The sequence below is a fragment of the Diadema setosum genome, chromosome 6, assembly GCF_964275005.1.
Source record: "Diadema setosum chromosome 6, eeDiaSeto1, whole genome shotgun sequence".
Classification (NCBI taxonomy): Eukaryota; Metazoa; Echinodermata; class Echinoidea; order Diadematoida; family Diadematidae; genus Diadema; species Diadema setosum.
This window is the reverse complement of record NC_092690.1, coordinates 24,426,380-24,498,468: the sequence shown is the minus strand read 5'-3', so window position 1 is coordinate 24,498,468 and position 72,089 is coordinate 24,426,380. Positions and strand designations below refer to the sequence as shown.

The 72,089-nt window shown below is 38.0% G+C and overlaps 1 protein-coding gene across 1 annotated transcript; it reads left to right on the top strand.

Annotated features, from left to right (window-relative positions):
• The first annotated feature begins 42,113 nt into the window (after positions 1-42,113).
• Positions 42,114-64,253, top strand: LOC140230035 (uncharacterized). The gene is made up of 4 exons (XM_072310239.1): positions 42,114-42,447; positions 59,692-59,804; positions 60,501-60,650; positions 62,493-64,253. The coding sequence occupies exons 1-3, from the start codon at positions 42,192-42,194 to the stop codon at positions 60,570-60,572; spliced, it is 441 nt and encodes a 146-aa protein (XP_072166340.1). The 5' UTR covers positions 42,114-42,191; the 3' UTR covers positions 60,573-60,650; positions 62,493-64,253.
• Positions 64,254-72,089: the final 7,836 nt, after the last annotated feature.

The window sequence follows — 72,089 nt, the reverse complement described above, 5'->3', positions numbered from 1 at the left end:
TGATGAATTCTCCCAGGAGAAAAATAGGCTAATTTTTCGAACCATTTAACCTGAGATGTTCTCAACTCCCAAAGAAAAGCCATATTATTACTTTTAGGTCTGTATAAAATTGCAGTTATGATATTTGTCCAAACCAACTCTATACTTTTATGAAAAACATTTTCATGTATGTCTTTCCTTGTCGTTAATCACTTTTTTTATGGTGAATAAAGACGAACGCCTTCAACAGGGGCGGATCCAGGAATTCTGTAAAGGGGGGGGTGGGGGCGTGACTAATATTTCTAGTGCCACTTCCGGGTTTCATTTCATTGTTTTTCTTTTTATTTCTTTTGTTTTTTACGAAAATTAAAGGGGAGGGGGGCGTGCGCCGGTTGCGCCCCCCTCTGGATCCGCCACTGTTCTATCTATTTGCTACTACATTGTATCAACATGAAACATTTCATAATCCGTATTATTGTTTATATCAGGTGAATTTGCATGGAATCTGGTTTCAAATATTCCAATGACGGAAAAGGAAAAATCAACTCGATAAGAAAAGAGATATTCAAATGAGTCGAATTCATTGGACACAAGTCGTACATTAATATGGATAATTATGTAATCATTGTTATTGAAATCACTTAAATCAGTAACCATGTCGAACGGTTTATTGATTTGGATGCTAGCTGTAATTAGAGTATTCAGTTTATCAAAATGTTTCCTTTCTTTTTCTTTTTATAGGAGGTTAAAAATTCTTGAATAGTATAATACTGTCAGCATTTAATTTCATGTTGACCACTCAAAGAGTTTTCTGTTTTACCTTTAGCAGCATGTTTAGGTATTTCAAGAAATTAGAGGCCTTTCACTTAGCATTTTCTTCGAGTTTAAGTGTTCAAGAATGAGGAGAAAAAAAAAACACACCTTGTAATATTAATTCTCTCTCATAAAGTAGGCCTACGTGGTAGCTAGTGGGGACGACCAGTTTGATTTCCCGAGCTATAAGCAGAAGGAATAACAATGTTTCATGCCTTAAAAAGAAAGAGAGTCGGCCTTATGCCATGGCAAAGAAAAACGATATATAACAGAAGCAATGTTACTTGTTACCCTTATTCACTGTAACTTCTTTGTCAGTCCTGTTTTGCCTTATTCACGTTGATGACTAACTCCTTGATTACTTGGAACAATGTGAGGGCCTACACGTATCAAATGTAGGTAGAATTCCGGTATCGTCAAGACACAAGGGTTAGCTCCTGGTAGTAAAATTTGGCATACTCAATATATTCAAAATTAACATGGGCGGATCTCTCTCTACCACGCTCATATTGCTACAGACAGTGGACAGTGACGAAGAATACGCGGAAATAAGGGAGCTGCAGGCCATGGACGCCAAGGGGGATAAATACATGCCTATGGCTTCATCACATGTTCGCGCAATTTCCCCCTACATGTCGCCGTCTTTCCCGAAGAGCGTCGACAGTAGGAGGGATTTGTTTACTGACCAAGGCTACGTGGACTCACCGACCGTCTTCTACGAGACCAGACATCCGTCACTCATGAGAGATTTCACGACAAGACAAGATATCAACACCACTTACATTTGATCGTCGAAGAAATTTATAATGCAAGTGCTTGAGAAATGATATTATGTAGAGGTCATCACTGTTGATTAGTGGGAATCACCGAATAGTTTGATTGAATCACGACATTTGGTAGACACAATAAAAGACAAAAATTGCAGGCCTTTAAAACAAATGGTGGGGTGCCTTCCGGGCTACGCGGCTATGGAGCCTTTGATTTTTAAAAATTTACAACGAGCACACCAAATGTTGAAATACATTGGAAAACACCTTTTCTTTGGTTAAATTCTATGTTTATAAGAATTTGTGTATTACCTATATAAAATGTATTTATGTAAATACTTAATGTATGACTGCAGTTGAAGAAAAGGTTTAATTTCGAAATTGGACTTTGGAATTTGCACAAGTGCCAAAAATACATACACAATAATGACGCAATGTTATTTTCTCACTGAATGTAATCAAACAAATCAGAAATACAATATAAAAGCACAGCAACCATGCACGAAGAGGGTTAGTACATCCCTCCAGTGCCTCTTGCAAGAGATAGGTTTTGCATTTTTATTTGACAATTGATATTCAACGATCTGCTGTACATTTATTAAAGTATTTATAAAAGTTTCTGCAAGAAGGTAAGGTATTTATCATGTTGGTTATGATATTGAACTTACCAGAAAAGATAATTCTCTAATCTAAGGCCAATTGTCTCTTTCATACTGATCAGCTGATTTGAAAATGTGTGAACGCAGCCAAAGCGGGGGAGGGGGAGGGGGGGGGGGGAGGGTTTATTGTATGGCGTCCGATGGCGAACTGCGCTCTGAGTACTAAGTAGTCCAGATACTGACTGGCAGATTTTAATCGTCCGCATTCCCCACACTAGTACACGCATAGTAAGCACCCCACACAGTTCAAAGCGCAATATTCCGATCGGTAATTTTGCGTAATTCAGACGCCATCAACGTCCGTGGTATAGGCACACTGCATGCATGGATGCTACGAATACAGTCCAAGAAGTGGACTACGCTCTGAGGGGCTTAGTTCCATCGTCTCTTCAACTACACTTCGTTTCCAATGAGTGACCGATATTAAAGCAGAAAAAAAAAAGTCAGTACTATGACTATGGTTCCTCACTCTATCCGATTCGGTTACTCCACACTGATCGATATGTATTTACGTGGTAGCACATTAAGATTATAGATCCATGGTAGATGATCCTGGTGGCTACTACCAACCGTAGTTATCCCTTTTATTTTATCACAATTATCATATTCCAAACCTTCACCGAATCTTTTAAATATAGCGTAAAACGCACACTCTTCTATTATATGTACGCCAAATTGCACATGTCATTATCATACACATACACGCACACAGATATGATAATTATGATAGATGTAAATACCGCATGAAAAGTAGACATTCCAAGGAAGCAGTCTGTACTAATAAAGCAATAATAATGGTCTCTTATCCCTATAAAGCCCAAGCTATTTTGACCCCTTCCAGGCCCAAGGGGGGGGGGGGGGCACATTGTGCCCCCCCCCCTATATAACTTCTTTATTATATTCCCCAAGGTCATCCACTGAGGGCGCTATTAACCAAAATACAAAGAAATACATAGGAAATACGCTAAAATCGTGTTTTTTCTTTTTATTTCTTTATCCCAGTATATATGTTTTTATTTCATATCAATCATTTTCATATTTACCACAAAGAAAAAGCAAGTCAACCTTCACTATTTGTTACTGTTGAAATTTCTCAAGGTCAACATGTGGGGGCGCTATTCAATACAATATAAAGAAATATATGAAACCTATGATGTATTGCTTGGAATGGGTACATATATTGGTATCATATTTCATATTTCCAAAATATTGAAATTTTGAGTTTGCAGATTGATAATATGATGAAGAAATGATATTACAGGCAAAGCTTGTGTGAAGATAACAGAAAATAAAAGGGTAGTGTTTGGAAAATGCTGTATTTTCGATTATTTCTATCATGTCTATTGTTTGATGCCTATGTCATATAAAAAATAAAGGAAATAATAAGAAGACCATTTCAGGGTAATTCACAACCATAATAACTTCACATTTTGGTCCTTCAGCAAATTATAGCCAAGAAAACCCCCATTTCATCCATTATTATATTGTTAACTGAAATTTGAACAGAAAATCATGCAAAATCTGACGAACATGGTTGTCAGTTTACGGTTGCCATGGCAACCAGCAATATCGGACATAGCTAAATTATATATCAAAATGTTCGCAATAAGATTTTAGGAAAAGTCACCAAATTTGGTTGAAATCGAGTAAAAGGTGTAGGAGTGGCAAACGAAAATATGGTAGGGGGGCACAATGTGCCCCCCCCCTTGGGCTTTATAGGGTTATGATGCGCTGAAGTCCATCAAGGATGATGCTCGTGGCGTTGTTACATAAGCACCATGAGCAGTACATGTACAACCATACAATAACCAAATACACCATGTATGATAACTTATCTGAACGAATGAAATACAAACACAAACAAAATGCTTACACATAGCGAAATTGATCTCAGAACATATGAACAACCCAACATTTACGAAATATGCAGTAATGTGTTCAAAACAACTCAAATCATAACAATCATGCTTCATTCACAATTGAGAATTAAAAAGGTAGCCCCTATGTTTTAAGAAGTTGCTTAGAGGAATTGGTTGAGGAAGCCTGACGAAGAAAATGGGGACGATTGTTCCTGAGAGAAGGACCGGCGCGGCGTGGGAAAAGCTGTGATCTCCCCATCCAAGAGTGAGAGGATCGATAACGCTGGCTTTCAGTTTTAAGAAACCTTAGAAAACAATAATGTTTTGTTTTCAACTTGTTATCATATTTTCATTTGGTCTTTTTATTTCGAATTTTGTGAATTCCATGCGGTCAAATACATACTATTTTGAGTAAGATAATAAAAAGTAATTATGCAACATGTCAAAAGTAAAAGCACATCCCAAACCGAAATCAAGAAAAATTTTAGTCAAGGTATAAATGGTAATTACTTCCTCGGGAATCATATGAAATTATTTGCGTTATTATCAAACAATCGTGTGCAGAATGTATGTGCTACATCTTTGCAAATAAAAAGGGCAATAAAAAGCTATCTGTGTGTTTGTTAAAAAGAAAACACAGATTACATTGGTCTTTTTGTATGCGAGAAATGTTATGAGTGATGCAATGCAGGTTATATTAACTTTAAAATCCCATAACATCCAATGTATATTATACGTACAATAGTAATGCAACAACAGAGGAATGCATTCAATGCTAATTGCCATTTTCTGGGGCCTCCCCCTTTGTCAGGGATGAAGCAAAAGGAAATTGGCTTTTAATGCATTTCTCTATTGAGACATTACTATATAAGTGTTTGTAGTAATGCCAATACGCGGAGCAAACACAATGTTTGATACATGTATACCCAAACACTTTTTTTTTTTTGAGGGGGGGGGGGGGTAGGCGAGAAATTTCATGAGTGTTGCAATGCCAGCTTGCATATGATATCAGCTGTAAAATCCAGTAATAAATAAAGGTTGATGTCGCGGGCCATTGGATTTTCAAAAGTGCGTGTGTGTATGTGTGTGTGTTTTTTGTGTGTTTGTAAGCGTTGATTTCGTGTACTCTTTATAGGGAGTCGGGGTTTTTTTTAGGTGGCAGAAAAAAAAATCCTGCAGAATTTATTTTGGGGCGGAAAATGCATGAAAGGAGGGAAGGAAAGGGAAATATTTGGGAGCAGACTGACAGAGGATGGCAGACTATTAAACGTACAAAAATAATTCTTATCATGTTCAGGGAGGTTTTGGACTACACAGTATTATATACGATTATACGAAACGGAGAACGGGAATATTTAGTCAAGACATGCAGTAACTAAATTATGGAAAAGAACGAAACTTAAATGTATTTCATGCAGACGTTATGGAATGACATATTTATAGAATGACAGGTTTTAGGAAAAAGAGGATAATTCCTTGGAAAGTGATATAGACACCAGTATGGAAGAGTCCCAAATAAGGAAAGAATGAGGGACAGACAAAGAGAAATATATACAGTGTATATATATATATATATATATATATATATATATATATACATGTATATGTAATTATACATACATATATTGGAAATATTTGCTTTTAGACTGAACAAAATTAACGATGTGGAAAGGGAGGACGTGAAATGAATGCAAAGATGTGTGAATTTAAGAAATAATCATGTATGGATTAGTAACCTGTATATTTCAAAAAACGAAACAGAGTGGCATTGAAGTGAAACGTCCTGTACGAAACTTGTTGTTAGTAAACAGGTTGATCTACTGACACAGTTCAACACTGCACAGTAAGTGCATGGATATTACGTGATGAACAAACAAACAGTTTAATGTCAAGTGCCGTTCAAGAATTTACCTGACAACGCCAGGAGAACCAAATTCCACCCCTCGGACAACAAAACCACAGGAGATAACGAGGGGTACCATCTTACCAGAGTCAAACACACCGAAAACCTCCGACGAATAGGTTTCCGTAACAACCTACCCGTTCAATTTCAAAGGAGGTTTGGTTAAAGGACAAGTCCACCTTCATATACATAAGGATTAAGAGAATGCAGCAATATTAGTAGAACACATCAGTGAAAGTTTGAGGAAAATTGGACGATCCGTTCAAAATTTACGAATATTTTAAGTATCTGCGCAGTCACTGCTGGAAGAGAAGACTACTACAGTGTATGATGTCACGTGCGTACAACAAGGAAAACAAGAGAATTTCATAAAACTTTACTTTTTGAATAAAGTGCACAGTTCTTCGACTTATACTGACGTATGTTAAGGGTAATATTATTCCCCTGCCTTCTGAAAGAGAGAAGTCGAGTGTTCTTTTGTTATGCGAGAAAAATGGAAATATGTTGAATTGTCTTTATTCTTTCTTTACATTGTTGTACTCATGACATCACAAGCTATAGTAGTATTTTCATCCAGCCCTGACTGAGCAGAAACTTCAAAAATTCATAACTTTTTAACGGATTGTCCGATTTTGCTCAAACTCTCACTGATGTGTTCTACTAATATTGCTGCATTCACTCAACCCACATGTCTATGAAGGTGAACTTGTCCTTTAATACACTGCATGGTCGGCTTAGGGTGTATCATTCTGTCTGGACTATTGCGCATGCGTTTTGAATTTGATTTGGAATGTTACCTCCAGAGCCCAAACTGTCATGACTGTCTAGGAAAGAGTTTGGCATTAGTTACCTCGACAACGTCGGGACAATTTTGTGTGGACCGTGCAGGCTTTAAAAAAAAAAAAAAAAGATTGTCGCCGTATCTCTCGTGTGAAAAATACCGAGCTTTAGTGTATGACGGGAAGGAAAGACATGGTTTAGTGCGAAAAAGGACCCGTACAAGCCCTCAGACTAAGTTTCTTGGGGTTTAGAATATGTCTTTTCGAGACATCATAAAAATTACAGCCTTCACGGTACTTCGAAATGTACTATAGGATAGACGCATTTATAGACCTCAGTTTTCGTGTGTTAGCCATTTTTGCATTACATTCTATTAAGCCCGCAGCATACACAGCAGAGTTTTCCGACACATGACTTACCCGGATCAACAAAAATGCTCTTAAGGGGATCGTATAGTTTTGGTTGAGTCCTAATTTCAGGTTTCTAACATTTTTTGGTGAGATAATGAGAAACCTCTTATGAAACATGAAAGAGCATGTAACTCTATGAGGAATTCAATGTTTATTTGATGAAAATTGGTTTTGAAATGGCTGAGAGATCCAAAATATAGCGATTCTACTAAAGTGTGGGACCCACACTTTATTACGATCGCTTTGTTTTACTTTGTTTTTGGATGTTTCAGTCATTCCAAACCCGATTTTCATCAAATAAACTTTGAATTCCTCTTAAAATGGTATGCTCTGTACTATATCATAAGTGTTTTCTTGGTATCTCGCAAAAAGTTAGAAGCCCAATTCTCATCTCCACCAATACTGTACTATCCCTTTAATTTGCGTCGCAAATCAAATTTACTATAGTCTCTAATACGGAACTCTGTCTCGAAAATTCATCTGTAAATGTCAGAATCGTTCTATAAGTTGGTATGGAGTGTATTGAATGCCATTTTTTTTTTTTTTTTTGGCTCCGAAATTTTATCCCGGTGGATAACAATAGCAAGTATGTAAGGGGGATGCGTGGGCGAAAAAAATCCTTTGTTCGTGGTTCACGATCCATCTCATCACGTTTTCCAGTTCAGCCAATATCTAATGGGAATAGAGAACGAAGTTCGTCTTCCCAGCTAACTCACATTTGTATAACAATTGTCCAACATGAAATAATTTAGAGAGATCTTTTAGACCTCGAGGAACCTTGTCACGGTAATCTGGGTAGAATATCAGCAGTGTGATCCTCCCGTGACGTGTACAGGGTGTTGATGACTTCAGATTATTCCTTGCGAAAAACTGCTTGTAGATGTGCTCACATTTTACAACTGAAATTGTGTGTATTTCTTAAAAATCTTTTAAGCTGTAAACTGTGAAATGTCACTTAATCCAGCTGTTGACGCCTTCTTTTTATTGCTCCTTGGTACCTCCGGTAAGTATACATGAACTTCATGCTTGCACGTTTGCACATTCATGGATATGTTACATTCGGTTTTGAGGCGGAGTGTCGTTGTACTAGTGTGTTTGATTTTGCCTAAAGCAGGAAGGTGATAAACACGGATGTGCTGATTATATTATCAGTAACCATCGTTATTTCCCAGTAATTAAGGTGGATTGACTTGTCTGAATTTTGTATTAAAAGAACGATGACTGAAGATTAAAAGATCATCATGGTTTTGACACGCCAGTTTTTCTTTTTTCTAAATTTTCTCCATTTCTTATCAAACAATAGCAGTTCTCTCGTGTGAACAAATCGAACTTATAGAAGGTAGTTAGGAGGTCATACCTTGTGCGCCTGATATACCGCGATGGTCAGGTCTTAAAAGGGCATTTTACCGGTTTTTTATTTTTTTATATGTTGTTCTTTTAATTCCAAAAGACCCAGCGGTGCAAACAGAATCAAAATTTCATAACGATTAAGTCCGTAATTTAATGTTAAAAATGGAACTTTTTAGGTGAGTATTATGCTAATGAGCTGACGAGCCCGGATGTTATGATGTCACAGGTGCTCTCACTATTACTGATTACAAGTGCTTGCATACGCGTGCGTTAATTCGTATCGAGTAGCAGACGACGCTTAGGCCTTATTTAGCTAGCAGGCGGCGCTTGTGTACTGTTCTATCCATGTAGATATCTCAAATTTCACTAAACCAAATCGCACCAAAATTACAGGATATACTTCATAGCATATTTCAAAGTGTTCTCTTATATTTGAACGAAATCAGCAATCGAGAAGTAGCATGGGCGTAAATCCCGGGGGGGATGGGGGGGATATATCCCCCCCTGAAATGGAGGAGGGGGGGATGGCCTGTACAATCATCCCCCCCTGAATTTTGGAAAAAAAAATGGACGAAGCAGAAATGTGATTGTATCAATTTTGGCATATTGCATGACGTTTGTACGCCGGCCTTCAGACAGGTAACAGAGCTGAACAATTCTATCTTGTAGGAAAATGTATGCATAATTTTCTCAAGCGCTCGCTCGCTTCGCTCGCTCGCGAAGAAAGTAACATCGACATACACTGAAAGGTATGGCTCAGACGTTGACAACGTCAAATAGTATAGGCCTATAATGTAAACATGCTATGACGCGAGTAACTGGAGACCATCTGCAAGATATGTAGGAAAACAAACAAACAAACAAACAATAACAAAAACTGTATCGCCATAATTGAACCCCCTCCATTTCCTGAATCATTCCTGAGAAACGACAGTGACTGGTGACTCAGTCAGGATACATCATGATCTATGAGCATACCCAGGGAAGATCAGGGGCATCGAATCTATCGGGGGGTGGGGGGGGGGGGGGCAAAGGGGTATTTGCCCCGCCCCTACGGAAGTGTTTAGGCAGACAAATCATTTATCCCCCAAGCAATTCCCGAGATGAGGACAAATCTCGATCGAACTTTCTTAATGGAAAATTGTCCAAATATCGCCAGAACTATGCATCAGATCGTTGTATTGCAATCATAAACATGCAAAAGCTCCGCTATACAGGATCCCTTTCGATAGACTTTGTACACTTTTGAGATTGCCGTATATTTCCCTAATTTATCAAAGAGTGTGCAGCAGATCTTTCACTTAACAAAAGCACCCTCATATGCAGAGGCGTCGATGGGGGGGGGGGGATGGTTCCCCCGTAAAAGTGGGACAAACAAAAGCGAAAAATATAGCTACAAACGGCAGTGTTTGGAGTGTAAAATGTCAAAATTTTAAAGCTCGCTCGCTCCGCTCGCTCGCATTTAATCGCTATGCCATTCTCCTGATGCTGCTGCCTGTGAATGGTAGCAGTTGCGCCCGGAGCGCCCCGGCCCCTTAATTTCCAAAGCGAAAAATATAGCTACAAACTACAAACGGCAGTTTTTTGGACTGTAAAATGTCAAAATTTTGAAGCTCGCTCGCTTCGCTCGCTCGCATTTAATCATTATGTCATTCTCCTGATGTTGCTGCTAGTAATTGCCAGTAGTTTTCGCCCGATGCGCCCCCCTTAATTTCCAAAGCGAAAAATATAGCTACAAACGGCAGTTTGGGGACTGCAAAATGTCAAAATTTTCAAGCTCGCTCCCTTCGCTCGCTCGCATTTAATCATTATGCCATTCTCCTGATGTTGCTGCTAGTAATTGCCAGTAGTTTTCGCCCGGTGCGCCTCCTTAATTTCCAAAGCGAAAAAATACCAGCCACAAACGACAGTTTGGGGGACTGTAAAATGTCAAAATTTTCAAGCTCGCTCGCTTCGCTCGCTCGCATTTAATCATTATGCCATTCTCCTGATGTTGCTGCTAGTAATTGCCAGTAGTTTTCGCCCGGTGCGCCTCCTTAATTTCCAAAGCGAAAAAATACCAACCACAAACGACAGTTTGGGGACTGTAAAATGTCAAAATTTTCAAGCTCGCTCGCTTCGCTCGCTCGCATTTAATCATTATGCCATTCTCCTGATGTTGCTGCTCGTAATTGCCAGTAGTTTTCGCCCGGTGCGCCCCCCTTAATTTCCAAAGCGAAAAAATACAGCCACAAAGGACAGTTTTTGGGACTGTAAGATATCAAAATTTTCAAGCTCACTCGCTTCGCTCGCTCGCATTTAATCGTTATGCCATTCTCCTGATGTTACTGCCAGTAATTGCCGGCAGTTGCGCCCAGTGTGTCCCCCCCCCCCTTGATTTCCAAAGCGAAAAAATACAGCCACAAACGACAGTTTGGGGACTGTAAAATGTCAAAATTTCAAACTCGCTCCCTTTCATTTAATCGTTATGCCATTCTCCTGATGTTGCATGCTGCCAGTAATTGCCAGCAGTTGTGCCCGGTGCGCCCCCTTTAATTTCCAAAGCGAAAAATATAGCCACAAACGAGTTTTGGGACTGTAAAAAGGTCAAAATTTTCAAGCTCACTCGCTTCGCCCGCTCGTATTCAATCGTTATGCCATTCCCCTGATGTTGCTGCCAGTAACTGCCAGTAGTTGCACCCGGTGCACCCTCCTTAATTTCCAAAGCGAAAAAATACAGCCAAAAGCGGCAGTTTTGGGACTGTAAAATGTCAAAATTTTCAAGCTCGCTCGCTTCACTCGCTCGCATTTAACTGTTATGCCATTCTCCTGATGTTGCTGCCAGTAATTGCCAGCAGTTGCACCCGGTGCGCCCCCCTTAATTTCCAAAGCAAAAAAATACAGCCACAAACGGCAGTTTTTGGACTGTAAAATGTCAAAATTTTCAAGCTCGCTCTCTTCGCTCGCTCGCATTTAATCGCTATACCATTCTCCTGATGTTGCTGCCAGTGATTGACAACAGTTGCGCCCGGTGCGGCCCCCCTTGATTTCCAAAGCGAAGAAGTATAGCTACAAACGGCAGTTTTTAGCATGTAAAAGCATTATGTCAAAATTTTCAAGCTCGCTCGCATTTAATCGCTATGCCATTCTCCTGATGCTGCTGCCAGTGATTGACAGCAGTTGCGCACAGTGTGCCCCCCCCCCTTAATTTCCAAAGCGAAGAATATAGCTACAAACGGCAGTTTTTGGACTGTAAAATGTCAAAATTTTCAATGTAAAAAGATTTCACCGTGGGAGGGAGAAACCCCCCTACCATACCCCCCCCCCCCCTCACGATCTCATAACCGTTCCCACAAGATCAAATCCTGTCTACGCCGGTGATAGGCCCCACTATTTAGTAGGCCTTCGCAGTGATGTCGCACAGGCGGAGCAAGAGCTGAAATATCACGATTTAGTCATTCAATAATATATTGTGAATATTTCATTTTCTATTGGTTTTTTAAAGGGAACATAAACCCAAAGAGCAATGTGGATTGAGTAAAAGCATTAACATTAGTAGAACACAACAGTGAAAGTTTGAGGAAAATTGGACGGTCGATGCAAAAGTTATGAATTTTTAAAGTTTTGGTGTTGGAACCGCTGGATGAGGAGACTACTAGAGGTTATGACGTATGAGTGGACAACAATATAAAGAAAATATAAAAGGAATTCCACAAATATTTACTTTTCTAGCGAAATGAAAGAGTACTTGACAAACCGCTTTCAGAAAGTAGGGGGAATAATTAATACCCCTAACATATGTCAGTATCAAGTCGATGGAATGTGTAATTTTCACGAAAAATGAATTTTTATTAAATTCCCTTTATATTTTCTTTATATTGTAGTCCACTCATACGTCATAACCTCTAGTAGTCTCCTTACCCAGCAGTTCCAACACCAAAACTTTAAAAATTAATAACTTTTGCATCGATTGCCCGATTTTTCTCAAACTTTCACTGATGTGTTTTACTAATGTTACTGCTTTCACTCAACCCACATTGCTCTTTGGGTTTACGTTCCCTTTTAAGAAAAACAAACAAAAATTTCACCAAAAGTGTGCACCAGATCGCTGAATTTCAGGTCTGAAAATGCAAAATCTTCCTCGTGTGGGAGAGGGACCCCCCCCCCCATACACACCCTCCCCCTGTTAACCCGGTCGCTCCGCTCTCTCTCACAGATATTTCAAAAACAAAAAAATGTCTTCATACTTTTAAGGTCTGATTTTCCGCCGCAAGTTATCTGACAAGCAAAAAAAAGCAACAACAAGAACAAAAAGTCTTCATATTTTTGCTGCCACTTTCCTCCCACTTTATATTTCATGCAAAAGAGTGGGACATCCGATCCCTGTAAAGTGTGCGTGTGGGGGGGGGGAGAAGCTTCTCTCCCCCCCCCCCCCCCCCCCCCCCAAGGCTGCGCCGGTCCGGTTATGGGCTTGTAAGCGTGGTGATGGTGACCATCCCCCCCACTCCTCAGTACGGATTTACGCCGTTGATATTGACGCCGACTTTCAAGTCGTCACTCAAAAAAAAAAAAAATCACTCTTCGCGAGAGATCTTGGAGAACGCAAGATGCACAATCTAGAACTGAAGTTAGCCGACTAGTACTGTGCGAACGGGGAATTTACGCGAAAACTAAACTCAAAAGTGTAATGATTTTTGCGACTTGTGTGATATAGGAACTACATTTTTCATTCAACTTACCACAAATAATTTGTAAATTTATTTATTGCCCCGATTACTTGAAAGATTTGTCTCATGATATTAAATGGCTAACTTCAGTCTGTGCGTGCGCAGCAGATAGACACTCTTAGCTAGGTAGGGCCTGGCCGCAATCACTCATGTTAGTCGTAGAGCAGATTATTTTTAGCGACGCCGACAGGAAAGTCGACATCTACACTTACGCTTCCCGACATGTGATTTGTTTCCAATTAATGTGAGCTGTTGGATATGAATCATAAAGTACTTCCTGTGAGTTTGGTGCCATTTGGCAAGGTGAATTTTGAGATATCTACATGGATACGGAAGTACGCTAGCACTATACCTACACCAGCGCTGGGATCGCGAAGCGGCTACACTGTGTTAGAATCTACGTGGTCAGGCCACTCTTCCGAGATATGGGTCCTAGTAGGCCTACTGAAACAAACTGTTAGATCTAACATTAGTCCTTGGTGTAAAGAACACCACTATGAGATTTACTCGACTACAAAACATCGGAAATCCATAAAGCAGATACCTTACCTGAAAAATTCAGCACAGGAACAACAGTGCCTGCAGGACAAGGGTCCAGATCTAGATCTGGGGTCTGGACTTTCGTCTGGACTCTTCAAGTTCTGGCAGCAGGGTATGTAACGTTACGCTGTGCCTTAGCGCTGTGCACATAGGGCCTACAGCTGCAATGTCGACGGTGAGTGAGTGTAGGGCCTACTCATCAAAACTTGGACTGCCACGTAGAACCTACTCCTTGACTGCTCAGTAGTCCTAGTCCTAGTTCTAGTATTTCAGAGTCTATGTGTACTGGGTACCGTTTTCATCTCGCTAAGCGTAAATCGTGCGTGCCGTTGAAGAGAGTCTATCTACATTTCGATTTTCGAGATTCACTCAGCCCTCATCTACGTTAGATAGTTTGAACTGGCGAACCATCGCTCGATCATGATCACCAATGCGTAACGTTACTTACACACGGTCTTCTATGGGCAGAACGTTCGGATAACGATGCCAATTTCATTTTGCATATCTGGAATTTCCCCACAAGTTTTATCTAAATAAAAAGCTGTTGAATAGCTTGCTTTTAAAGATTAATAGATATTGTTTAACATATTTATTATAGCTCCATATTGCAATTATACTAAATAACAGCTTTTGGAGTGCTTCGTGTGAGATTTCATCAGTAAATTGGCATTATGTAGTTCGTCTTGCTAATGTCGGAGTTGTGCACAAAGAGCACCTGTGACGTAGGCCAAATTGCGTGGATCGTTCCATGGCTTGCTCGTTTTCATTTTTTTTCAAGAAAAAAAAATCATTACAGGCTTATCCTGGGTTTTACAATCCTCTCTTTCCAGTAGTAGGCATCAAAAAATGTAGATTAGAATTATCAGACAATTAGAAAATGTCAGTACAGTTTTCTTTTAAGACGATCCAGTGGTACAAAATCAACGAGAGTATGTCTACTACCTTCATATCACCAGTGCGGCAAACTGGCAGTGACTATAAAGATTTGGAGTATAGGGTAGGTTAGATTCGTATCATGGTCGTACCTTGAGTTGCTCACAGCTTTATTAGATCTTAAAATGAAAAATATCAATTAACTCAGCGGTCATGACCTAAAAATGACGTCAAAATCACTTTCATTTTCTTTGTTCATTTTTGTGAAAAAAGCGTCTTTAAGACGTCTTTCTTGTTTTCTTTAACAATGTACGTTAGAAAGTCATGAATTGATCATGTTGATGTGTAAACGACGTGCTCATGACGTTATTACACGGCATGACGACTCTATACGTATGACCACTTATGACTTCTTTTGGACAACTTACATTTGGGCAAAAATACCACATAAGATTAACGTCATTTTAACACGTTTATATGACGTCTATTTTCTTTGTTTATTTTCGGCCAAAAGACTTTCTTGCTGTCAGATGTTGTCTTTCAATAAGTAATTTACACGTTTTTATAGACGTCTTTGTATCACAACAAATACGTCAGAAAGACGTCACAAATATGACGTATTTTAGATGTCTTCCATTTGAGAAGAAATTCGACTTTCTAACGTCAGATTGAGACGTCTAAATGGCTTCTATTTCTTTGCTTATTAACGTCAAGCAGACGACTACGCCTTTCTGAAGTCTAAATATGACGTCTTTTTTATGTCTACCATTTGAGCAAAAGAACATCTTATCGTCTACAGTGTACCACTTTTTTTTCTGACAGCACTGACGTAAAATTGTCATCATTCTGACAACAGTATGTTGCAAATTGACTTAGCTTTTATGCCTATAATACGTTAATTATATGACGTCGTAAGTACGTCGCAAAACTGACGTAGTTTTAACGTTATTAATAATATGTTGCAAAGCAACGTAAATTTTACTTCAGTAATACGTTGTAAATATGACGTGAATACTACGTCACAAACCTGACTTGAATTTTATGTCTTTCGCAAAACTGACGAAAATTTCACGTCATTAATACGTCGCTCTTATGACGTCATGAAAGCGTTGCAAAGCAAAGTAAACATCACGTCATTAAAACATCATTTAAATGACTTGATGAATACGTTGCAAAGGAACGTAGATTTTACGTAATTAATACGTTGTTAATATGACGTAAGAATACGTCACAAAATAGACGTAAATTTTACGTCATTTATATTTCACTATTTGGTGATACATTTTTATGTCGGAAAACTGACGTAAAGTTTACGTCATTAGGAGGTCCCTATAACATGACGTCACAAAAAGTTGTTGTTTTTTTTTTTAAAGACGTTGAAATTATATATGACGTGCGACCACTTTGACCAGTTACGACCAAATTAAGACGTCTTTTTGACGTCCGTCTTTTAGCTGGGATGTTCATAAAGTTTGTTCAATCCCTTTCTGCCAATTCAACTGCTCATATATGACTACTTCAGGATATTATTAGTGCTATGTTTTTCCCAACCAAATGTGTATTTTCTGCATGCATCGTAATGCATCCAGGCTGTATAGAAATCAACAGCTTTTGAAATGAGCTGAGATACAACTTCAAACGTTGAAATAGATGAATTTACAGGTCTGTGTGTGAAACCTCATGATTAAAGGGGAAGTGCACCCTAAAAGATAACTTGTTCCTAATAAAATAAAAAAAAAAACCCTGACAAACAAGAAAATATGATTGGTAAAAGTTTGAGGAAAACTTACTTAAGGAAGGTATTATTCTAATTGTCAACAAATTATAATCGATCAAGAAATTCAGGAAATCTATGACATTTCCAGCGACCTCCTATACAACAGAATAGAAAAGAAAGTAGCCTACATTATATGCAAAATATCACATTCTAAATTAAAATACACGCATTCCATTTTAAATGCACCCTCTATACAATGTAGTAATCACTCCAAATATCTTACAAACAACCTCAGTGACAACAGTTCTGTTACCTCATCAAAACTTCACGGAAAATACATTTCAATCAAATTTCTCAATGACATCTCTACTAATGACTACGAAGGAGAAAATCATCCAAATAACCTTAAATGCATAGTTCGAATTAAGTGACGAGCACATCAAGACACCACTGTTCTTGTTGAGGGGGGAGGGGGGGGGGGGAGAATGGATTTTTGAACACTGTGTAGACAATTAATTTCTACATATAGTTATGTTGTGACATGGCGGACCAACCATTCATGTAAACGTCACATGGATGTTGGCACAATGTTTAATATCATTCCCCTTGGCATTTTAATAACGTACATCAAGCGTTTAAACAATCACTTTGATGTCATACAGATGTGAGCCTAATGTTACACCAACCCTTCGCAGACACTAGTCCTGCCTGCCAAACCCATCCGAACACTTGAATAGCAAATTACTATCATATCTTAACTTTTGTCAAACGAAAGAAAAACAATCATATGGATGTAAATGTCTCTTCTTTTCCCCTCACGGCCTATGTACACATCATTACATTAGCTTAACATTACACATCATTACATCAGCTTAACATTAAACTTCGTCCTCCACATCAGAACATCCATAAATTGACATAAACATGACAAAATCACCCTAATGGCTTATCGGGCTTACAGGGTAAGCGCTCTCACTCGACAAAACGCGATTTTCGGGCGTCTGCAGCAAATCTGAGAAATCGGGAGAAATAAAGGCAAAATAAATTTGGATAGAAATTACGCTACGCTATAGCAGACGCGCGCGTAGTTTATCAATCCACCTAATTGGCGGGCAAAATTTGAACTGTCCCGCCAAACAATTGTTTTAGCGCTTTTAAGGCACGTCAAATGCACATTTTCCAGAGAATAAATAAATAACGTTGAAAAAATAATAACAATAAATACAAAGTGGAAAAGTGGTGGATGGATACGATGTGACCAAAAGGCAGGTCTCCAAGACTAGCTTACACGCACATTCGAGACTAAAGCCCCCCCCCCCCCCCCTGTTGTCTCAAGTATACGTTCATCGAACATACTCCGAGACAAACGAGGGGGAGGGCGCTTGTCTCGAACGGGTGATTTGAGCGCTCTGCTCCGCTCCACTTGGCGCCGCACCCTTTCGAGATAAGAGCCTGAAAGGGCCCCTGAAATCCAAATGCATGTTGATTTGTGTTGATTTGGGATACCCTCGACATCACTATTGCGGTGAAACAAATATCTAGAAACATTTCATATATGTGGCCCTGCACCACAAAACAAACAAAAAGTCGCCAGACATGGATTTTTTTTTTTTGAGAGCATATTCTGAAAGAGCGGACTTCAAGCTTTAAAATGACGTATAACTCAAATCAAATGGACCCTCCGAACATATCTAAATATCGGAAAGAAAGCACACACTCCAGAAAAGTGTGAACTGAGAAAAGAGGCTCTGCAGCACAGGGTCTATTCAAGCGTTTCATTTTCACCAAGCCGTGCTACCTGTGCAATGAATGGGACAAAAAAAAATGAAAACCACCGGTTTAACCACAATGAAGGGATTATCAGATTAAGCTGACATTGAGCACGTTGTATAAACACATTCTGTCCATGATAAATGCCAACTTTCAAAGCAGTAGCATCATTCCTTCTAAAGTTGTTAGAGTTGAAAGTGAAGAGTGTGTACAGTGGTTTTTAAAGAAATGAAAGGGGAACTCTAACGACACACCTAATCACACTATTGTTACGACCAAAATCACTCTGAGAATGATCGCACAAAAGAAACAATCAACTAATGTTCAGGCGGTTTATTAACAGTGATATTTTGGATACAGACTCGTAATCGGTTTTCACATCAGTACGATAATGATCAATAGAAACAATTAAAATCGGTAGTGGAATCACTTACACGTAGTACAGCCAAATTTGAAAGCAAGTAATCCTTTGACAGTGTCCAGATACGATGTTCGATGCACAGATGAATGATCCGCGACGCACCGATGAATGATTCCTCCGACATAAATCCAGAGGCGCTGGTTGCAATAATCCACGTTATAAATCCGGGGTAAAGTCCACAATATATGTCCACGGCGAAATGTGCAAAATCCAAACGTTATGACGACCACGTCCAGTTGATGCGTTGAATGATGAATGGAATGACACCCGTGAACATGGAGGACGTGTGATTTCTTGAGCTCCGCCACCATCATTTCTCTGGCTTTTCAAGCAAGCATACTCGACTTTCTTCCCATGCTCCGTCCTCACCTTATTGCTCTCGTCTATGTCCTAACTCCAGAATCATATTTTTACTGACATGTGCTCATGGAAAAATCGTATAATCTGAGGCGAAAACCTACTGCTCAAGAAGCAATGGCTACGCAGAGTCAACGCCCCAAGACACCAGCGCAACCTGCGGCCGATACGTGTATGCCAGTCAGCAGTGAGAAGGATGCGTTCACACTCGCAGACATCATGAAGTCACTTCAGGACTCGGAAAAAAGAGTTTGTGCAAAGTTGGATCAAATGCACTCTGATTTGACTGTCCTCAACAAGAAAGGTCAAGATCTTGAGAGTGCAGTTCAGGATAATTCTGATCGTGTTCTGAACATTGAAAAGCAGCACATCCCTGAAGTAGAAGAACGACTTAGACGCAAGATTCTGGAGCTAGAAAACAAAATGGTCGCCGCTGAAATCTACCAACGCAAATCAAATCTTCTCTTCTACGGAGTAAAGTCTACGCCAAACGAGAATGTCGACAAAGTGGTGAGAGATGTCTTCGTATACCTGGGCCTGAGCACAGAGGAGGCTAAGGCTGTCTGCCTCGTCAATGTACATCGCTTACAACAGCGTGCCGATGATGACAGACCCCCGCCAATTATCGCGAAGTTTGTCTACATGGCTGAACGCAACCGCATTCTAGCAGCATTCGACTCCAATACCCCTCGCAAGCAGAACGCCAACACTACAAACGACATGGTTCGGATGACGGTGAGAACCGACCTTCCACCCGCCCTGAAAGTCAAACGCAGTCAGCTAGCGAAAGTGGCCCACAAGATGAGGAGGGAGAAGAATCTGTCGACAAAAATATCTGTCACAGGTACGAAGTAGTGCTCTTTTTCAAAGAGAAAGGTTCAAAGAAGTGGGAATTGTACAAAGATTAATCCATCGAAATTAGTACTATGTATGTCTTGCAAGTTGCATAGCTACTCAAAAGCGTAAGTCTGAACTCATCAGAAATTGTCATTAATCTGTAGCCTGACATTTGAAAATTGCAGATCTTTGCGTTTTTAGGCGTTTGTACTACCGATTATAAAAACTGTCACATTTTGATACCCTTAATATTACACCGCACATTTTTGAGTAAGTTATATACGTGTTTAATGTAGTTACATCATATATGGATTATGTGGAGTGTAAACGATGCATGAGCATTAGATTTACAGAACCTATCTAACAATTCATGTAAACCGTATGTTTGTAGACTCCGGATTTTTGAATTGTACCGTATGGACGTACAAATAGGCCGATAATGTTCAGTTGTTATAATATGATGTACAAAGGATGTAGGTACTCCACACTTTGTAATATGTATCACAAATACTATCTTTTAATGTATGTATGGCTACATTTCGTACGGCATTTTTTCTTTCTTCGTCGAAGGTTACTCATATAGCATTTCTCTATATACTAAATTTGACTGTACGCCGTAAGGTTCAAGCTTAGTCAAGTCGACATTTTTTTTTAGAGGTAAATGCCTGCTTGTATTTTGCTTGTTTACGATAACACAAAAATCCAAAGTACAGGTGGTGGCAGTGTTAGTTCAGGCGTAACCTCCGGTTCACTCAGTAATGTCGTGGAATAGATTTTTTTTTTCAATGTACAATGCATACATATGTATGCACTTACTGTTGTGTTTCGTAGCCGTTTTTGAAACGATGTTCAAGTTCACATTCTTATCAATGTCTCAGTTTCTGTCAAAACATGTCCGTGAATTCAGCTATGTCATTTACCCTTTTGACAAAGTTTGTAATGCATATAGTGCTATGCATATACAAGGTCAATCATCCCTAGCGGTATGCGTGAGTCACCCGAGCGAGTTATTCCATATACGCCAGTTGTTATGTAATTACACACACACGTTTTTCTTTCATCTGGCGAGGTACTTTATTCAGCTCTGTTTCCCTGATTCACCTATCTTGAATGTCTTTCAAATCCGAAGGTTTACTCCTCCATTATGGTAACTAATGGAGAGAGCAGTGACTTAATGACCAGTCGTATGGATATGCATTATTATGGTGATGATAATGAGATCTCTGATTCACATGTTATAAAAAGGTTAAACAAACAAACTCCAGAATTTGACTTGTCTTATGATGAGAATGATACATTACTGCGAGGTAGAGGTTCCGACTATATTTCCCCTCAGGACATAATAGTACACGTGATTTTTTCAAGATGGAGAACAACTTTTCTATTCTTCATTTCAATATACGAAGTTTGTATAAGAAACTTGACCAACTGAAGACATTTTTGAATTTACACAATGTGGATTTTTCTGTTATAGGTTTGTGCGAAACGTGGCTGTCTGACGTGTCATTTCCCCTAGTTCATTTAAATGGATATTCTCTTGCGTTTAATAATAGAGTAAATAAACATGGAGGGGGTGTGGCTCTTTATGTTCAGAAAGGATTCAATTTTGATTTGATTCAGAATTTATGTCATATGACTGAAGATTTTGAAAGCATTTTATTGAAATCGACATACCAGCTGGAAAGAATATTTTGATTGGTGAGATTTATAGACCACCAAACTGTAATCATACTGCTTTTTTTGATGTATTGAATTCCGTATTGAATTCTGAGTCTTTGCATAATAAACATTGTTTTTTAATGGGGGATTTCAATCTTGATTTACTGCAGTATCACGAAAAGCCCTGCTGCCAGGATTTTGTGGACACTATGTTTTCATATGCTTTTACGCCGTGTATAACTAAACCTACCAGAATATTTGATTCAGCGTATACAATTATTGATAATATATTCACTAATATTCATTATCCAACTGATCAAGGTATAATAGTTTCGGATATGTCTGATCATTTCCCAGTGTTTGCTTCCAGTCCATTTATACTAAATCGTTTTAAGCCTGCAACTTGGGAAATGAATTCTAAAGCTCGTGTTATGTCTGAACAAAATATTATAAGATTTAAGGAAAGCCTGTTAAATATTGATTGGTCAGTGGTTCTCAATGCGAATGAACCTAATGATGCATATGATAAGTTTGTTGATCTGATCGCTCCTCTTTTCTCTTTTCATTTTCCAATAAGATCACAATCTAGATCAAATTATAAAAAGATACCACGATCCCCCTGGATATCGAAATCTTTGTTGAGGTCTATAAATAGGAAAAATAAGCTTTTTCATATATTCAAGTCTCACAAAACTGATGCTGCTAAAAGCAAATATACTAGTTATCGTAATGTTCTTACTTCTGTGTTGCGTGAGGCAAAAAAGATATATTTTTCTTCACTGTTTCTTCTCCATGAGAAGGACATTAAATCCACGTGGAAAGTCATTAATAATGTTCTTCAGAAGAAACGAAATAAGTCGGATATCCATAAGATTTGTTTAAATAACATCGAGTTAAGAGATGATAATGAAATCTCTGAAGCGTTTAACTCATATTTTGTGAAGGTTGGATCTAATTTAGCTGATGTTATTCCGGAAACGGACATACCGTTTTCTACGTATTTAAGTCATCGCAATAATCAATCTTTGTTTTTTATGCCTGTATTAGAATCCGAAATTGTTGACATTGTAAATAATCTTAAAGCCAAAAAAAGTACTGGTTATGATGGAATTTCTAATTATCTTCTGAAATATGTTGTACATGAGATTGTTGTACCCCTCGCCCATATATTTAATTTGTCATTACTGAACGGTGTAGTGCCTACTAGGATGAAAATCACTAAAGTTATCCCGATATATAAAAAGTGCCGAGAGGACGAACTGGGAAATTATCGACCAATATCGTTATTAACTTCTTTTTCTAAATTACTTGAAAAGATTGTGTACACACGTGTATTCCGATTCTTAAACGACTGTAATGTAATAGATGATAATCAATTTGGATTTCGTAAAAAGCATTCCACAATTCATGCTATTTTACTCATGCTAGAGAAAATTATCAAAGCGATCGATGCCAAGTGTCACACAGTAGGTATCTTTCTTGACTACTCCAAGGCCTTTGACACAATCAACCATGAAATATTATTGTACAAATTACATCACTATGGGATTTGTGGAAGGGCCTTGGAGTGGTTTAGAAGTTACCTTACTGGAAGAACTCAATTTGTTAGTTTGAATGGCCATGTGTCCAGCTCACAGCCTATAACTTGTGGGGTACCGCAAGGATCCCTTTTAGGTCCTTTATTGTTTATTCTTTATATGGATGACTTTCGCAGTTCGTCCTCTCTGCTCTATTTTCTACTTTTTGCCGATGACACCAGCATTTTTTATTCAAATCGAAACCCTCATGTTTTACTGAATACCATTAATACTGAATTAAAATCAGTATCTAAGTGGATTCAGGCTAATAAATTGTCATTGAACTTGACCAAGACAAAATTTATGGTTTTTAGCAATATAATCAATATTTTACCGGGTAAGTTGGTTGTTAACGTCTTGGAATTGAACCAGGTGGAATATATAAAATTCCTTGGTCTTTATATTGATTGTAAGTTGACATGGAAAGTTCATGTTGATTCATTGCGTAAATTACTATCCAAAAATGTAGGTGTTATGTATAAGTTAAAACAGTATTTTCCTAAACATGTTTTCCATTCATTATATTCTACTCTATTTTTGCCTTATATAGGTTATGGAATCCTGGCATGGGGAAACTGCTGTACAACTAGACTCAATGCTCTATTACTGATACAGAAAAAAGCTATACGGATAATTAACTTCGCCACATTTTTGGAACACACTAATGTCTTATTCTTTTCCAGTAGAACACTTAAGATCCAGGATTTATATCATTTCAATATCGGGTCATTTATGTATCAGTTAAACTCAGGTGGTCTCCCTGACGTGTTTTCTTCGATGTTCGTCAAAAATACTGAAGTTCATTCTTACCCTACTAGACAAAAAGATTCTTTTCATCTTTCTCCTGTACGGACCGTATCTGCTTTAAAAACAATAACCACTACAGGACCTAAATTTTGGAATGAGTTGGATAGAGAAATAATCCAATCCCAGTCTCTCTATTCATTTAAGCATAAACTTAAACTAGTTTTTCTGAATTCATATCTATATCTATTCTTCAATCCTCCTCGACATTCTCTGATCATATTTCACATTACTGACATTATCGATTATGTAACATGTGCCTCGCTCGTGATTTCTGTATTATCTCCTGAACTTCCTTTGTACACATTTAATCTCTGCTATTGTACACTGCATCTGACTTGTACCTCGCTCGGGTGATCACGCAACTATCAAGAAGTCTTGTGCCGCGGACATTGTTTTGTTTTCTTTGTTTTTTCTTTTTCGTTTTACTTTTTGGCGTTTATATTTCTCCAATTCACAAATTGTCATTCCTTGAATTACACGGTCATATACCAAGTAAGAAATAATCTCACATCCGCATCTGGGAATCTACACCCTACAAGCAATGCTTCTATGTAGATTCCTCATATTTCACATGTTTTATTGTCTTATAAGCTGTACTTGACAATTCATCCAGGCTTTTGTATTGTGATGTTTATGTTTTATGTATTTCTTGAAATGTGGAATATGGAACAATAAAAAACAAAAAAAAAATTATAATGTCCAGCAAGGAATCCAGCCCGTCACAGCTTTGCTGTAATAATGTCCGTTGACACTAAAACATGGAGTCTATCTCCAATGTAGGCAAATTAATTCTCTGCAGGCAAAATGTCTCCCAGGCCTTATCTCCACAAACACAGTTTGTATAGCAGGTCAGCAGGTAACACAGGACTGACTATAACAAGTCGCTTCAGAGCCAGAAGTGACGTAACTCTCGGAGCAGAGGTGTTGGGTACTCTGCCTTCCTCAGAATTTCTCCGGCTTATATACTATCCATTCACCCCTTTCTAGTACATTCTGTAATTTTCTCCAACCTGGGGCCACATACCTGAACATACTAGCAAGTCCAAATTCCAGGAATCCTGGATGACTTACTGCCTAACTATGTGCATAACATCATTGCCAAAATTAACTACCAATCACATTGGGCTACAGGGACAGTGCCTCACTCATCCAAATATGTAAGCACTTCCCAGAATTTTCTGGAATGGGTTAAATCATTCTAGATTGAGTGAGCTATAATGTATTTCCTGTCACATGCATACATGTACTGTAGCTACATTATATACCACGTAGAAAATTCTCCACTGATCTGGTCAGCCTGTATGTACTATATCTATATCATATAGAATGTTCTCCATTAATCTGGTCACCCCGTGTACATACACATTAAAACAACCATCCATACAGCCTTGATACATGTACATAACTACTAGTGTATACATTTGTGACACTATTTAAAAAAAAAAAGTGTTCGAGATAAACTGCTAAAAACATGATACCAAATTTTAGCATAGATGTAGAAGAAGACTTGCTCTTTCAGAAAATATAAAAAAGTCAAGATTGACCAAATTGACCCTTCTCACCTATTTTCAGTCCTCACACAAAATCAGTGCGTGCGACTTTTTGTTTTGTTTGGTTTTTATTCTTCAGATTACTTGGGAACGCCCACAAAAACTTCTCTCCAAGCCAATATTCCTCAGATTACCTCATCTTTCAATCATTACTAAAGTACTGAAATGTTTAACGAAAGACATGGGAATGCACCTTTCCCTCTACTCAGCATAACTTGCATGTTCAATAGCCATGTCTTTTGTTAGTCACATTAATATCAAAATATCACTGCGAAGTGGAGCTGCGTTGGAGTTGCCTGTGAGATGCTGCTGGTAAGGGTCCCCTACTGGTGTTCAGCGTGCACCTCTGCGTGACTCGCTCGGAACAAGTCTTGAGCGTGCTCAAGGCCTTGTCATGCCGTATCCGGGGAGGGGAAGTTTTGCGGGTTGACTTGCGGGGAAACAAATTTGGTACCCGGAGCTCTCCGCAGTTGGTCCGCACTTGATAGCACCTTGCGTGCATCTCACCCGTGGTTGCCCGGAGGTGCGCACGCAAGTCCGATTTACCCGCAGCCAAGTTTTTTTCCGGGAAAGTCGCGAGGATTGCCTGCCTACAGAGATCCACGCAGAAAGCCAGCATGAGGCCCTTAACGGCAGCACCTCGCAGACAACTCCCACGCAGGTACTTCGCATTCCCCGTACGCGGGAAAGATAATACGGAGCTTTAGATTTTGACGCGCGGACGTCTGAGACGACGCTTGCGCTGGACGTTCTCTCCCCTGCGTCCTGCTAATGATAATGATCGGTTCATGAAGTAGTTCTCTACGTTGCAAACTCTGCGAACGTGAAAATAGCCCAGAAAAACTCAGACGACGCAAGCTAAAAATAGATCGACTTTACGCGCGCTTCTGCGCATGCTCAGAACATCTTCTTTTTTTCTTTTTTTCCTTTGAACGTCCCCGTCGCAAAACTCTAAAGCTCCCTATTGACATTCTGTGGGACTTCAGAGGAATTCCTTCACTGAGTTGTCAGCCCCCACGCGCCTGGCACGCTGAGGTCACACAGGATATCCGCAACATTAAGTAGAATTTACGTAAAACGCGTCCAGCAAAACTCGCCCAAATCCTTATCCGCCCACAGAAATTGTCCCGTATGCTGGAAAATCCCTACATGCAACAAGCCCGCGCAGTTTATTTACCCGGAAAGGTGTGAAAGGGCCTTTTTAGGCTGCGGGTATGAAGACCTGCGTGCGCAAACTCCGGGTAACTTCGGGTGAGATACGTGCTAGGTACTGTCATGTGAGGGTCATCTGCGGGGACCTCCGGGTAGCAAAAAAAAAAAAAAGGTTCTTCGCAAATCGCACGCAAGGCTTACCCTTAAAGGTGTGTGACACGGCCTTTACGGTGACCGATATTTTACGGTAATAAGGGTCTATCTTGGATTGTTAGACGACTTTACCATAAAACCCCGATGTGCGATGGGAAGATTTCTCTAGTAAAACGGTCTAACTCGATGATAGCCCGTTTTGCCGTGTAAGATATCACCGATAGCACCGATCATTTATCTCATCTAAAGACCGTTTTACCATAAAATCTTACCTAAACCTGTGAGAGGGGACGAAATAACAAAAAAAAAAGAAAAAAAAAGCGTTTTGTGACAAGCCGATGTCACCAATGTAAAGAGCGCCCAGAATTAACTACATACATGTATTGAAATTTTCACAAAAAAAGTCACAATTTTCAATATAGACTCTTTTTCCCATGTGACGGCCCGTATAAGTGTATTTCTGAATTAATGATGTGAACACATTCATGATGTAAGGATAAAGTGCATTGATGTAAAAGCGTTGCATTAAGAAGTTATTTGTGGGTAGTAGACGTAGTTTACACCCTATCATAACGCTGTAAAGCTGGTAGTGCATGCCAGCGTATTGAACTAGAAATCAATATCAATTTATCATCTAATCGTCTGAGATGTCTTTTGAATCTTAACATTTCAAGGAGAATGATGCTTGATATGAATCCCAACATATCATTATTTTGTCCCCTTTTTTTTTTGTCTTTGCGTTGTATTGTTCTTGAAAATGAAATGAATATACAGGGCCTATCTGAAAGAGACGTGAAAAAAAAAAAAAAAACAAAACACGAGTTGAACATGAGCCTGAATACGGGAATGAATAGGAACTGCTGGCGTCAGCTGTGCAATGCAAAATAGTGCGTTTAATTGCATGTCAGGTGATTAGCTTATATCTGTTCACGTATACTACCTTTTTCGTAAAATTGATTCCTCCGGTGTGCTCGTATTTCACAAATCGCATACTGCAGTATATATCTATGTAATCTAATCGGCAGCTTCTGGTATCTTTTTCACACTGCTCCTTGGCACATCCGGAAAGTAATTCGTCTGAATGAATAGTATGCTCACACGAATGTTCCTGTATTAATAAAAGAGTTCCATTTAATGGTTTTTTTTTTTTGTTTTTTTGTTTTTGTTTTTTTTTTTTTGTTTTTTTTTTTAGGCCAAGCGGGTTTTTCGAGTGTACTTGATTTTGTATGTTAATATATTAGTATCATTGATAACCCTTTTCTAGCAATAAAAACGAATTACTAGATTGAATCCTATGTTAAAGAAACAGAGGAGTACAGGCAAATATCCGATTTTTATAAAAGAAAATGAAAGGTGGACATTCCAACACTTTTCTTCTGTTATTTTCTCCTTTTTCTTCTCAAACTTAACAATAGCGGTCCTCTCATGCGATCGAATCGAACTCATTGAAGGCAGCAAGGAGACCATACCCTGTGTGCCTAGGCCTACGATTGAGCTACCAGCATGGTCAGATATCATAACGATCAAGTGGTTCCGAATGGATAAGAGTCTAACTACTATCTCACCGCCAGTGGCGCAATCCTCCGGACCAAATGAAAATGGTGCCCATATACTGAAAGACGACAACTCATCGCTGGTGATAGAAAATGTCACCTATGGCAATCACTCGGGGCGTTTTGCTTGTGTTGTCACAACAACCATCCTCGAAGCTCCACGGAAACAATGGAATTACTCTTTTTCAATAACTCGTAAGTTTGAAATCAAGTGCAGAACAATTCCTGTTCGATTTATTCGTGTTCAGTTATGTGGTTGAAAATACACTGATTACATTAAAATCAGTGCTCTTTACTCAGACGAAAGGATTCAAAGCACGTTAACCTTGAAGAGATGGCTCGCGATCTACTAGCTTTATTTTCGAAGTTTCTTTCTTTTTTCTCTCTCTCTCTTCTCAACGTCCGTTTCAATATTATTCGTATTGTTGCATTTTTGTTCGTTCTCAGGCATTGTCAGGTATTTCTTAGCTCACGCATAGAGAAGGAAGAATGCCATTGACCTTGTAGCCCTCTGGAAATCCATGTCGGCAATGGGATGGGGTTGAAAATAATATAAATAGTACAATAAAGTGTTCTACAAGCATTCTGATGCAAATAATAATAATTTCTGAATTTAGATTCACCATGACAGAATAAAAAAGTTAATGTTGTTGGTGACTTTGATAAAAATTTATCACCTCATGACTTGATATCTGAATTTAAAAAAAAAAAGTGCATAAAGCATTACCTTGCGTGACCTTGCCACGGCAGGAACAAGTCATTCAGATTATGTAGTATTCATTTCGCTCGTGATTATAATTTTCCTCTTCTCTTTTCATTAGTAGAAGTTGAAAGTATACATTATCTAATGTCGGAATAGAAATACCATTTTTAAATGGAATTGTTTAATAGAGTATAGTGTGCTTCTTTTGCTTTTCCTGAAGAGTGATATCAGTCATTGTCAAATATGCAATTGACGTTGATTGAGATGGGGTTATCATAGTGATATGACGTGACAAGTTTCTCACTCGACTTTATACAAATCTTTTCCGAATTTAATCCATGATTAAGGAATCCAGTCTTTATTGCAACTTATTTACAAATTGCCCTGATACATCGATGTTAAAAAGCACTGAATGGATTAATAGTTACCGTGACATGTCTATTTTTGTTTATTCTTACTTTTATTAAACTGATCAATTTTCAGTGCCTATTTTTGCCGACGTAGGGCAATTTGTCTATCAGTTGTAATAAAAAAACGCAATTAGAATTTCATGTATTTGGAAAACCCTTTATTTCATAATTGTTTAACCGATCTCTATGAGGACGAAGTTACTAACCTAATTAAACCCACCACTACCACCACCACCAACAACAACACATGATATTATGATTAATTGTACATGTGTATATTATCCTGACATTGTATATACAATTTACGCATACATCATACACGTGCATGGATTTTTTTTAATGTCTATATAATAATTTTATTTCATTTCATTTCATTTATCAAATTTCCACTTATACAGTGTCAATGAAATTGTCAATGGCAATGAAACGATGATATAATAACTTGTTAATGGTGTATAAAGACTCCAATAATATTTCACGGTCCAAGTAACAAACCGAAAGCTCGTCCATTGAAATACTTGCTTTCTCTCTCTCTCTCCATATATATATATATATATATATATATATATATATATATACATATATATATATATATAGAGAGAGAGAGAGAGAGAGGGAGAGAGCTCTACGTTGATAATTTCTATATTGTATGAATCAGACATCTCTCATTAGTGTGGAATTATTCTTGTTTTGTTAATACTGAGGAATGTCTGATGGTGATTTCTAAACATTCAGTAGGTCTCTCAATATGTTCAATTAGTTTAAGAGGACGATCAAAAATGAATTTCAAATGGTTGTTGTCATGAACTTTTGTCTGGAATTTTTTTAAGAAGACACCTTGATGTCGTTTCTTTTTTTTTTATCTGATCACAGTAAACCATGTTCAGACTGACGTCCAGCTTATGAGAGGCAGCAAAGAGGTGGTTCCTTGCATCGATGCTATGGAGGTTCAACTCGACATCCAGTCAGTCAAGTGGTATAGGCTGATCGAGGACGGCTTGAAGGAGCTTTTGATAGAAGCCGATTACATTTCCAATCATTCCATTCGGTACCAGCCTGGATTCAAACTCGTGAGCAAGCCATTCCTCGAGATAGAGAATGTTGGTCCTGAGAATAATGGGACGTACACATGCATCGTGCAACGGGGCAATTCAGCTCAACAAACGGAAATCACTTTCAATTTCATCGTTGCAGAGAAAAGTGAGATTCATTTTACAGCCAGTCCCGTTTAATTACAGCTGAACCCTATTTCCTCTCCCGCCACAAGCACACACTTTATGGAATCTGTTAAAAACATAATCGAAAACAAAATTGAAAATCAAAGCCCGTTATTTTCCGAGGGTTTAATCTTTTCATCCCGTCTAAAGCTCGGAGTGAGGGTACCAGTCACTATATTTTCATCCACTTAAAAAAGTGAACAAACAACAATAACAACAACAACAATGGTTCCGTGGTCTCTGCTTATCAATGTACGAGTTACCTCGAGTGCAAAGGATGAGTAATGATCCTGCAGTCTCAAAAAGATTAATGAAAACAAGTGACGAGTGAATTTAATTTTTTAAGGGGGGAACTTTGTATGAAAAGTAAAAATCCTGTACTTTTTTTTTTTTTTTTTGTAACTGGCAGCTCTGACAATATACTTTCGAGTTAATTTTCTCACTTTTCGTTCCTTATGTAAAAACCTTGCTTGTATAGAAATTAATCCATCGACCATTTTTCCAATTTATTGTTTATCTTTACAGATTCTCGGTTATGATGAATATCGAATTATTGTGGAATTATTTTCATAACTAATGACTGTGTGGTGCTTACACATTCAGTAGGTCTATTACCCTGTTTACATGTAAAACAAGAGTTGTCATCTTTTAGGTTCCTTTTCCTAAGTTTCAAGGTCAAATTCAAGTTCCCCGATCCATGAGTGGATCTATGAGTATGAGTGGACAAAGTTGACAACATTGTCCACTCATATCATACATACGCCAAATTTCATTAGGATACCTCAACGGTTTAAAAGTTACGATGTCTACAAAAATGATTGTATACTGACAGCGACAGCGGGCGAACGGACAACCCGAAAACATAATGCCTCCGTCGACACTTCATGGCAAAGGCATAAAAAAAAAAATACACGGTGCAGAAAAAAGAAACAGAAACAAAATCGAAATGTCGCTATGACGACTGGTATGCCTCCGCCCTATGTGCGTTCTTCTCCCAGGACTACAATGCGAGTCGATATTTTCACATAATTGGAAAAAAAATGACATATTTGTCACAAACGTGTTGACTGTTTATATAAACTGAACTAGGTTTCATTTGGAGGGATGGCTGAATTTCTTGCGAGAGCAGGTATTTCCAGATTTTAGCATCTTTATTTGATCTGTGACCTTGCCCTTTGACCCTAGAGCCCACAATTCTTCAAATAGTCACAAGCTGACAACATCAATTTTCGTGACAATACTTTAAGTTTTTCTCAAAATGGAAAATTTGTGGCCTTGACCTTGGAAATTTGACCTTTGAAACCCATGATCTCAAAAGTCCCAAGAGAATCGTTGTGAGGCAGTATATGGATATATACTAAATCTCATTCTGATACCTTCAGACATTTCAGAGATATGGAAAAAACAAATGAAAAAAAAAAAAACAAATGAAATGTTATTACTTTCACTTGAACTTTGCCCTTTCACCTTTGACTCCATGGTTCAAAACTAGATTTCGAGATTTTTTTTCGGGTAATACATGCATACCTTATAGTTTCGAGAAAATACCTAAAGACATTTCATTGCTTTGGGGAAATAAGGAAATTTTTAGAATGTGGCCTTAACCTTTGACCTTTAAACTGAACCCAACAGTTGACAGGCAAAACTTCATCCACTCATATGCTGAGTTTCTTAAGGATAGCTTAAGTATTTTTTTAAGTTATAAAGATATCCACAAAAATTGCTCACTGACGGAAGGACGGATGATTATTAAAACCCGAAAACACAATGCCTTCGGCGACACTTCTTAGCAGAGGCATAAACGCTGATATCCCAATCGACATTTCCAGCTTTGTTTGAAGACGTCATATTTTACCGATGGGTAGAGGAAAGATTCATCTCTCAGGAAAGACAAACTTAAGAGGAATGACTACAGGTCAACCCAAATGACATAATTATGGTGTATTAAAGAGAATCTTAGGACTCGTTTTGCTCTCCCTCCCCCCCCCCAAAAAAAAAAAAATACATATACATAATTATGTGTGTGTATTGGTGAGGGAGGAAGTGTCCCCTCTGCTCCCCCTCCCCCCCCCCCCCCCGCCTCCGGTGCCCTTGATTTTATATAATTATAATTATTATATACATATATTTTATTATCAATATGAAGTATACATACATATACACAGTGTATGTACATTCATATCTATTATGTGTGTTTTCTGGATATTGATAAAACGTGAACGTCTTTGTCATTTGCTGTTGTGTTTTGTTGTTTCCGTTGAAAAACATCCAGTCAGCTCTTTGAAAAAGAAGTAAAAGAGATATTAGCATTTCTATGAAAATAAAGATGTTCAACTGAATGTTGGTGGATTTTGTACACTTGCAATTACTTGAATTTCAATTTTAATATCTGTGAATTTGAAATCGCTCTAAAACTGGTCTCTTCGAACATTAATTTTCAACATTTCTAGCGTCTAGTCTTGGTAACGACGTTCATCTGCTGAGTGGGGCATCAGAGCGGGTCCAATTTCTTCACTATTGGTCAGAAGATTACCTGCATGTCCAGTGGTACAAACTAACCGACGAAGGCGAAGCTATGGATGAACCACTTGCCAAATGTGGCTCTGACGGGTCATCTGAGAATCACGAGCCGTGTCTAAAGTTTCCGAACGTTACAATCGACCAAGCTGGATCCTACAAATCCGTCATCACGAGGAATGATTCTTCTCGGAAAACAGAGCTGGTCTTCAGATTCGTCGTAGATAGTAAGCACTGATCAATATTTATGTGCAGTATCGTTGTTGTGCTTTTAATTTCATTGTGGGGGGGGGGAGGGGGTCTGCTGGACAGTGATTCGATTGTCTTCAAATTTATTGAAACAAAAAAGTTAGAAGATAGAAAATATCAAGATATAAACCATGATGATCATTTGCAAACTGGCAGGCACGTTAAGAAAGTCATTAAATTTTAGGGGGGGGGGGGGTTTCTTACATTTTCTCTCGTTTCATTATCCAGTCATTCAAGGCCACACACATTTTTTGTTTTTCCTTGATATTTTATTGCTTTCATTCAAGTAATTCATAAATCAACCCATTCTGAGTGTAACATGAAAAAAAAAAAACTACAAACGTAGTTCAAAACACAAACAAATCCATTTGCCAATTTATACTGCATATCATCTCTCTTCAACATAAGATTTAGAAACTCGATTATAAATCAACCCTACTGACAATTTCTTCACGAGAGAGTATTGACATGTATATACCAAACCTATATCCCTTGAATATATTGAATCATGTAACTCATTCTCACAAGGGCGTATACGTAAAAAATAAAAAATACATTATACAAATCTTGAATGAAATCATTCATAAAAAAACCCAACCAACCCTTCCCCTACCAACCAAAACAAATCTACTTCTATCCTAAATATGAAATTCTACCAATATCTTTCATACAATTTATAGCTATTCTTCTTCAAATCTAATCCCCATCCCAACAACCCCCGATTCACCAAAACCTAAACCACGCCGACACCCACATACAGACACACATACCGACCAACACAGAAACATTTTCCCATTTCAGCAAATGTAATCCCAACTTATTTCTTTTTAAAGCAGTTTCTTTATCTTCATCCCGAGATTTTATTATTCTCATATAAATTTCCTCAAAAGTAGGAATTTCCCCCTCAGACCAAGATCTAAAAATGACATAAATGTCTTATTAAGTTTCATTTTTAGGTCCCTTCCCATAACACCAAAATTATCATCTTTCCACTCTATATTTCGAAGATCTGTCATCTTAAACTTATCACTTTCTGCCTCAAATTCTTAACACACACATACCACCCCCCCCCCCCCCGAAAAAAAGAAGAAAAATGTTTACATGTTTCTACCGATTGCTCACAAAGAAAACACCGGTTATTTTCAACGAAACCAAACTCAAAAAAGGTTTTCCTTTGTATAAACAGCTCCATGTAATAATTCATACTGAAATTTACACATGTACTCACACACACAAACATTGTATAATACATGTACATATAATACATACATTTTATATGGATGTATTGAAAGCTCTACGATGAAAATTCCTATATCATATATCAAGCAGGTAACTTGGGCCCGAATGTCCATATCCTGAGAGGTGCAACAGAACTGATCCGATATCGGGATAGCTTGAACGGGGGCATCCATTTACCAAGGTGCTGTAGGATGGACGATGATTCTTATAAACAGCCGGGAGCTGAGCCCAATTGTACAATTGCCAACTCGAGAATCACTGACTTTGACGTCGTCACAATCAAAGACCTGGTGATAAAGAATGTCACTTGTGACCACAGGGGTCAGTATTTATGCGTCATAGAGAAGAACGGAACGACTTTGTTTCAACGGACGAAACTGAAGTTGCAATTCATTGTTAACGGTGAGATGAGAGAATAATGTTAATCACTTTAAGAAAACATGTTGGCTGTCATGTTTGTTTATACCTAATACTCGTGACATAATGCACTTTTAGTAGTGCGTGATAGGGAACTTTGGTTTATTTGAGGCACCTGATCACTGCACTTTGTATACCCTAAGTCTAACGGGTCGGTATTAACCTTACAACTTTAGAAAGAAAAAATCCACAATAACCTGCAACAACAAAAGTGATCGGAAGGTTAATTAGGTGATCCGAGTATCCTCTCGGATCACCTTCTGTTTTTGAACGGATTCTTTCTTCTACTTCTTCTTCTTCTTCTTCTTATTTCTCTTCAAACGTTGTGTAGAGGTTAGCTCAGAAAGTCCTATGCCTATCAATTTCAAACTTATACCATATATGTACACTCTAAGAAAAAAAGGTTCTCAAATGGTTCTCGTCGGCTCCAAAATGGTTCTCATCGGATGGTTCTCGCAAAATGGTTCCGATGAGCACCTATAAATGGTTCCCAATCGAAATGGTTCCGTTCGTCACCATTTGCTAGTATGCGACCCAGTCCCCGAGTGTTATTTGTGGTACTCCTGCAGGTCAAACAATATCTTTAGGTCCACTTTCATTTTTCCCCTTGCTGTATATTCGAATGTCAGATTTAAGAATCACCAAAACTGTGGTATTGGTACAAAAATATTGTATGTGTTTCTACTGCTGTGATAATAAAAAGTACATATTGTTTTTATCGTAGACTAATGACTTCTCTTGGCTGCGTGCCAACTGACAGCTGCCACCATCCAATTTTAGCGCTCGATCAGATATGCGTACGCGTAAACGTACACATACTAGTACTGCACTGTAGGACTACTAGTATGTAACCGCGGCGGCACGCGCCGCGGCTATAGCCCTGTGCTGCCTGCCTGCGCCCAGTACTGCGCCTATGCAAACCTACCACCACATAGCGGCAGAGTGCCAATGCAATACCATACATGCAGCGGCAGACGGATAGTGTAGACACTTTCATACACACAACACATCACACCCATAACGAACGGCACCTGGTATCGTTAGACATTAATTTTGACAAAGTGGACTGGAAACGTGTCACTGTCAATTTCATTTTCGCCATGGCAATCATCACAATTTAGGAGAAGAGGTAAGATTTTTAGTTTTAATGTGGTTTTATCTCATTTTTAGATGACATTTATTCGTTCGACGTTGGTACAAAATCAAGTTAGAATGTTACGTGTTAGATTCATCACTCAGTTTTTGTTTTCAGTCAGTGATTATAACCTTTAACAGTTAACGGTTAGCTAGATCCTAATGTTAGATCTAATTTGATCGAAGCTGCTATCTTGTGTAATGTTTACCATCTGTCAGGTACAGTAGATCCAGATCTATCAATAACATGTTCGGCAGAGCTGACACTTTACAATTAAAAATTTGGCATATTTAGCAATGGCTCATGGGCTAGCCCGAACAGACGCCGTGCGGGGCCGGAGCATGGCTGTCACGTTTTTACAGCGACTGGGCCGGGCTAAGTTACTGAGCTAGGTACATGTATGCATGTAACGTTTAACTGATTGTTAGACATTTCTATGCCTATTAAAAATAGAGTCTACTAACTCCGAAACATAGCCCAAACGCCGAACGCAAAGATAACTGTGCTACAAGGAGCGCCCCGGGGTAAGGTCTATACCGTCTACCAAGGGTACATGTAATAAGGAAATTTGTTCTAATGTGTATAGAAGCTTATAAGTTACAATGTATAACTGTCAGTGTTAAACGTTAGAGCCAGTAGAGGTCTGATGTCTACAGCCCAGTAGGCCTAACTGTTGGGTCAAAATCTCTTCAGTATGTTTTCAGGCTTGTTCTTAGTGAGGAGTCACGCCGTGTAATGCCGTGTTCTGTTTATCGAATTATAGCAATGACATTGTTTTATTAACGCGGTGTAGGTCTATTGTATCTTTCAATTCATATATCAGGGAAGTGGACACACCAACATGCACAGAAACCAGGGAACAAGTAACTCTGGCCGGGACGATGAAGCAGTACGTACGTGTTTGGGTCGCTGGTGCGGTATAGGGAAAAAGGTAGACTCTACATTGATCAGAGAGACAGCACATGACAGACCGTTGATAACATCGGCCAGAACCGTAGGCTTACCACTAGCCAAGAATGAGCTGGGCGGCCACAAGAATTCATCGATCAGAATAAGAGCCCGGGATAGCCCATTTGCAGCATCAGCCAGAACCCTGGGCTAGTCGAGAATGAGCTGTGTGGCTAAGACGATACATCGACCAGAATGACAGCCTGTGATAGCCCGTTGACAGCATCAAACAGAACCGATGGGCTACTCAAGAATGAGCTGGGTGACCAAAAGGATACATCGATCAGAATGACAGTTTTAGCCCGATAGCCCGTTGACAGCATCGACCAGAAACCTACGCTAGCCAAGAATGAGCTGAGTCAAAGAAAACACACTGATGCTGCCAGAGAAAACCTTTGAGAAATATGTAGATAGGGTAGGTAAGTTCGTTTGCATTGACTTATAGTGTATTTTATAGCTGCTCTTTCTGAATCTGCCATCAACCAAATATTCACGTCAGGCGACTTTTTGTTGGTTTGTGTGATGGAGGGTCACATGTTTTGTTATGATCCCAATATAGTATTTGCAACTTACAATGTACCAGTGATAATGTTTCACTATAATTTGCATTTAACAGCTTTGAATCAACTGTATATGGGGGGGGGGGGGGGTAGACGTAATGAGATCAGACCAGATGCCAATCTGAGAAGTGGAGTCATTCATAGTTCTAAACTTTAAAAGCACAAAAGGAAAATGCTCTTTATGACTCTCCAGTCATTGTGTGATCGATTTCTGCACACTTTTAAAGTTTGCACCTAGACTGGTAAAACTTTGAATTGCATTTATACACACGCAGGAATTACGTATTGTGTTGACAATTGAAGATTATGTAATTTATTTCAAAGCACTGATGCACCTCTTGTCACCAGTTTATATTGCTTTTGCAGAAATACAAAATGTACATGTGTGGTGTTTAAAAGACTGTTGGCAAATTTGGTGAACAAAATGACAAATGCTAACAACATATTATTGTCATAGGCAGGTTATAGGACAGCAAATTCAAACCTCAGCTTTAGGCCTGCATATAGTTTACTGTAATGAATTTGTTGCTCTGCTTTTTAAAAAAGTGTAAATGAAGAGTTTGTTCGCAAAAACCGATAAGTCCATATTTGCCAAATGGAGATATTTGCGATTAAAGGTCAAGAAAAATAAAGAGAACAATAAGAAAATTTTTGCTTCTTTTGACCATAACTTCAAAAATGTACCTTTATATGTATTAACCAATATATGATTTAAAAGGTATTATTTTGTACTTTATGACAGAGACCGTACTTCAAAATCTTCAAAAATGGACTTATCGGTTTTTGCTATCAAACTCTTCAAATTTTTATCGATTCCCAATGTTATATATTTTAGATCATGGTTGAGGAATTTTGTTCATTCATGCTTGTGAAACTGTGTGGGTGTGGTATCCTAGCTCTTTTCCCCTTGGGATTCTTATTATCCTTCTCATTATAAAACAATGTGTTCTTTTCTTTCAGAGACTCCAACTCTCCCGTTTTCGACGGGAGATCTCCCGCCGAAAGCCCATTTTTGCACAATCTCCCGTTCTCCCGTTTGAGATTTGATTTCTCCCGCCCTGGCTCTGTGTCTCCCGGTTGAAAGGATTTCTTACTTATTTCTATCGTATGTTGAAAAAATAAGCCTAAGATAGCACCAGAGAACATCTAGAATCCTAGGAACTTTGCGCTTCGCACACATCAACTTGGAGTCTCCCGTTTGCTAGGGGTTTCGGGCGGGAGAATCTCCAGATCAGAAGGTGCTTGGGGTTGGAGTCTCTGTTCTTTTCTTTTCTTTTTTTGTGTGTGTTTTCGTAGGACATGCTGTAAATTGTCAGAAGTCATGATTTCGTTAACCTGAATTGATACTCTTCTTGTATTTGCAGTTGTATAGATGTATGGTGCTTTCAAATTGCAGAACAACAACAACAAAAAAGGTCACTCGTATACAAAGATAAGTTAATTCAAGTACTCGACGTTATGAATGTGAAGTGAAGTGAAGTGAAGAAGTGTAAAGCTTATCCTATCCGAAGTATCATACAGTACCAGCAATATAATGTATGTTTTCTGTGACAATACCAAAGGTCCTGTTTAATGGAATTGATTTCCTGCCCTTTGTAGTTGCTTTTAGGACAAATATGCGTTAAAAGGAAAAAAAAAACAACAACAACACCGAACAAACTAGCAAATATGTGGAAAAAAGTTCCTCATACTACTTAAGCAGGTAATGTACTTGCCTTCTGCCTATCAATTGCTGTATCTCATCCATGCAGGAATTATTTCACAGAGAATTAGAAATTTTGTTATGTGTTTCAAAAGCCTGATGCACCTCTTGCTATTTCATGATCTGTACAGAGATGTGTGATGGTGTTTCAAGAACTGCTCGGTACACAAATGACAAATATTGTGGAAAAAAATTAGTGAACAAATGAAAATATTTTGTTAAGAATATTTGACAGATTATAACATGACAAATACAAACCTCACCTTTAGATTGTAAAAGTGAAGGTGAATAAATACATTTCTGCGAATTTATGAAAGAGCAAATTTCTGTGGTTTTCAGTTATTGAGTAATGTTTCATGAAAAAATATTGGTGACTGTCATGTACATGTATTCATGCTTGTGAAACTGTGTGTGCATGGGTGTGTTATCCTTGCTCTTTTTTTTTCCAGTGTCAATGATAATGTATGATATGCTGATGTATTGCTAATATATATGTATACATGTTTTGAACGTATGTTTGACTGATGAGATGAAATTCAGATGAATTCATTTCATTTCAAATGAGTTTGTGATGCACATTTTCAATGCAGATAGGTAATGTACCTTTAAGAATGGTGCCAGTGAAGCACCTTACCAGCACTGCATGTGAAACACACCAAAAATACACAGACATCAATTCACATACTACATTCTAAGAAAAAAAAAAGGTTCTTTTGAGCACCATTAAATGGTTCTCAGCACTGTCACAATAGCGACACCTTTTTTGGAGCCTGTGAGAACCTTTTTTAAATGGTGCCTGTCAGCACCTTTTAACAATGGTGCCCATTAGAACCTTTTCCAATGAAATGGTTCTCATGAGCACCTTTTGAAAAGAGTCAAAAAGGTGCCCATCTTTAGTCAAAAAGGTGCCCATGGGCACCTTTTAAATGGTACTGACGAGCACCATTTCATCGGGAAAAAGGTTCTAATGGGCACCTTTTGCAAAAGGTGCCGACAAGCACCATTTAGAAAAGGTTCTCACGAGCACCTAAAAGGGTGTCGCTATTGTGACAGTGCTGAGAACCATTTAATGGTGCTCAAAAGAACCTTTTTTTCTTAGAGTGTATCATGTCCCAAAGACGACAGATCTAGTTACCAGTGAATTTCATTTTCTTTTGGTACATTGTACGCACAGTTCAAAATTCTGTCCATCTGGAAAATGGCAGCTCTCAAAATATCTTGTGTACTTTCGAGACAATTTTCTTGTGTCTCATAATAAAATGAAATACCTTCCTTGAATCGGAATCAGGCTCAAGAGAAACAACTTTTCAGAGAACCCTTCTTGGCTGAATGTATTGTTTCTATTAATATATATTAACGGTTAAATGAGTATATTGAATTACCGTGGAATTATTTTCATTACTGATTAAAGTGTGGTGTCTAAACTTTCAGTAGGTCTGGATATTAATACCTTCAATTTGTTTAAAGGGCGATTAGAAAAAAAATCAAATGACTGTTGTCGTGAACTTTTGCATGAAATGATTTATTGAGAGGGCAGCTTTCTTGTTAAAATCTAATCGTAGTGAACCATGTTCCTACTGACGTCTACCTCGTGAGATACAGCCAAGCGGTGGTCCCGTGCATTAATGTTACCGAGGTTCAACTTGTCATCCAGTCAGTCAAGTGGTATAGGCTGATTGAGGACGGCTTGAAGGAGCTTTTGATAGAAGCCGATTACATTTCCAATCATTCCATGCGGTTCCAACGTGGATTCAAACTCGTGAACAAGACATTTCTCGAGATAGAGAATGTTGGTCCTGAGCATAATGGGAATTACACGTGCATCGTGCAACGGAGCAATTCAGCTCAACAAACGGAAATCACTTTCAACTTTATCGTTGTAGAGAACGGTGAGTTTTGTTTTACAGCCAGTCCCGTTTCATTTAGCTGACGCCCTCTCCGCCACAAACGCACACTTTATGGAATCTGTTAAAAAGATAATCGAAAATAAAATTGAGGAAAAATTAATGCCCATATTTTTCGAAGGTTTAGTGATATCCTCCCGTCTAAAGCGCGGGGTAAGGGTACCAGTGACCATACTCTCATAAAAAAAAAGAAATAAAAATAAAACAAACAAACAAACAAACAACGACAATGGTCCATGGCCCCTGATGAGAACCGTGCGATCTACCCCGAGTGTAACGCATCAGTAATGATCTTAGAGCTTCAGAAAGTTAAGGAGAACCAATGATAATAACCTGCTACAACAAAATCGATGGGAAGGTTCGGTGACGAGTGAATTTCATTTTCTTTTAGAACATTGTATCATATGTATATATATATATATATATATATATATATATATATTTTATTTTTATTTTTATTTTTAACTGGCAGCTCTCACAATATACTTTCGAATGAATTTTCTCACTTCCCGTCTCTCATATTGAAAAAACCTTGCTTGTATCTGAATAAGTCCATACATCAATTTCTCAAAGAATGCTTCTTGGCCGAGTTTATTGTTTCTCTTCATAGATTCACGGTTATATTAAATATTGAATCATTATGGAGTCATTTGCATAACACAGTGATGATTGTGTGATGTTTACACATTCAGCATGTCTATTATATGTAATACGCTTAGTTCTAAGGACCGTTAAAATAACTCCAAATATCTGTTGTCATCAAATTGTGGTTGGAAGAATTTATTCTTGGTTACGAAGGTCGTTTCCCGTTTAAATCTGATTGCAGTTACCCATGTTCGTACCGACGTCGTCCAGCTTAAGAGAGGCAGCAAAGAAGGCACCTTCATGTCGTTTCTTTCTTCTTTTTTTTTTAAAATCTGATCACAGTAAACTATGTTCAGACTGACGTCCACCTCTTGAGTGGCAGCGAAAAGGTGGTCCCGTGCATCGATGCTGCCATGGAGGTTCAACTCGATGTCCAGTCAGTCAAGTGGTACAAGCTGATCGAGGACGGCTTAAAGGAGCTTTTGATAGAAGCCGATTACATTTCCAATCATTCCACACGGTTCCAAAGTGGATTGAAACTCGTGAACAAGACATTTCTCGAGATAGAGAATGTTGGTCCTGTGCATAATGGGACGTACACATGCATCGTGCAACATGGCAATTCAGCTCAACAAACGGAGATCACTGTCAATGTAGTTGTAGAGAAAGGTGAGTTTTATTTTCCAGCCATTCGTTGCACTTCAGTTGACCTCCTCCCCCCCCCCCCCCACACACACACATACACACGCTTTATGGAATCTGCGAAAAAGGCAAGTTAAGAAAAACAATATTAATTAAAATAGAAGAATTAAAAAGAATTAAAAAGAATTAAAATATTTTCGTTTTTTCCTCCCGTCAAAAGCCCGGGGTGGGTGTATCACTGGCTATACTCTTATCCACTTCAAAAAAAAAAAAAAAAAAAAAAAAAAAAAAAAGCACACACACCACTAATAACAACAACAACAATGGTTCCGCGGCCCCTACTTAGCATAGAGGTCTTCCAGTTCAGTTGTAAAAGGATAATCAATCGCTATAGAGGAAACTGACTTTCGGTGCGTCTCACATAATTCGGATACTGAATCAGGCGCGGTGGAGCACCCCAATTATCTCGCAGAAATCCATCGGCAGCCGAGCCTCATTTGCATAAAGTATACAACATGTACTCGCGTAGTTGAGAAAAAGTAAACAACTTCTCAAGTTAATAACAATTTAAGGAAACATATTTTCGGATTAAAATTGAGTTAGTTTGAATTTGAAAACATGTCCGAATATGCACATATAACATATTAAAGGATTTGACAATGATAAAATGTGAAATTCTAGCGAAAATCTGGCGAGCAAAATTACCAAAAATATGCCTCGAAAATCATCCTAAAATTCACGAAGTGTGGTTGCGGAACCAAAGCGCCATTCGAACAAAGTACACCGAGATTTATTTATCTGCTTGCATTTTAAATTTCATACCATAATATTCCCGGCCATGGTTGTGTCGGAAAAAAAAAAAAAAAAAAACCAGAAGGTGATGTCAAAAATGACACGAACGCAAAGCGTACAGGTCGGTCCCATGTATATATAATCGCGTCACTGTAGCGTTGCATGTCACAGCACACACAACGCATTGCTGCATGCAGCGTGCGCGGCAGCAGCTCAGCAGCAAAGAGGTTCTATATTATGTAATAGAGTAAGCGCTCACCATTCAGTGCGTACAAATGAAAACGGGGCCAATTGAACAGTGGCGCGCGCGCACGAAAGACTGTTGAGGTCGACTACCAGAAGCCCGAACCCGGAAGTGCATATAGTAATACACATAAAGTACAGCTTCGAAGATGGGGTTGGGTTGGAAAAATCATTCTAATTTTAAGGAAAATCAATATTTGTCCATATGCCTCCGGATTTTATAAGTGAGATACATTCTCAACACAGTATAAGTGTTTTGATGAAAAAATGACTTGCTCTAATATGTCAAATATGTGCCTTAACATGAAGCCGAAATTGCCAAACAGGCATTCATACTACATAATAAAGACTGCAGAAAGGTACAGTGTATACTCTTTGGTATGGGAGTACTGATTTCACATACGTCACTTAGAAACATCAGACACACATACAACACACACTCCCACACGTACGCATACAGCACACACACACACACCCACAACAAACACACACATACGCACACACACCGTACACACCAAACCACATTTTTTTTTCAAATTCCAACACACATACACACACACACATACACACAACACACAGTGTGTTTTGTGTGTGTGTGTGTAGGAATTTGAAAAAAAAAATTTTGTTTGGTGTGTACATGTGTGTGCGTATGTGTGTGTGTGTGGGTGGGTGTGTGTGTGTGGGAGTGTGTGCTGTATGCGTACGTGTGGGAGTGTGTGTTTGTAAAAGAATAATAAGTAATGAAGAAAAAGAAATTGCTATAAAAAGAAATAAGTTGGGATTACATTTGCTAAAATGGGAAAATGTTTCTGAATTTGGAAGTCGTTTTTATTAGGAAGGAAGGTGGTATCGCTTCGGGTGTGTTTTGTGTGTGTGTGTGGGGTGTATGTGTTTATGTGCGTTTTTGGTGTTGGTGTGTATGTGTGTTGGTGTTTGGGGTGTATGTGTGTGGTGGTTGTGGATGTATGTGTTTGGGGTTGTGGTGGGGGTGTGGGATAGGTTTGAGTGCATCGGGGTTGGTGGGGGATGGGGATTTGATTTCAATGAAATGATTTCATTCTAGTTTGTATAACGTATTTTTGTTGCTTTTTTATGTATATACCCTTGTATACCCTTACATACTCGATTTATAATCGAGTTGTTATGTTGAAGAGAGATGATTGGCAGTATAAGTATACCATAGTCAAAGATACATATATATATATACATTTTTTTTTGTACATGTCAATACTTTCTCGTGAAGAAATGGTCAGTAGGATTGATTTATAATCGAGCTGTTATGTTTGAAGGGAGATGATGGGCAGTATAAGCTGGTAATGGATTTGTCTTTTGAATGGCATTTGTACCGTTCTTATGTTCATGTTACACCCAGAATGGGTTGATTTATGATTAATTTGAATGAAATCAATAAAATATCATGGAAAAAAATAAAGTGTTGTATGTAGTGGGGGGCGCAAGGGATTTTTGGTTCAAAATTTTCCAAAAGCACCAAAATTTGGCACACATGTAGCCCAAACCATACTATTTCGATTTTTGATGGGCGCCAAGAAGGGCGCCCTCTGGGGCGGCCATATTGGCAAAATCCAATATGACCGCCATATCACGTTTAAAGGTCACCTGCATTTGAAAACATAAAAGGGTTACAATCATTTAAAAAGTAAGGTTAAGAGGTTTTCTGGGTCAAGGAATTCGAATCTGAAGTTGTTTTTGTAGTTTGAAGTCAATTTTTTCTTGTAAGGTCACCTTAAGGTCATATCGGGGTCAAGCCATTGTATTCATAACAGTTTATTGAAAAAAATGGCTTGCCCATGGTCAATATTCCAGGAATGCCAGCCTGAGTAATAGAATTGCAGTTGTCGACGGCTGAAAAAAGGCGTATTTCTTGTGAAGGGCGCCCTCCAGGGCCGCATATTTGCAAAATCTAATATGGCTGCCACCTACGTTTAAAAGCCAGTATAACAATTAAAAACCTTTAAAGCGTTACAATAATTCAGCTCTAGCGGTTTTATGGGTCAAGGAATTCGATTCTGAAATTATTTTTATGGTCTGATGTCAACTTTTCCCTATAGGGTCTCCCTAAAGGTCATTTGGAGTCAAACCATTATATTCACAATAGATGATTTAGAAAATGGCTTGCCTATAGTCAATATAAGAGGAATGCCAGCCCTGCTAATAGAATTGCAGTTGTTGAGGGCTGTGAGAGAGGGAGAGGTGGGCTTTCTCACGAGTAACATCAATATGAATTATCTGCTTTCGTGTTAAGATTTCAAACACTAGGTATACACTCATGAATTATAATAAGAACCCCTTTCTGAGAGTAATTAAGTTTAAGGGATCTTACTCAGATCCTTATTTCACAATTGAATTTGAAGACTTGGTAACCCTTCAATTTCATTTTTGATGATTACTTACGGTAATTTTTTTTTTCTGCATCATTTCAATTATGGCCTGTTAAAATATGGCTACACAAGCTTTGAGGTAAGGTTCTGTCCAAAGCTATGGAATATCATAGTTCATGCCACAATCATTCCAATAATTATTTTTACATTACAGGCGCTAAGAAGAATGTCCTCACCGACTGGTCATATTTGCGGAATTCAATATATTTGCATTTGCTTTAATGACAACCAAAAGAGCTAGTTAGAATTATGGGTAATGCCCTTTCAAAGAGTTTTCAAGATTTGATTATTGGATTATTATTTCCATCTTCATCTGCAAGGAATGTAATAAAAACATACATATATGAGAAATAGATTCCTATTGCTACCTAATATATTAATAGCTTAGCAATAAGGGGAGGGGGATACTCTCTATATTACCAGCGTTCTTGACGTTGCCACTAAAAAGAGAAGTGTTTTTATTTCTCTGTTGCAGTTCAGGGATCCTCAATCACAACAGATATTCGTAATTCAGATTTCAATACAGTGTAATAATAATTATGAAGATCACTCCTAATCTGGATGAAAAAAGAAAAACAAATTCTGTCGTGTTTAAGGGATTTTTAGTACATCAGGTAGGCATCAATTTGCTATTTTCGAACTTGTGTAAGAAAGTTCGACTCCAAAGTCCTTACAGGAAATTTTATGTGCCTCCACGGCTAAATATGCCGTTCAGAGAACATGAAGGTCCTGGTGACGCCATGTAGGGAACAAGCATATTTCACAGGTGCCACAGTGACACCATTAACAGGGCACAGATTAGATATGCTATAGTACAACTTCATGAAACCTTCTAGGGTCTATTGAGATTATATCCAAAGTGCTTGGACGCAAATTGGTATGATATCACAAGACTTTATAAGTTGGTATCTCGTTGGTCTGAAGACTATAGGTTGCAACTCTACTCTCCGCAACATCTCTGCGACGCGTCTGGAGACGAGCCCAATCTCCAGGATTTGCCGGAGAATCGAACATTTTCGATTTTTTGCAGAGACTATTTTCGTCTTCCAGCTTGTCTCCGAGACGTCTACGAGACATCTCTGAGAAGTCTCCATCACTGTGGCCATGTCGTGGCGACTAAATTTGTCTGCAACATCTTCGAGATGTCCCCGCATATTGTGGAGGCCGTAATAACGTAATGGCGACGAGATGGAGAAGTCGCTGAGAAAAGACGTCTCTGATGAGTCCCTGCGACTGCAAAAGCCGTGCCAACATCCCCGTGACTTCCAAGCAAATAAGTTGTCCCTTTGTTTGAAGACGTCTTGGACATCGCCTGGAAATCGGTTTAGTTGTGATAGCGAAAATAATTTCTTCGAGACGCTGGCATTGCGACAATGTCTCCTCCCCTCAGATAGGCCCTCAATTCCCTCCCCCACCCCCACTTTAAGTTTGCAGCAATATCAAACTACTGACCATGGCTCATCTGACAACTGCTCTACATTGTGCATTTTCACATTCATTCATTCATTCATTCATTCATTCATTCATTCATTCATTTCATTTCATTACTTTTTTTTTCTCCATTTCCATATTTTCCACCTCCCAATGCATGACTTGAAACAGCTGTGGCGCAGAAGAATGAAATTTGGTACTGAAGCATTGCGGAGAGTGGCTGATAGTACTATTAATCCCATGTACCTGTGTCATCTTTCCTCCAACTCCACTCCCTGAAGTCAGGGATCACATCATGACCCATGCTGTCATGATTCCAGTAGAAACTCACTTGCAGCAGCACTCATCTTCGAAAAGTTGATACAGCGCCTCTTGAGCAGATAGGGTGGTTTCTGATGATCTGCTCCCACGTTATGACGAGATGATGCCTACCCTCGTTGACGCTGGCTGCGCCATAAACCTTGTTGCTCATCAGTCCTTGCTGGACATGAGCACGATTACTAAAGTAGTTAATGTGTCAGTGAGCTCTGGTTTGCTGACCCATACTACTTAGGCATTTTGCATTCCACATTAAAGCAAGCCTGAAGTTAATGTCGCACCGTGTCAGTGCCTGATGTTGTGCTGTGGAAGAGAGGTATGCTGTACAGGAAAGACCACGACCCACCGGTAACTCCCTCAGATCAAAGGGATTAAAAAAAGCACACTACCGAAAATGTGATGTTATGCTCATCCGTGAGATTGTATACTGTTTTCAGAAAATGCTTTCAGAAAACATTATGTCATCCTTTGTAAGGATATCTTTACGTAGATCGCATCTAAGATGTTGGAAAGCTGAAGGGTTGTGAGATCACAATTCCTGTTGGATATTTCCGTCTCGAGTCAGGTGCTCAGGATGAGTTGTCCGTCCAATTTATTCTTGGATATCTGTGCGCTGATAAATGAGGGCAGTTCTTTATTTTTCAATCGTAATTTTCAGCAAGACGCTACGCTCTTCCAATCATAACTTGAGATTTGAGTGGTGCCATCACCATCTCTTGTCAGAGGACTGCACAGTGTTGCTGCACAAAAATGTTAAGATTAATTTCTTCAGGATCAGTATTCCATACAACATCAATAGGTGTTCAGTCTCCCTAGTCATTTGCGCTTTCAGTAGAGAAACGGTTCCGTTTGATAAAAAGATAAGAAAAAAAAAAGATAAGAAAAAACCTTCAGCTGAATTGTCTTCACCTACTCTGATAAGATACTGCCATTAAAGGACTTTAATGATCGAATTTAGTTAACTGCCCTTAGAATACTGGTCTGACCTGGATTGAGGAGCTCCATTCCCTGGGAGCTTCGGCCATTGCTTCTTTCACTGAAGAAGCAGACGCTGTCTTGTCAAGGGGGTCTGTCTTGTCAATTTCAGCAGGAGGAGAATCATATCGCTTGCCAGCTGGAAACTTATGTAATTGACCATGAAAGGTGACGAGGTGGCTCAGTCGGTAGCGTATGGCATGCGGTCTAAAGACTTGTGTTCCGGCGCAGGTTCGAATCCCACGTATCTCAAGTCTAGCTGAGCAATGGTGTGTGTAGTATAGGCACAACACTTTGCACCTCATCACTAGGATATAAAAAGTGGAAGTCCCTTGTGTGTAAGAATCACAAACCCAGACAGATGACAAGATCCCGAATCGGCATTCCGTTATCGGAAAATTCAAGGTGCATAAATCGGTAAAGTGGTCCACCCCAAGTACATGCAACTGACCAGCTAGTTGTATACGGGCTATCCAGCTATCTCGTCAGAAAGAAAAAAGAAGACAAAATAAGATTAGGCGTGTTATTACCCTCTTTGCCATTGCACCCTGATTCGGCACCTTGGAACAGGATGGCGGCCGTATTTAAATTATATATATATATATATATATATATATATATATAATATATTGAAACAAAGAAAGGAAAAACTGACCAGAAACAATTGATAAATAGTGAAAAAAAAAAGAAAACGAAACCAATGGAAGCCCGTTTTCTGTGCTCAAAGATTTCAATAATATATATATATATATATATATATATATATATTAAATATATATTTTTTTCATTTATTTGTCATAATCATTATTGATAATGTAGGGGGATGGAACCGCTCTTGGCCCTAATTGACCATTGAAGGAGTATGGAAGAGGTGACAAACGGACAAATAGGGGTACCAGTGAATTGCAGTTGAATGCTCACAGACACCATTTCGAAAAATGCACAAAATGCCTGATTTAAATCTTATTTGACCTTGAAGTGACCTTGAGAGGTGAGAGTGACCTTGAAATGCAGAAATGATATTTAGAATCACATTCTCTAACCCCGTAAAATCTTCCACATGGGATTCATAACATTAATCAACCTTTTCAATTTGTAACTGCAGTTGACCTGTAATCCGGATGGCGGCCATATTGGATTTTACCAATATGGCGGCCCCAAGGGTTTTTAGTCTTGGCGCCCATCAAAAATCGAAAGAGTATGGTACAAGGGACCTATGAGCCAAATTTGGTGCTTTTGGAAGAATCTGAAGCAAACAACCCATTTTGAGCCCTTAGGCCCCCAACTAATGTGTGTCTGATGTTTCTAAGTGACATATATTACGTGAAATCAGTACTCCCATACCAAAGAGCATACACTGTACCTTTCTGCAATCTTCTGTAGTATGAATGCATGAATGCCTGTTTGGCAATTTTGGCTTCATGTTTAAAAGGGCATTTTACCGGTTTTTTATTTCTTTTATATGTTGTTCTTTTAATTCTGAAAGACCCAGCGGTGCAAACAGAATCAAAATTTCATAACGATTAAGTCCGTAATTTAATGTTAAAAATGGAACTTTTTAAGTGAGTATTATGCTAATGAGCTGACGAGCCCGGATGTTATGATGTCACAGGTGCTCTCACTATTACTGATTACATCGTATCGAGTAGCAGACGACGCTTAGGCCTTATTTAGCTAGCAGGCGGCGCTTGTGTACTGTTCTATCCATGTAGATATCTCAAATTTCACTAAACCAAATCGCACCAAAATTACAGGATATACTTCATAGCATATTTCAAAGTATTATATATTTATATATATTTATATTATATTTGAACGAAATCAGCAATCGAGAAGTATCAATATTGACGCCGACTTTCAAGTCGTCACTCAAAAAAAAAAAAAAATCACTCTTCGCGAGAGATCTTGGCGAACGCAAGATGCACAATCTAGAACTGAAGTTAGCCGACTAGTACTGTGCGAACGGGGAATTTACGCGAGAACTAAACTCAAAAGTGTAATGATTTTTGCGACTTGTGTGATATAGGAACTACATTTTTCATTCAACTTACCACAAATAATTTGTAAATTTATTTATTGCCCCCGATTACTTGAAAGATTTGTCTCATGATATTAAATGGCTAACTTCAGTCTGTGCGTGCGCAGCAGATAGACACTCTTTAAAGTCTTAGCTAGGTAGGGCCTGGCCGCAATCACTCATGTTAGTCGTAGAGCAGATTATTTTTTAGCGACGCCGACAGGAAAGTCGACATCTACACTTACGCTTCCCGACATGTGATTTGTTTCCAATTAATGTGAGCTGTTGGATATGAATCATAAAGTACTTCCTGTGAGTTTGGTGCCATTTGGCAAGGTGAATTTTGAGATATCTACATGGATACGGAAGTACGCTAGCACTATGTCTATACCTACACCAGCGCTGGGATCGCGAAGCGGCGACACTGTGTTAGAATCTACGTGGTCAGGCCACTCTTCCGAGATATGGGTCCTAGTAGGCCTACTGAAACAAACTGTTAGATCTAACATTAGTCCTTGGTGTAAAGAACACCACTATGAGATTTACTCGACTGCAAAACATCGGAAATCCATAAAGCAGATACCTTACCTGAAAAATTCAGCACAGGAACAACAGTGCCTGCAGGACAAGGGTCCAGATCTAGATCTGGGATCTGGACTTTCGTCTGGACTTTCTTCAAGTTCTGGCAGCAGGGTATGTAACGTTACGCTGTGCCTTAGCGCTGTGCACATAGGGCCTACAGCTGCAATGTCGACGGTGAGTGAGTGTAGGGCCTAGCTACTCATCAAAACTTGGACTGCCACGTAGAACCTACTCCTTGACTGCTCAGTAGTCCTAGTCCTAGTTCTAGCATTTCAGAGTATATGTGTACTGGGTACCGTTTTCATCTCACTAAGCGTAAATCGTGCGTGCCGTTGAAGAGAGTCTATCTACATTTGGATTTTCGAGATTCACTCAGCCCTCATCTAGGCCCTACGTTAGATAGTTTGAACTGGCGAACCATCGCTCGATCATGATCATCAATGCGTAACGTTACTTACACACGGTCTTCTTTGGGCAGCACGTTCGGATAACGATGCCAATTTCATTTTGCATATCTGGAATTTCCCCACAAGTTTTATCTGAATAAAAAGCTGTTGAAGAGCTTGCGTTTAAAGATTAATAGATATTGTTTAACATATTTATTATAGCTCCATTGCAATTATACTAAATAACAGCTTTTGGAGTGCTTCGTGTGAGATTTCATCAGTAAATTGGCATTATGTAGTTCGTCTTGCTAATGTCGGAGTTGTGCACAAAGAGCACCTGTGACGTAGGCCAAATTGCGTGGATCGTTCCATGGCTTGCTCGTTTTCATGTTTTTCAAAAAATCATTACAGGCTTATCCTGGGTTTTACAATCCTCTCTTTCCAGTAGTAGGCATCAAAAAATGTAGATTAGAATTATCAGACAATTAGAAAATGGTGTTTATATGGTGTTTATTCATAGTGAGGGTCCACTGTATTGCTTTATATGGCATGTATAAACATGTACAACATTTTTGTTGAATTTTTACGTAGTACTGTATTATTGGTACTTCACATTTCAATACTATTTGCCACTCCTACATGTATGTACAAGGACATTGTACTAATGGGTCTTGTTCATTTATTAGTTACAGTAGGCCTAAGTAGGGTGGATACATGTACTTATATACAAGTTGTAAGTATAGTAAGTATACACAATGTCGGGTGGATACATGTACATGTAAGTATTCAATTTCTCCTGGCAGAAGCCCCCAGGTTTTTATTCATTGCCTTTTTACCTTTAATGTGTTTGTTCATTGAAGTTTTTGCAAATATCTTCTGTTATTGTGTGTGTGTATGTGTGTATGTTCTTGTGTGTGTATGTGTACCTATGAACCTTTTTAATGCAAGCATTTTTATACTGTCTACCTTTCTTGCAGCATTGTGCTGTTTTCAAGAGCCTACATGCAGATTGTCATGTTTAGATTTTGAAATAACATGAAAAATGTTGCCCAATGACTTTGAACTGGATGTTGACCTTGACGATGACTTAAATTCCACAGTAAGGGAATGTAATTATGTAAGTTGTGATGACTTTCAGGAAAAGCTTGCATGCAGCGAACCACATGAGAATTTTACTATGCTTCATATAAATGCTAGGAGCCTTGTTAAAAATCATGATAATTTGCAAGTGTTGCTTGAGTGTTTACACCATGATTTTTCTTTCATTGGTGTCTCTGAAACTTGGTTTAAGACATCAACTGATGCTAATTTATTCAAGTTGCAAGGTTACTCCCTAATCAACATCTGTAGACCTGATAGCATTGGTGGTGGTGTTGCCTTATATATTAAAGACTCCATCGATTATAAGCTACGGTGTGATTTGTCTGGTAGTAAACCTGGTTATGAGTCAATTTTTATTGAAGTTGATGATAAGGAAAAGCATATTGTAGTTGGGTGTATTTATAGGGCTCCAAGAAGTGATATTGAATCATTTTGTGATAATGTTGAAGAGCATATATGCAAACGTTATCTAGGGAGAACAAGTTTGTTTATGTTATGGGTGACTTCAATATCAATCTGCTAAATTCTGATTATGATGATAGTGTGAAGGGGTTCTTGGATCTTATGTATTCACATAATATGTTCCCTCTCATCACTAAACCTACTCGCATTACTGACACCTCTGCTACCCTGATTGATAATTTTTTCACAAATTGTATTCAAAATAATGTTGAGAGTGGTCTTATATTTTCAGACCTATCTGATCATTTGCCTATTTATTGTATAGACAAAGGAAAAGTAAGCATATCAAATGGTGAAAGAAGTATAAAAACTAAGCACGCAGTCAATGCTGAGAACATATCTATTTTCAAACAGAAGCTTTTAGAAGTTGACTGGCATGACCTATATAGCTTAACTAGTGCAAATGATTCATACGATTATTTTATTAATGTATTTGGTGATGTGTATGACAAATGCTTTCCTGTTGTTGAATCATGTGCCAAGAAGGGATGTAAGAAACCCTGGATCACACATAGTTTGCTTAGGTCCATTAGGAAGAAGCATAAGCTCTATAAATTATTCATTAAACATCCAACCTGGATAAATAAGAAGAATTATGTTGATTACAAGAATGAATTGACAAATGTTGTGCGCTTTTCAAAGCAAAAATATTTTAGAAATCTATTCCATGATATAAAAGGGGATATCAAAAAAACATGGTTCCATATAAACAAATTGATCGGAAAGGGGAAATGTCACAACCTTCCCTCAGAAATGTATAATGGTGATATTTCATTAAGTACAAATACGCAAAAGGCTGAACATTTCAATCAGTATTTTGCAGGAATTGCTGCTAAGATAAGTGAAAAGATCCCAAGTACATCCAATACTTTTCAGGATTATTTGAAACCTACAAAAAACAGCAAATCTTTATTTTTGAAGCCCACTACTGCATCTGAAATAATAATGCTAGCTTTATCACTGAAATCCTCTAAGTCATCAGGTTCTGATAATATAGCTCCTAGGGTTGTCAAAGAGTGTATCCATAGCATTGCTGTCCCATTGTGTGACATATTTAATAAATCTCTGTCGCAAGGAATAGTTCAAGACAAGATGAAAATTGCCAAAGTAGTTCCTGTGTATAAGAAAAGTGATAACAGAAACATTGAAAACTACAGACCCATTGCCTTGCTGCCTGTATTTTCTAAATTGTTAGAAAAGATTGTATGCTCGAGAGTAAATAATTATTTAGCTGTAGAAGGCATTTTGATCCCCGAGCAATTTGGTTTTCGCAAATATTCTTCTACCAGTATGGGTGTATTGCATTTAACTAACATTATTGCTCATGCACTTGATGAAGGGAAATTTTGTCTAGGCATTTTCTTAGATTTGTCCAAGGCGTTTGACACCATTGACCACCACATTCTTATCTGCAAACTTAAATCTTATGGTATTCGTGGAGTTCCTTTAGACTGGTTCAAAAGCTATCTGCAAAACCGAATGCAGTTTGTGGTTGTCAATGGGACCAAATCGCTTTCCACCCACATTGATTGTGGAGTGCCTCAAGGCTCAGTGTTAGGCCCACTATTATTTCTTATCTATATCAATGATATCATCAGTGCTACATCATTGTTTACTTACTCACTGTTTGCTGATGATACAAGTCTTCTGTCCTCCCACAAGGATGCGTACAGTTTAATATCTTCAGCAAATGAAGAACTTAACAAACTTTATCGTTGGTTTTGTTGTAATAAATTGTCACTTAATCTTCAGAAGACACAATGTGTTGTTTTCAGAACAAGGAATAAGAGGATACCTGTAAACACCCCTTCTCTCATTATTGGTGGACATCAGGTAGCTACAAGCGAAAATGTATTATTCCTTGGTATTACTATCAATGAATTTCTGTCATGGAAGCAACACATACTAAATGTATGTTCCAAAGCTTCTCGGGGTGTTGGTGTGATGCATAAGCTAAAATTTATTGTTCCTAAAAGTGTCTTGACTACACTGTATAATAGCATCATAATGCCTCACTTGATGTATTGTAATGTTGCCTGGGGTAATACTTATAACAGCCATCTTCATAAATTGTTTATTGTACAAAAGAGAGCTATCAGGCTAATAACAAGCTCACACTTTACTAGGCCAAGTGCCCCCCAGTTCTTACAGCTGTGTTGTTTACCTCTAAACGAGTTAGTGTGTTTTAACTCATTGGCATTCATGTACAAGCTTCACATGTCCAGTTCTCCCTCCTTATTTCTAGATTTGTTCGTCAAAAACTCAGTTGTTCATTCCCATAATACACGACAGAAAAACCTTCTGCATCTACCTCGTGTAGCTACCAGTATTGCCCTAAATTCTTTTTATGTGTCTTGCATAAAAGAATGGAACATGTTGCCCTCAGATGTTAAAGATAGTACCACTTTTTCCAGATTTAAAGTGTTGGCTCGGAAGTATTTGCTTCATCGATATTCTCAGTCTCATTGATGCTGCTCCTTTTAAATTCTACATACATGACTTCATCTCATCGCTTTCCATTTGAGTAATATAGTCTAATGCCAATTATGTTTTGCTTTAAAATTCCATAGGTAGTGTGTGTGTGTGTGTGTGTGTGTGTGAGGGATTGAGGAATTCCACTAGAATTATTCTATGGCTTTAATGTTTGTATATAGTAGTGAGTTATTATATTACATGTCTTAACTTGCCTTTCCAGGGGTTCTTATTATACAAGCTTGCTTTTCTAAGACCCCTCCACTTTACATCTATATGCATCTACATGCATTGTCAATTTATATTCAATTCTGCAAATTGTCTTAATCACATATTCAACAATGTATTCCTTGTTACATATTATTGTTCTTATGTAATTTTTGTATTGTGGAAACTTTTAATAAACTTGAAACTTGAAACTTGAAAATGTCAGTACAGTTTTCTTTTAAGGCACATGTTTGACACATTAGAGCAAGTCCTTTTTTCATCAAAACACATATACTGTGTTGAGAATATATCTCTCTTATAAAATCCGGAGGCATATGGACAAATATTGATTTTCCTTAAAATTAGAATGATTTTTCCAACCCAACCCCATATTCGAAACTGTACTTTACGTGTATTACTATAGGCACTTCCGGGTTCGGGCTTCTGGTAGTCGATCTCTGAAAATGGCGGCGGGTCGTTCAATTGGCCCCGCTTCTGTATGCGAGCGCGCGCTCTATTACATACTAGTATATAGAACCTCTTTGCTCAGCAGTCACCGCCGGGCGACACTCAGCAAAATTGACTGCGTCACATGCAAACCAACAATGAGCACGAAATCCTGAATCTCACGTACCACGCATGCCCAATACAATACCTGTATTACGGGAAAAGAAATGACGTCATTTTCAAATATTTCGCTGACTACAATTTTCTATTCCAAACCCTGTAGAAACAAGTTGATTTCTCAAAAAGTACAGGTGGAACCAAGCGAAAACTTTCACCATATATGGATTGAGGCCTGATGAACTTATGTTGCCAATTTCGGACACATTGAAGCCCGGCCGTAGTCCAGTCGGAAAAAAAAAAAACAGAGAGCATGTTTTGCGAGAGGTGATTTTCAAAATGCTTTAATATCTCAAGTTCTAGAGCAGCAAATTTCATAATTTTTTAATCAAAAGGAAGGTTTTCAAAAACTTAGATAGTGTGGGAAGTTTGAGTTAACTAGCGGCACGCATAGAGACACAAGGAGAAGGTAAAGATTTGACTTTTTCATGCACACAGTTTCGGGCAGCCGTGGATGCCCGTTGGAAATTCAAATACTAGTAGAACGGGGGGATAATGAGATGCAAATTGGGGTGCTCCACCGCGCCTGGAATGAATAAACCTACTCTTTTACTTCCTCAAGACAGTGTAGCCTGTTAGCTATAAGTGTATGTTAGTATGAAATGGGTTAATATCTACAATTATACTTCCTGACATAAGGGCACTAAAAAAATGGTAATCAGGATTTTGATTGGCCAGCTACCCCCCCCCCATCCCCTGTCGTTTCGAGAACCATGCACGCCATAATGGATTATACGCGTAAACGCGCATCGTTTTCAAGTCAAGAAAATCTACGAAAACAACCAAAAAAAGAAACCAAGAGAAACTACAAATAAATTCATTTGTAACTTGCCATGCAAGACTAGAGAAAAAGGGACATGGCTATGTCTAACCATCTAATCGGTTAAAAAAATATATATATATAATTACGCCAGCTTTTATGAGTCTAAAACATAGCTTTGAGCGCCAGCGGATCCGGTTCTCTTACTTCTCCCCTTTTTTTAACGAGGTGCAATGAAGAAAGTGAAATATATGTCTGTGTGCCCATAGATGCATATCGATGCAATCCATTCTAAAGCACTGTACTCATATATCCCAGTTTTTAAGAATAATAACACCTTTGCGTCTGCTGCTGTGTAATATTTTTTTTTTTAAAGAAAACTGTACTGACATTTTCTAATTGTCTGATAATTCTAATCTACATTTTTTGATGCCTACTACTGGAAAGAGAGGATTGTAAAACCCAGGATAAGCATGTAATGATTTTTTGGAAAAAAAAATGAAAACGAGCAAGCCATGGAACGATCCACGCAATTTGGCCTACGTCACAGGTGCTCTTTGTGCACAACTCCGACATTAGCAAGACGAACTACATAATGCCAATTTACTGATGAAATCTCACACGAAGCACTCCAAAAGCTGTTATTTAGTATAATTGCAATATGGAGCTATAATAAATATGTTAAACAATATCTATTAATCTTTAAACGCAAGCTCTTCAACAGCTTTTTATTTAGATAAAACTTGTGGGGAAATTCCAGATATGCAAAATGAAATTGGCATCGTTATCCGAACGTGCTGCCCATAGAAGACCGTGTGTAAGTAACGTTACGCATTGATGATCATGATCGAGCGATGGTTCGCCAGTTCAAACTATCTAACGTAGATGAGGGCTGAGTGAATCTCGAAAATCCAAATGTAGATAGACTCTCTTCAACGGCACGCACGATTTACGCTTAGTGAGATGAAAACGGTACCCAGTACACATAGACTCTGAAATACTAAAACTAGGACAGCATAGGACTAGGACTACTGAGCAGTCAAGGAGTAGGTTCTACGTGGCAGTCCAAGTTTTGATGAGTAGGCCCTACACTCACTCACCGTCGACATTGCAGCTGTAGGCCCTATTATGTGCACAGCGCTAAGGCACAGCGTAACGTTACATACCCTGCTGCCAGAACTTGAAGAAAGTCCAGACGAAAGTCCAGACCCCAGATCTAGATCTGGACCCTTGTCCTGCAGGCACTGTTGTTCCTGTGCTGAATTTTTCAGGTAAGGTATCTGCTTTATGGATTTCCGATGTTTTGTAGTCGAGTAAATCTCATAGTGGTGTTCTTTACACCAAGGACTAATGTTAGATCTAACAGTTTGTTTCAGTAGGCCTACTAGGACCCATATCTCGGAAGAGTGGCATGACCACGTAGATTCTAACACAGTGTCGCCGCTTCGCGATCCCAGCGCTGGTGTAGGTATAGTGCTAGCGTACTTCCGTATCCATGTAGATATCTCAAAATTCACCTTGCCAAATGGCACCAAACTCACAAGAAGTACTTTGTGATTCATATCCAACAGCTCACATTAATTGGAAACAAATCACATGTCTGGAAGCGTAAGTGTAGATGTCGACTTTCCTGTCGGCGTCGCTAAAAATAATCTGCTCTACGACTAACATGAGTGATTGCGGCCAGGCCCTACCTAGCTAAGAGTGTCTATCTGCTGCGCACGCACAGACTGAAGTTAGCCATTTAATATCATGAGACAAATTTTTCAAGTAATCGGGGGCAATAAATAAATTTACAAATTATTTGTGGTAAGTTGAATGAAAAATGTAGTTCCTATATCACACAAGTCGCAAAAATCATTACACATTTGAGTTTAGTTCTCACGTAAATTCCCCGTTCGCACAGTACTAGTCGGCTAGCTTCAGTTCTAGATTGTGCATCTTGCGTTCGCCAAGATCTCTCGCGAAGAGTGATTTTTTTTTTTTTTTTTTTGATTGACGACTTGAAAGTCGGCGTCAATATTGATACTTCTCGATTACTGATTTCGTTCAAATATAAGAGAATACTTTGAAATATGATATGAAGTATATCCTGTAATTTTGGTGCGATTTGGTTTAGTGAAATTTGAGATATCTACATGGATAGAACAGTACACAAGCGCCGCCTGTTAGCTGAATTAGGCCTCAGCGTCGTCTGCTACTCGATACGAATTAACGCACGCGTATGCAAGCACTTGTAATCAGTAATAGTGAGAGCACCTGTGACATCATAACATCCGGGCTCGTCAGCTCATTAGCATAATACTCACCTAAAAAGTTCCAATTTTAACATAAATTACGGACTTAATCATTATGAAATTTTGATTCTGTTTGCACCGCTGGGTCTTTTAGAATTAAAAGAACAACATATAAAAAAAAATAAAAAACCGGTAAAATGCCCTTTTAATAAAGCCTGTGTTTCCTGTCTGATTTCTGTCTTATTTCATATTCATTCTGTTCCAGAGAGTTGGCATCACAGTTTGTGGAAGGTGATACGCCCATCTCCCTCGGGGTTCATACTGCTTGGTGGACTGGGTATTTTCTTTTTCGTCTGCCTGTTCAAGAAGTGGTTGAAGGTCAGTGTCTTTTCATTCAAAATACTGGTTGAAGAAATATCGATGGTCAACCAGCTGTCGTTAAAAGAGCTGAAGGTTTAGCCTGGAAGGAGATTATACGTTTATATATGATTGTTGTTACCACAGTGACAAGAAAATTGAAATCATAATCAATGCTCTTGTATAGCTATAAAGCATTTTCTTTTTCAGGCTTCCGCTGCGTGTCTTGAGTTATGATGCTTAATCAATGATACTGACAGAAGACCAGACAATGAGAGGTCATATACCAGGGAAATGGAAATCCTTCTGTCTCCTTAGCAATTTCTCTTTTCATTTCATTTCATTTTATTTCATTTTATTATTTGTGTATGGTTCTGTATGGTTCGTTATCTCTTCTTAATTCAGAAAACACCATTGTATGATATTTGAGCATGAAATAATGAAGAATTAGGACTAGGTCATTAAAAATAGTGATCATATTCCTAGAGTTCTGTGGAAAAAATTGAATGGGATAGGGAAATAATGGTGAGCTGCGATGCAAAGTTTCACAATAATATGTTAATGAAATTAGACTACAGCTGGGATGGTTTTTGGTTGAATTGATATCAACTGCGACTATCGCTTGTCGATCAAAAGCTTACGCAGAAATAAGCGTAAATATAGATAGATGCACTTCAAGGTATTTATCAAAATGAATTTCTGACTGTTTGTGAACAGGGATGTCACGATCGTCAGGATTTGGTCCAGCAGTCTCACGAGCTCTCTGAGACGCCTCGACATGGAACGTAAACAGGAGCGTGGACAAACAAAATTCTGCTAGCCTGACTAGTCGCTTCTCTTTCCAACGACTGTCGCAACGTGAACATGGTGAAGTCGAATGTTTGCAGTGGTTAATGAATCACACGGTATTCGTGATTACTTTCTAGTTTTCACATTACCCACAATCATCGAGTGGGAACACAAACACACACACACACGCACACACACACACACACAACACACACCCACACACACACACAAAATGTATAGGCAAGTAATAATTTTCATCTCACGTTCTCACAGTGCAGGTTTTACTTGATTAAAGCATGAATTGTCACCAATAGAAATGAAACAAAGCTGGGAAGATCATCCTCTGAATCTGTTTCACATCATTATGCGTTTAATATTATGTACATTGAAAAGAAATATTAAGCCCCCGGAAATTATGGACACTTAGACGTTCATACCGATGACGTAGAACAGTGGAGCAAATAACGTTTTACAAAAGTGTTGAATAACTGCATGAAAAGTAACCAAAAAGGATACGGAACACACACTCTAGTGCATATAAAATAGATATTTAAATATCCTTTGTAAGTGTGTACAAATCTGCAGTGAATGACTCCCTTGTTTCAATTCAGGCATCGTTAAAGCAGTTCAATTTTATCAAAATATTATCACTATATTCTCGTGACGTCCGTCTTAAAATGTTCAATAACATTTTGCCTTGAAAGAAAAATGCGAATAAAAATAATGTGAATACTGACAAAATATTTTGTAAATAATGCAAATGTATTTGAATTGTCGAAGCATGATATACTTGTCACAATGAAATTGGTATCATAATTGCGTTGTAAATGAAGGACTAGTCCCGACTAGCCTGCGTGCTTTGTTGCTGTTGTTTTTCCTTATCAAATAATGTACTTTTACTTTTACCTATGTTTGTCACTGATGTTTGTTTGAACAAGTATAGAAATAGCAGTCTCGTTTTGATTATAAACCTTGGAATAGGACGAATGCGCTGAAAAAAGTGTTTCTGCAAGATGACGCAAAGCATCATTGTTACTACTTCTTCAAGCTTAAAAACCATTTTGAAATAAAACCCAAGCCTTAAGCTTCTCTATACCGTAAATATTAATCACACAAGGAACTTGAAACAAAATTTCCAAAGCGGCGATAACTTGTTTACATTTTGGATAGTACAATAGGGAAATTAGATAATATATGGAATATGTGCTTGATTCAGTATGTGTATCTGTGGTGTATTTTTTTCTCTCTTTCTGCTTCGGAGCTTTCAAGAGCAAGTTTAAAAATATCAACAAATACCTTGAATATAGCCGTCTTCTTTAATTGATAGTGACTACAGAGATCAGATGAATATGATTTGTTCAGATTCGCTTATGCCTAAAGTTCTGACTTACCTTTACTTATGTCGAAATACATTTGTATAGTACTCCTGAGAGCATAAATCGACATTATTATTTACTTTATTGTCAATATATATATATATATATATATATGTGTGTGTGTGTGTGTGTGTGTGTGTGTAGAAAGAGAACAAAGAAGTATATATCTCTGCCTCTGCACAAAGATATATGGATTTAGGTCTATTAGTAAATAAAATTAATCTGTAATTTATCAGAAACTGGATCTGCCTTCAAATTATATGATAATTACGTAGCTAAGGTTTACACACAGAAATACAAAAATGAAATCCATGACGTCAGCTAGAATTACGCCACACAAGATCACAGGGAGAACGTTTGATCGAAGTAAGAGAGAACATCAACGTAAGAAACAACAAATCCAGTGCACTCTCTCTTAAATCCCTGAAGGATTCAACGTTTCGTTTGAAATGAGAGTAGGATATTTGTATGTCACAAGTAAACTGACGACTGTTGTAAAAATTGGTTGATTCGAATTCTGCGCTTGGTTTTGAATATAACCCAGATCGTATAGCAGAGCCTCGGATGAGATTGAGTGTCTATTCACGTTGACTTTGACCTTTGAACTGCATGTGTCTACTTCGTCTTCTGTTTTGCCTTCTGTGCTGCGATGTCCTTTTTGACCTGCTCCTTCTGGGCGGCAATTTGCCTCGCCTTCTCCTCGGCTTCTCTCTTCGCTATGGCTTCGCTAGCAGCCATCTCAGCAGCTAACTCGATCTTTCCTATTCGCTGAAACTGGAGACATTGATAAAGAAAAAAAAAAAAACATTTTAATCATGTTATTTAGAGTAATGAGTGTATGTCATTATTTTAATATAATGTAGATGCAGGTATAGATTACAGTACAAACCTTCTTATCACTAAAATGCCAACGTGATATTTCAAAAAATACATGTCATACAAATAATGTAAATGCTATCAAATGCTAACAAATATGGTTGAACATACACAAATTTCGATATAATATGAAGGAAATATATAAAGAAAATTCTTCATAGCATAATTTATTTATTTCCGGAAATATTGAAAGAGAAAGTAACTCGCTTTTTTTTTTCAGAAAGAAGGGGGAATGAAATTACCCTCATCATTCATGTTAGTAACAAGTCAATATGATGTCCACTTTCACATAAAAAATTACATTTTGTGGAATTCTACTTAGAACACATAACCATATAAGATGTACATTGTGGCAAAGTGTATGAAATTCGGGTACACCATGCAAACATTGATCGTCACAGTTTAGATATACATATATTGATTTAAATGAATTTCGATGTATATGCAAAGAGACTTCGCAACGACACTTATTTCTTGGAATCTCATAGCAAACTCTGCTGCAGCATTTGAGATTCACTCTTCAAGCGGACAGATATCATTGGTCTATCTTCCTCGCTGACCCCGCCCTCTCCCCGCCATCTCCGCCCTACAGCTCCGCCCACCCTTGTCTTCGTCTCACTGACTTACATATTGCAGTTGACAGTAAAGACCAATAGCAATCACAAATACAATGCCAGCCACGCCCACCACAACGCTGTAGGCAATGGTGTCATTCCTCTCCCATGGGCTGTCTGTCGAGGGACCTGGTGGGGGGAAAAAAAAAAAAGATGAAAACACTAGATAATTTGGTTGGATCAAAAAGAGGGTTACTGTTTGTAATGATAGTATGAGATTGTTGTTTTTGTGTGTTTCTTCTTGTTATACACTAATTGATTTTGGATGATATCTTAGCATACACATGTCTTACAATACATGCAAGCTTTTGAAGGGGCCACGTTGTTGTTTTTTCCATTCTAGTATTTACTTTTTGTCAACTTTCCAAAGTGTGCATTGCTATTCTTGATTATCTTAACGAGATTGGTATAGTTTGATATACTTCATAATATTTTTTTATGATTTTCTTACGAAATAATGAATAATAATTGTCTGATGTTCTTTGGTTTTTCTGTCGATTTTGTTGGGATGAATTGAAATAAATGTCAACTGAACTAAAATGTTTGAGGCATTATGCATTCTATGATTTTTTTTTTTCCGCTTATGCACCTTAGTTTATAAGTCGTATGTTATTTACTGATTGTCGATAATTGTGTGTTGTTTGAAACTTTGCACGGTGATATAAGTGATGAAGAGAAGTTTACGGTAACACCATGTGTATACGTAGTCCTTGAAAGAACTGAGATCTACGTACACGATCATGTACTACCGCAAACATATCTCCTTGATTGTCATACTGTGTTTTATTAATAAACGTATGTATGGTATGAATGTAGCATTTTCGGACTACATTAAATCGTTCATTATAAAGTAACTATGCATTTCATATTAATTGGATATATATCTTATACTGTGTCTTCCGACAATTTCTTTTAAATAGATTTCATGAGATTTCAAAGCTGTCTTTTGATATCTTTTCGATGTTGTTGCATGTATCATTGTAAGCCGCTAGGTGTACTGCAACATCCTATATATAAGTTCACGTATGATTTTTATATAACCAGATGTATGCCTTTTTGAGCGCTTCCTCATGGAGTATTGAATATATTTATATATGAAGTCCACGTGTAGGCGCAATAATATGAAAAATAGATCAGAACTCAAGCTCATGCTGTCATTATTTTATGTTATTTTGAGACAAATTTTCGGGGGACCTGCCCTGTATGAAGAACACTAACTGACTTGATAAAGGGCGAGTCGCCTAAAAATTTGTGTGTCAAAATAAACAATTGGCATTGATAGCATGACCTTGAGTTCTATTTTCATATATATATATATATATATATATATATATATATATATATTTACCGATTATGCAGTGTTGATTACCAAGTGTCAATGTTTGATTTGGTCTCTTGGCGATGTATAATAATCACGGCAAAAACCACTAAATCTCCTTCTCTGATTGTCTTTGTTTATTGTTTCTCTATGTCTATAATTTCCCCACGGATATTCATTGAAGAAATACACCTAAATGAACACATGCATATAAAACACATCCAGAAAGTCTCAATGCTCGTATGAAAAAGTGACTCACTCCCCGGTGTAGGGCCTAATCATTCGTAATAAATGAATTTAGTGCCGTCTATCAGTAAATGTTGGCTCCTATTCACGCAGATCGCAGGCAATTCGACTATTTATATTGTGATGTTTGCTTTTACAATTTGTACATTGACACTGGATATCGCTTGGGCATCGGTAACTGCCCATACCTCTTTTAAGTTCTCATTTCTCTGCGCATGATCATTTCGATTAGTCATGACAAGTAAGATACAGTGTAATTGGTGGTGCTCTGAGTGTTCACCTAGCCTTTTGTCAAGGCCCTCTCGCTGTATGGTGAAGAGAGCCCAGCTGAGTGGCCTCGCGCTGGCGCGCTCGGCTGGGCTCGCTTCGCTCGCCCATTACAGCGAGAGGGCCTTGACAAAAGGCTAAGTGTTCACCGAGCTTGAAAGGCCGTTGAGGGCGGTCAAACTCAAAGCAGACTGAAGTGCTGCCATTCTACAGACTTTTCAGTACACGGGTTTATCCTATCTGTGCCGAAGAGGCAATGGGCGTGGTCACAATATTATTAGCCGACTTATCTGAGCCTGCCGGTGGCCCATATCGGAGAAAAAGCAAACAAGGAGTTCAAACTAACACTTGCAGATAAGCGTTCAGCGGCTATATTGGTTACACACAGTGACCCAAAGTTGTGAAGATCATCCACAAACCATATAGGTAATGTACGCTCGGCAAAAATGAATGAAAGAAAAAAAGATAGAGTAATAGAGTGAGTAAAGGGAGACATACACAGAACAAACGAGGGTGATGAAATAGAAAGTCCTATACTCTGTGCATTTTCAACAGGTATAGCATTTTCAACTCATTTCCCATTGCATAATGTAGGTCAATTTCTTGTGCAATTACAATATCTATCAGTACATTTACAGTTTGTTGTGTTCCCGTTAGGTAACCATTTATACATTGAGATGCATTAGCAATAGTTAATTCTTACCCATTATATCTTTTTTATACAACGTTGATTACCTTATTCAATATAGGCTAGATTGAAGTTTACTAGATTACCAAGTATTATAACAATTCGCGACATACTGATGTAAATGTTTGAAATAATTTGTATTCGTATATTCTTGTTGTGTTTATGAATGTGTATGATTTCTTCGGTTGGAAATGGAAATTGAATGAAAATAAGTGTAATGGAATAGCATAGAATATAATGGAGTGAAATGGAATGGAATGAAATGATATGAAATAGAATGAAATGAAATGAAATGGAATGAAATGAAATGATATGGAATGAATTGAAATGATATGAAATAGAATGAAATGGAATTGAATAGAATGAAATTAGATTAAATTAAATGGAATGGAATGGAATAAAATGAAGTTAAATAAAATGCTAACTTGTGCATTATGATAACGATGCATTTAGCACACATAAAATGAATATGATTGGCATTGCGCAATGAGCATCTATTCATGATGGATACCGGCGCATTACAATTTTAGTGTTCATATTAATTATTATTATTACAGCTGCAGCAGCAGCAACAACAACAGAAAAATGACGCATCGGGGTGTCTAACAACAGGTAAAGTATCATTAGTATATAAAGGACCTACAATTTTCACGGATGTCGATCTGTCACAATACCCAATGCCGAGCATATTACATGCATTTTGAGTACCAAAAAAATGAAGAAGAAAATGTTCGTAAAAAGATATCCAGGGGCAGGTTGCTGGAAATGGTGATTTGTAATTGGAATTTAACTATAACAACAGGTTGCTCGTCTTGTACAGTTTATCGCATTTACGAACATGTATGATGCATACAGGCATACATACTTTAAAGACATATTCGCGTTTTAAACACATTCTTCTTTTTTTTTACATTTGATTGTAAATTTATTGGTAGTGATGGTACCTTTACTTAGTGTGTACAGAATGACGTATAGGTGAAAAGAAAATTGTACTTTAAGGCAATATTCTAAGATATCATAAAGTATAGAATATTGTTTGATCTCAATCCTGTGAAACGAAGAACTTGTTTTGTTATCGTTTTGATTTGCAATCACATTAAGAATGCTGAACACTATAAAAATCCTGACCGCGAAGAGGCCCTATCCGAATATATACATAGATTTCGATCGCAGTTTATCGCATTTACGAACATGAATGATGCATGAATAGACATACATACTTTTAAGATATATTCGCGGTTTAAACACATTCTTCTTCTTTTTTTTTTTTTGATTGCAATTTATTGGTAGTGATGGTACCTTTACTTAGTGTGTACAGAATGACGAATAGGGGAAAAGAAAATTTTACTTTAAAGCAATCTTCTAAGATATCATATAGTACAGAATATTGTTTGATCTCAATCCTATGAAACGAAGAACTTGTTTTGTTATCGTTTTTTTTATTTGCAACCACATTAAGAATGCTGAACGCTATAAAAATCCTGACAGCGAAGAGGCCCTATCGAAATATATACAATAGATTTCCATCGTCACTCGTGAAATGTATAGCTTTAGATGCAGGCCTAAAGTATTTGCTCGGCCTATGTATTAATGATTACTCTATACTCTCGTAATACACCTAAATGCAAGTTACTGTGCCTTCTCCAAGACCTTCTGTCCTTTTTTAAAGGGAGCCTTGATTAAATTATTGGATAGGAGTCTAATGACTACTATAGCTTTTACCACCAAATATGAACTACCGTATTAGACTTACTTACAGGTAGCATAGGGATATTGCAGAATAATGGTGTGTTTTACAATCACAAGTACACGTAGATAAGGGTTAACAAAATGCAAATCTTCATTTGAATTGTATGTATAAATGAGATAAACAGAGAATATTTTTTTTTTCTTTTAATCAGATTATGGTGGCGTTGTAAAAACCCAACACCGATTTTTATAAAGGCGATTGTATGAAATATACTTTATGACGAAAGCATTGACAAGAAACTCCTTTTTTTTCACTGTTCAGTTAAAGGTATTGTTTACTATTGGGAGCGAAATGTACAAGTTATCGCATTTGATGCATAAAAATATGTGAATGTCAGTTGTATCACAAAACACGCTACCATATAAACATTTTGCTATGAAACCTAAAATATAACGAGATATCACTATTATTCTCAATAAACCATAACTGTAGACGGCTTATTCTAGAAATAATGTTATAATAACTATTGCTCACATTTTGTATAATTAACAATACTTAACATTGATCGTACTGATAAACATTATTTTTCACATTGGTTGTTTCTACCCCTAACTCACATTTTAGAATTATTTTGAAGCACTTAAGTTTGGTATTTATTTCATCTGCAAATGGAAATAATGCCCTAAGGGTTTACCAGGGGAAGACATTATCACTTTAGGGAAGATATAGCATGCAATAGGCTTACGACCGACAGCATTGTAAGTGACACCCATTACATTAATGTAGGCCTATAATCTCATTATGTTTGATTTTGCTATTTGTGATTTGAAATATTTATATACCCTGCATCCTCTCCCAAATTTCTTTTTTCTCTTTACTTCAATTCAATAAAATGCATGTCCAATTTGACACGTTTCTTTGAATATTCTGTTGAAAAAAAAAAACCTGAATATAAAGATTGAATTGGATTTAAACTGAACTGAGTTGAATTAAATTGAAATGAATTGAATTCAAGTCGTCCATCGATTTCAAGCACGATGGGTTTGTGATTTCAAATATACTACTGTTTCATATAAATAGCAACGTTTGTTTCTGTATTACACAAAAATTCCTGAGTTGCAAAAGAAGAAAAAAAAAATCATACAGTTCTGTCAAGTCAATCAGCCCATACCACTGAGTTTCCATAATTCTTACTTATGCATTCTTGTCACCCTATGCATGATTTCCATCACTCATTAATAATTGTCACCGATGGTGTATGATTATCTGTTGGTATGATGTTTCCCTTATTGATGCTGAAATTATATGCGAATCTACTCCAAAATCAATTCAAATATGGAGTGGCAATACACTTTCAGAAATTAATGAATAGATTAGAGAACATCGATTCTCGGCCTCTGGAGTTTCATAAATGAATTCCTTCGTAATGAAATCATCATCACTTACCAAGTCCTGCATTTGCTACTGTGAAAAATGCTGCCAAAAAGGAAGCGTATAGTTGCAGTTTGGCGCCGAACAATTCCATTGCGTCTGACTGAGATTTTGTCGCTACAGTAGTAATGTGATATACACTTTATAGAGGTGCAACTCGCGTAGTCCACTCGTTTATAGCCAACCTGTTTCTAAAGGCCCTACTAAGACGACGAATGCACTTCAGGGTCCGAGACAGCGCTTATGTTACTATTGCTGTTCGAGAAACAATTACGAGGAGGAGAAGCTGTGTTTAATCATTGAGTCAACTCAACGATAAGCCTTCACTGGTTGATCTTCGGCCAGTGTTGCTAACTTATTAACTATCTCACTGCTCGCTGACCCCATAAACTCTGGGTTTGTTCAGCTCGCTTGTTTCCCTTGTTCGCTGTTCATGTTCCTGATGATGATGTTGTTGTTGTTGTTGTTATTTTTACTAGTTCCCGTGCACCGCGCGATTTATGATTGTTTATTTTTCCGTAGCTTTTAACAGTGGAAGTCTTCCTGCTGACCAGATTTTAAAAAAAAAAAAAAAAATACAACCACAAAAAGGACATCTCCGGTAAGACTACATACACTATTATATCATTAAATAAGACCTGCTTTGAGTGTTAAAGGCCCTTTAGTTGTCGACTTAGGAATGACAGTATCACACGCTTCAAGTTCACCCCCTGCCAACACACATCATTTATATGCAGTGGCAATAAGGAAATAGAGCATGAAGTTTGATGTGATATCTACATACACTGTACTCTAATCTGAAGGGTCAAGTTTCCTCAGGCAATTCCAACTATCAGAGTAAACGTCTTTGTTAAGCCGAAACATATCAAAACGAGCCTCGAAGGATTTATATCCCGAAGGAAGGACCGGGATCATATGAAGATGATGCAACAACAGCAACAACAACAACAACAACAACAACAACAACAAACAGACCACTCAAAATAGATACAAAGAGAACAAATGAAGAGTTTTATTGCAAATTGAGCTCAGTACCATTAAACATTTCAAAGTAAGTCCATCAGCAGATAGATAAAAATTAAACCTTTCCAGTAATACCTCACTTGTGACATAACTAGGAATGTCCTACAGAGGTTATGATTAAAAATCCTGTACTTTTAATCATTTTCTTTGTTTTGGGGGGCAGCTTTAATGACAGATATCCCAACTTACAAAAATGGAGTTAGCTCGTATTGTTACAAAACTCTTCAAATGTTAATTCTGATATATTTTGTTAAAGGAATATTATGCTTATAACTGTTTTAGCTAAAAATGGCAATTTTTCCGAATTTCTATGACATCCATGAAAAGAGTGAAGGCATGACATCATCAACATGCTCATTTGAATATTCATGATGTCATGATATCAAAATTTTCGTACATGAAGTCCTTGACGGATCTGTAGTGAGATGCCCTCATCTCCCAGAGTAATTCACAAAATTTTAAAGATATTCTTCTCTTGTGAATTCCTCTTTTCCATATAGAGTTACAGAATAAAATTGTATTACTTACTTGTTTATTTATCTAAAAATAAAGTTAATATTATTACAATTGTGTGCATGTTTTGTTGAAATTTAACATGTGATTTAAAGTTCCCCATAAGACTGATCTTGAAATGTTCCCCCCCCCCAAAAAAAAAAAAAGAAAAGTGAAATTTCAGTGTCATATCTTCCTTATTTCTTATCAGATTTCTGTCATTTTTAAACGTTCTGTAGGAAATTTTGGACTGGCCTTTACGCAGCCAAAACCTATCACTGCAAGGTCACTACGGAACTAAAAAAAAAAAAAAAACAAAAAAAAAACAATCATTTCATATGACGGTAACGACGTATCAGCTCTTATTTTATGTCACCGAAGAAAATCCACTGAAATAAAATGACAATATGATCAGACATGCGAGGCCATGATGTCACTCTTTCTCTCCAATTTTACTGTACATGGTATTATTTACACACGATAGTATTAAGTGTTTATGACCAATCACAGTGTGATGGTGAACAAAATTTCGAACTTAAAAAGAAAAGTGTTCTCACGGTATGCACGAGTGTAGTGTCCTTCTGTGTGCCTTCCTTTTTCTAGTTCTCAACATCCTCAAAACTTAATAGGGACTTGCTTCCCACAACTTTCAATCATGGTTGGATGTAACTTGATACCAATGTAATTGGTTCATTTTATAAATACCCATTGAAACAATCGATTTTTTTTTTTTTTGTCTACCTCATCTGTTGGTATAGTCTTTTTTTTTTTTTTTTAGGTGCTCCCTAACACTTTAACACTTTCAGTGAATATTACATGTCCTTTAGAAGTGAGTTGTGTTGAATACAGCTGGAAGTATTCGGACCTACTAAAATCAGTATTTCGATCACTTTCGTCTGAAGTTTAACGAATTATTATACACCCGTAGGACGCTTTGCATAATGTTTTATTCACAGTTAGCAAAAACAGTCTTGATAGAAGTTAAGGTACTCAGATCAAAGTACACATGTAAAAACTACTAGATACCGAGGTATACTGTGAGTAGATCAAAGAAAACAAAACGCTAAGTACTAGGTATATGCATATACACGTGTACCATCAGGGAGGTTACCTCCCTGGTACCATGGAGCTGATTTGCTGAACAACCACGGAATACTAGTACTCGCAGGTTATATGCGTGAAAATGTAGGTAATGGTATTACGCAACGTTTTGTCGCGACCCCGGAAGTAGAAGTGGCAACGCTGTCACTGTTACGGAAGATTGACTCGTCATCCCTAGCCAGCCCTCCGTACAACTATACTGCGTGGACAGTACATGTACATTTTAATACTCGCCTTGGCTGTGGAGCATCAGAGTACAGCATGCTGTAGTAGGCAACGATTCCCATCTTGCGAACAAGAAGATCCCATTTCTGCGTGATATCAAGGTAAACACTGTTGAGTAGCCAAAATTTTCCATTTCAACTGTATCTGTTATCTTGTAAGGCCCGAGCGAG

Coding starts and splice junctions, on each gene's coding strand:
- LOC140230035 (XM_072310239.1), top strand. CDS start 42,192: ATGGAGGTTCAACTCGATGTCCAGTCAGTCAAGTGGTACAAGCTGATC. Junction 42,448..59,691: donor CAATGTAGTTGTAGAGAAAG/GTGAGTTTTATT, acceptor ATTCTGTTCCAG/AGAGTTGGCATCACAGTTTG. Junction 59,805..60,500: donor TGTTCAAGAAGTGGTTGAAG/GTCAGTGTCTTT, acceptor GTTTGTGAACAG/GGATGTCACGATCGTCAGGA.